Below are 72,089 nucleotides of genomic sequence, written 5' to 3'. Positions count from 1 at the left end.
TTTTTTTTTTGGTGCACTTCTGTCTTTAGTAAACTGACAGGCCTTGTGTGGCCTGGTTCCCTGAGTCAGCACCCCCAGTGTGGGAACAGTCAAATTTCAGTCCTGGACACTAAAAGTGTAAGGGACCATCTGTATCAGGTGAATAGTCACAAGTCCATGGAGTTTCCATGGGATTCATCACAGAGTACTGATGGAACTGCTGGTGGGTGTTATGGCATGACTCCTCTTGACCATCTAAAAGGTCTCGGGAGACCAGGGAGATCCCCACTGACTGGAAGTTGGCTGTGTTTTCCCAATTTACCCAAAAGGGTGTGAGGAAGGACCCAGGGAATGACAGACCTTTGAGTCTAACCTCACTACCTGGGAAAATTATGGAGAAGATCATGCTGGGTACCACTGCAAGACATTCAAAGAACAATACAATCATCAGGCACAGTCAACATGGATTCAAAAAGGGAAAGTTTTGTTTAACTAATTTTTATCCTTCTATGATAAGATCATCTGCCCAGAGGATGAAGAGAAGGCTTAATCCAAAGTGCACGTTAGTTTTTGGGGATTTTAATAAGGCTTTTTACACTGTCCCTCACAACATCCTTCTGGAAAAGTTGTCCCACTGTGCAATGAGCAGGTACAAGCTGTACTGGATGAAGGACAGGGATGAAAGGGTTGTTCTGAATATGGCTGGCTGGCTGCTGATGCTGTTCCTCAGGGCTCAGTTCTAGAACCAGTTCTGTTCCATATATTTCTCAATTATCTGGATGCAGGAATTGACAGATTTGGTGATGATACTAAACTAAGACCGTGGGGCTGAGCAACACCAGGCACAAACCTAAACTGGGAGAGGATTGGCTGGAGAGCAGCTCTGCAGAAAGGGATCTGGGGGTGCTGGTGGACAGCAGGCTCCACCTCAGTCAGCAGGAGGGGAAACCCCATCCTGGGGTGCATCAGACACAGCACAGACAGCCAACAGAGGGGATTGTCCTGCTGTACTCACTGTTGGTGAGGTCTATTCTATTCTATTCTATTCGATTCTATTCCAGAGTTCCTTTTTTCTAAAATTACTTTTGCTAGAAACAGCTGGTGGTTCAAAACCATTAGGGAGGGGCACTTACAGGCATGTATGCAGATAGACTCGTGGAAAGACAAGACAAACTCAGATACTTTGAGGCAATGATGTGAGTTATTCATAAAGATCAAGATAGGCTAGTGTTTGTAGACTACCTCTACTATTACTAGAGTCTAAATCCCTCAGCAGCAGAGGATACAGATTTTCAATTTAGGTTTATATTGAAAATCATCCTCTTAAGGAATCTACCCCCCACACCCACAGACTGGAATAAAAAGAAACAGGAGAAATTAGGCACTAAAGGTTAAAATTACCCTCTATGAATACTCTTCATGCTGCATCAGCTCATGACTCCATGGCAATACAAGAAGTTTTGGCTGAAAATGTCAGTCTAAATAGAGGAATACCGCTGCTGTGCAAACATCTTGCTTTTGTATCTTTAGCTGAAGAGCAGGTGGAAATTCTTCCTGAAGACTTGCTTTGCTGATGGACGGTTATACTCCAGTAAAACCAAAATACAATAGTCCATGAAGTTTTTTCTTAAAGAATTTTTAATGATTGCGTAAGAACCCTCTGATGCAACTGATGCATCCATGCTATCATTCATGTTGTATTCAAAGGACTAAATAAACACATACATAGAAAGATCTGTGCATGTAAGCATTTAGTATTTCATAACTTTTAAAATCTTCCAATATTCAGACCATGCGGTTTTTTCCTCAGGAAGCCAAACTGTAGCTTCTCATACCAATGCTGCACCCAGAAAGAGCGTATGGAATACTATATCGAGATCACTGTATCAAGAAGTGCCATCTCTTTTTCCAACCCTAGATTATTATGCTTTACAATGAGAGAAAAAGTCTTTGATGATCAAGTTCATCCTCCCTCACAGAGGATTTCAAAGGAAACTATGAGAGAGTACTGAAAGGCAGACATGAAAATATGATGATTCCTTTAAAAAATTCTATTATCAACCGTAAACTGTCATGCCTATGTGCTTTCTTGATGTGTCCTATTTTCTTTGCAGAAATTTTGTCCAGGAGTTTTCAAGAATTTTTTTTTTTTCAGGTTCTTGGTATTCCTACAATGTGCGTGAATAGCAGCTTCAATTGGAGTTACTGTTGCATGTTAGGAATGTTGTACAATTGGTTATTTCACTATACTTCTGAGCAAACAAAATATTATGTGTACTTCATAGCAGAGCAAATATTTCTTAGAAGCATGAGAATTATTGTATGTACACACTACAAGTGATTTATTCAAGTACAGTTACTCAGAGGCATCCCCCCAAACTCTGAAATTGCAGCACAAGAAGCTGTAAAAACACCAGTAACAAACATAGAACTGCAAATGAAATCTAGTCTCCAGAAAATTCAGATTGTTGTAAGTTTAGACAAGCAGGTTGTGTTCCACTTTAAAACATAGAAAATGTTAATATAATCCCATGTGACTCAAGAACAAGGAAACATTCCGTTTAATAAAATGAAGGTAGAAAATTTTAAACTGGTTAAAATAATTTTTCCTGAAACATTGTAAAATTAGCCAAGTGGTATTTCTGCAAGGGAGCATTACTGAAAAATGGTGTTATTTAAAACTATCATTAAGAACAAGCGTCTAGCAGAATATAACATATACTTTGCAAATTATATAGATAATATCAACATCTAGGTTTACAACAGTATAAATAACAAAGGCATACCAGCAATTATGGAAAAAATTATTATAAATATATGCCCAGAATTTTGGACTTCAAAGTATTTATTAAGAAGACATTTTCTCCATGGCTGGATTATTTCCTATCCTTGTACTTCAGAGTACTTCCCCAAAGTCCTTTTATTCCTACTGCTCTAGCAAAGACTTAACAAGATTTAAGTTTTTTCTTCATTCAGTGTGGTAATTTCTATGTAACAAAACATTACTTTCTGTATTAAAATCAATTAAATAGTCCTTCAAATAAAAATAGATTCTAAACTAGCTTAATTAAAATGATTTCTCTTTCTTACAGCTAAAATCACTTCCTTTGCATGGCACTAGGACTCAGCCTACTGAGCTGCTAAACAATCTATCTACTGTTTCAGACCCTTTAACACCTCCAAAAACAAAGCAAAACAAAAACGTAACAAATGAAATATGATTTTATTCTAGGTCACATTATCTAAATAATCCACTTGGATGCTAAAACACAGCTGTAAGATATAAAATGTTGCTCTGACAGTCCTCATTTGTGCTGGATATTTAAACCAAGTATGAAAGAATAACAATATTTAAATGATTGTTTTGTGGGTAAGATGTCGTCGTTATTCATAGCAATTACTAATGGGTTAATAAATGTATTTTTTATATTGCATTTACATAGAATAGAATAAAGTAGAATAGAATAGAATAGAAGAGAATTGAATAGGAGTAGAATTTTCAGTTGTAAGGGACATAAAATGATCATCCAGTCCAATTGCCTGACCACTTCAGATGTGACCAACAGGTTAAGTGTATTATGAAGGGCATTACACAAATGCCTGTTAAACACTGACAGGCTTGGGGCATCGACCACCTCTCCAGGAAGCCTGTTCCTCTGTTACGCTAGATGGGAATTTACATCACCTCTATACTATGGATTAGACACAGCCATGTTCCTATAATCCAGACCTCCTAAAATACCTGTTGATACAGTTCAGCAAAACCTGAGCCCTGAAGGATAACTCAGACTAGTAAATTGAATACTAACTAACAAAAAATTCCCAAGGTAACATAACAAAGTAAAGTTTCATTAAAGAGACAGAATAGTCTACATATATTTGTATCTCATAATAATATATCAGGATACACACAGGCTATTAAGTGTGAAAAAAATTACTGCATGCAATCTCTCTACCTCTGAAAGTACTTTCTAAATAAAAGCTCTTTATAATTTGAAATCCTACCAAGGTGTCTGATTAATTCAATTCATTTGGCAGCGATATGTTGAATCAAATAATGGACCCTAGCAAACAGGTCTGTATTAAAAACCCAACAAAACATCCCCCACAAAACCCCCTGAAATTCCACAAAAAGCTGATACACAAACAGGTACTCTACTAGTTATAGATATGAGGCTCTCTTAATCGATATACAAATATATCTCCTGTTTATCCATCAAGACAGCACACATTAGGATTACAGTTCAAAGGGCTTTAGTCAGGAAAACGTCTTTGTCAGGAAAGCACTCAATGAGATGCGGAAGGCCTATGCACAGACAAGTCAAAGGTTGTGGAAATCTCCCTTATGGCTGTGGAAATCTCTCCCTATACCTCCTTCCTAAATTACAGTATTTTTAAACAGAAGCAGCCAACTTTTTCTGTCCTGAAAAGAGAGTTAAAAAAAACCTAATTGATTTTAGGCCCCTTCTTCATCTACTGTAGCAGTTACAGCTGTTGCTTCGAACTTGCTACATCCTAGGCATGTAACACCCTTTAAAACTAGTCATGAAAGATCCAACAAAAATGGGTGAAATAAGAGCCTGTAGCTGGGCAAGACTGCTCCCCTTTTCCAAATGTCTCGAGTGTGTCAGGGTGATACTGTAACAGAGTAAAATTGATACTGCACCCTGTAGTCACGCTGAGAGAAATGAAAACAGTGAGTGATTTGGTTTGCCAGCCAAAAAAAAAAAAAAAAAAAGAAGATTCTAGGATTAGTTTATAAATACATAGCAAAATGTTTCAGCCACTAGTTTCAAAAGTCTGTATCTTGGCCATTTACAGTAAGTGAGCCAGCTTAATTGGAAGCCCTAACAACTGTTCCAAAGTGGTTAACTTTTGCTTTCCAGAATATAATTATAAATTTTTTTCAATACCAAAGCCCAGGGTAGCTGGAGTAATTCTGTCATTATTCTCTGGGGCTGACTGAAGTACAGCATGTGTGTCCATGTATGTGTGTTATGTCTCCAAATTTTGGAACAAAGTCAAATTTGTCCAGTCTGTGTGTGTGAACATCTTCTGATATTTAGTTGATAGGGTGAAGAAGTTGAACTGAAGGGTGAAGAGCTATTAGAAGTCCAAGGTGGGCTCTCCCACCAGTGCAGTGAGGAAAGCTGGAGGGAAGGACTTGCCTCTGTAGTTCCCCCGGGGGCGGTTTCCAGCTGTAGCTTTACTGCTGGTGCCACAGCTGTGCAACAGCTGGTCTGGGCACAATCCCAGACCTTCCCCTGTCTCGCCCAGAGCTGGATCCTTGGGATGAACTTCCCAGCCCAGCCTCACCCTTCTTTAGCACCGTGGGCCTTGCCAGGGCTATGTCTGACTGGGATCATCAGCTCTTGACCTTAGTTCTGAACCGTGTGGTTTTGTCAGCGAGGCCACTGCTCCCAGCTGACTTGCTGTCACACTTGGCTCCTGGCTTGCCTTCCTTCCCAGAGCAGTCAAGCCTCGCTGTGCCCGATGGAATTCTGATAAACTGTTTTGTCAAAAAGAAAAAATTTTGGGGTTTAAGGCTAGAAATTGTTTCTTGAGAGAGGGATCTCAAAGCCTGAGAGACATGCTACAAGTTTAATCCATTAGGACACAGTTAAGAGGTCTGCTGTGATGTCATTATTGGTATTGTGGTAATGATTAAATTTAAAAATAAATCCTGGCCTAGTCAAGGACAAAGAGACAAAATTTTGGAAAGCTCCTCAAAATCTCAACAAAAGTGCCTTCTGAATTTGCTTGCATAAGGATTTCTGCTGCTCGGAGAAGATAAAGATTACTATTCCAAGCTCAGTGAAGATAAAGATTGCCTTTCTCAAGCAGTCATAATGAAAAACCTTTCTGCATCTTGGGATCTCCAGTCCTCAGCCTGGTCTTTTAGGAAAAACCATCATGGAAAGGGAGTTTGTCTTAGCTTATTGATCTGGCAGATGTATTTATAAGTATTGAACTAAATTCTGCTTTTAGGTGCAGACATACAGGTTCAATAATAGACAACATTGATGCTTTTTTACTTCTGACTGCATTTCTGGCAAAGGCAGTATGATCCTGGGAGTTGTATTTGTGTAATTGGCAGTAAAGTTTGAACGACTGTACTTTATTCCAAGTTCCAGATTTCCCTTTCAGCCTTTTTATTGACACACCTGAATACACAAATGTTCAAGCCACTCCCTTCTCCTTCTTTAAATAATGGAATATCTGACTTGAGAGAAGGGAGACTAATGCATTAAGGCACTTTTTCATTTACTAGGTGCTGTGGGTGAGGAAGACTTGATCCTAAAATGGAAAATAACTATATGAGTTGTATAGCTGCTGCAAGCATGTCCTTCAAACCCTTGTATGTTATGGTTATACAGGAAGTACTACAAAATGCCACCTTATTTTAAAAACTGCCTGCCTTTTTTTGTTTTGGTTTGGTTTTTTCCCCCCTGTGAGGATGTATGTGTTTGTGTCCACAGAGAAGTGATTTTTAAATTTTTTTCTTATGAGTGAACTGGGATTTTTTCCATCTTCAGCAACTGAAATTGAAGAATCCTCATCCAGCACAGTGACACCACTTTGTAGGGTTGTAAATCTATTTTTGACTTCTTCAGCATACTTTTCCCTACTGAATATGGGTGATGTTAAGAACTTTTTAAGCATGTCTGCAGTTATATGTAGAAAAAGAGGTCTTGGCTTAACAAAAGGGAATAAAGAGATTTTAGATGATAAATGCACATATGGTGTTCTTACCTGTAGGTATTGTGATTAAAGTTTTCAAAAAGGCTCAAGAGAGATGTGTCAGTCCTTCCCCCCAAAAGGTAGCTTAAATTTAGTAGATTCTGTTCTCTCATACCTTTTAGTGTGCAGTTTTTCCTCAAACTCAAGACTGTCTGAATCTTTACAAGTTGTTCTCTGCAGGGAGTGGTATAGTGAGTCTTCATGTGAATGGCTAAGAAGGAATTTAGGTGTCTCGCCGTAATTACACATCCTGTAATTATGGAGCCTCAGCTCGTACCACTCTAGAGAAACTAGGACTGCTGCCTAACACTGATAACATTGCTGCACAGAAAACACCACAGATTCCTCCCTCCCTGTCACTGCGCCACAGAAATGGTGGGGTACTCTGGCTGAAGTCACAGACAAAGTCTGCACTTGTTTTGGAAACAGAAATTTTTATCCCTTTAATTAAGATAAGCATAAGAAGGGCAAATATTGTTGCAATGAAGACTAATTTATGAAAAGGGTAAAATCTGGCAGTTCTCAGATACAGCTTCATCGAAAAGCTAACTGATCAAAAAATTGACGTGGCCTACCTATTAGAAAGTTAAAATATTCAAATTCCATGGTTAAATATGTCATATCTGCAGTTTGGTTCCCTAATTAATCCAATTATTTGTCTGTCTGCCTCAGAGCTTTTTCAAAGGCAGTGAGTAGAGCAGGCTTCACTGTGAAAACATACAGTCCACAGTCCGTGTGGAATAACTCCTATGTTTGTTCAGCATCAGTTCTTTCATCCACAGGAGACCGGACCCATCAATTCTTCTCTTCATAGCACAACTGATTTAAGCATGGTACAAACAACATAATTAACAGAGGAACTGAAAATTCAAAATGGAAGCTTGCTGGTTTAAATAAGATGGCATAAAGCATTTGCTAGAGTTTTATTTTTCAGCAACCATAACTTAGGAGTTATTATAGGAATTATCTTGCTACTTATCTTCATTCTGTTTCAGTAACAGCACCTGCAAGATCTTATTGATGTAACTAGCAAACCAGATGGCAACTTTGCTAAATTTTGGGAAAAAAAAATGGATTGATTTTTTATACAGTCATTGTGTAGGACAGCTGGAGAATATTAAATTGGATGTACATATTGACTATTTTAAATCAAGCCACCTTGTTATGTTTGTTAATAATCTACTATGCTATTGATTGCTACATACTTCCCTATCCTCCAGAATCTGCTGGCTGTGTTCATATCATTTACGTGTAAAACATCAGGAGATCATTGGCAGAATCTAAAAGTTATGCATGGCTTCTGCCGCCCTCACAGATCATGCTGGGAAAGCCAAGTCTGTTTTGTTTATTCTGTTACACGCTTCAAGCTAATTTGTTTCCTGGCATATATAAACAGTCTGAATTTTCTTTATTTATTGAGCTCATAATCTTCCCCGGCCAGTCAGATTGCTTATTCAAACTCAGCCAGTTAATAACTATACAAAACACAGTTATCTGACTTAAAACAATTTCTGTAATGTGCAAAATAATGCCCAACTTTCTTCATCCCTTTTTACTGCTTCTGTACACTTTCAAATATACTGTGTTGATATTCCCAGTTAACAGTATTTTAATGTATCATCCAGGAAATAAACTGTGAAAGAATGTTTTCACTGCAGCACTCATCTAATTTTAAAGGAGAAAAGTCTACCCAGAACCATTCTACTTTTATAAGTATGTAAGTTTTCTTGGGATGACTTTATGATGCTGTATCCCCTCTTGCCTGCTCTATGCCCAGACATGAATCCTGTGCCTTTCTGTGCCTTTAAGCTGGGTCTGAGAGAAAAGAGAGAAAAAAAAAGAGAGGTTTTGTGTTCAAGGACACAGATACACACGCCCCTGCATTCCTGGCTGCTACAGAGTGGAGGAAGGCACCTTCCTGCTTTTCCCAGCCTCGTTTCCTTTTCTCAGGAGAGAGACGGAGAGTTAAACTCCTTTGTTTTATGCTAGTCTGCTAGCTGAGGCAAGAGAGTTTTTCCCTAGGACTTTGGTTTCTTCTTCTTCTCTTCTGGACTGCTCAGCAACACCAGAACATCATCGGGAGACCCTACACACCGGCCAGGAGGGGCCCACGCCAAGCCCCAGCTCCGGATAGGAGAGAACCACACCCACAAGGACTTGGAATTTTACCAGGTCCTCTACATAGCAAGAGGTTTTCTTATTTAGCATCATTCTTTTTTCTGTGTCTGCATGCATTTTTGCTTGTTAAATAAATAACTTTTTTTCACTTTCCTCCGAGGAGAATTCTTTCCAAACATGGTGGGGGAGGGATAGCTGTAACCTGCCTTCTATCGGAGAATGTTCATTTTGGATGTTCCTCCGAATTTGTCTCAAACTGGGACATAAGTTTAGGTATTTTCCTCATACTGTGCATGTAGACATGGAAAAGCTACCAGTCAGGTCTGATTAAGAACATGTACCACAGGACATGTTTAAAGAGACCTGCATGACCCAGAGATGACATTAAGGAATGAGATCCAATCCTACTGTCCATATGTAAACAGAAAATAAATACAGTGGCACTAGTCTGGCTCTCCACCTTAAGAAACAGGCTTTAGGAATAAACTCATCAACAAATCACACAGAAGGCTGGTTTGCAGAATTTCCCAAGTCTTATCTCTTATGTTGAAATAAATAATGGAAAATATAATGACATTATTATATGTAGATAATCTACAGATTTTAGAACCTTACTGTTCAAAGTGAACATTGAAAACAGATTCAGACACAACGACATTATGAGAAGAGTTAGAATAACATGTAATGAAGTCTCTCACAACACTTGCAGACATCAGCAATTAAATCTGGAGTGTCATTCATTTAAGCAGTATTTCATGGAAGAAACCTTGGTGATCTATTCTGCTTGCAAAGACTCTTTGGAATTCCTTTCAGCAATAGCTTAAACAGCTGAAAAAAGTGAGTGTCTAAAGACTCCAAATGGTTTGCAAATCAGTGTGTATAGCTTTTAGGGTCTTTCTTATATAAAATTTTAAAATAACAGTAAATGCTGTTGAAACAGAAAAATGTTAAATGCTGAAATTCCAAAATGGAATTTCTCAGTTTTGCCTTATGAAACAGTCACCTTATATTATACATTTCTAAATGGATTTTTTCCTAAATAGAGACATTTCTGTGGAGGCATTAATTCTGAAAAAACTGATATTTTAAGAAGAGACATAATTTTCAAGCATCTCTGCCCTGCATTTCCTTGGCCTGTATGAATATGCAAACATCATAGCACAATGTTATACCTATTATCTGTTATTACCTGATTTATGTTTTCTATTGTTTCAGACAGAAGGAAACATAAATATTTTTCCCAGCCCTGAAGAGCTTGCGGTGTAAAGGCGCTGAGCCAAGAGAGGAGCATTCTCACAGTACAAGAGAAGAATGTCAGCTGGTAATTGGCCACATACGCTCAGCATAAAATTTTAGAAATTGAAGGGTTTTTTTCAAAGGATTCAGTATGCAATGTATTCCTACAACTTAACACTAATGGTCAGCTAGCCTCCTGTGCACTTCAGTCCAAATTGCAGTCAATTATTATGCTGAAAGTCCATCCCCCCACTTACTCAGAGCAGAGATCTATAGAGGATCAGGGGGTGAATTGCACTGCTGTCTAATGGGCCTGTTAGCAAGCTATGTCAAGGTTTCCAGCAGAGTCTCCATACGCACTTTATCCCTGCCATTAACAAGAAGGAATGCTAATACTAAAGGGTAAGTCTAAGGATCTGACACAGCCTACAGACTATCACAATGCTCCAAAGCACCCAGCTATCAAATAAAACAAAACTGGGAGGTTTTGGTCAGAGTTGAAGATGCTTAGTAGAGGATCCAGGTCTCAGTCCTTGAGCTGCAGAGGTGCAGGGGTGTGGGCTGCCCCTGAGATCAGCTCTCAGAGGAGGTGGCTGTAGCCACTGTGAAATGGTTGACATCGTCAGCTCCAGGAGGACGATCTGGAGAACCTGGATCCAGTTGTGGCTCACAGGAGAAAAAGAGGGCCAGCTCTTGCTGAGCTCCCAACCGCCAGCACCTGAGCGACAAGTGACTTTCCAACCAGTTTTTGCGCCTCAACCTTGCGCCGTAGCTGCTGCCAAAGACGCTTTTTCTTGCTGAGTACTCCTGAGAGCCTGCTGCTCTCGGGCTCGGGCTCCGCCTGCAGCAGGGACGTGTTTCTCTCTGCCGGGTGAGGAAAGGAAAAGCCTCCCCCGGGGGCGCAGGCAGCAGCCTCCCTCAGTATTCCATGAATTCCCTGGGCGCAGGCCCGGGCGCGCTCCCGGCTCCGCCCCGCCCCGCCCCGGTAGTGCCGCCGCACGGCCGCCAGGTGGCGCCGCGCCGCTGCCGTGAGGCCGCGGGGCGCTCCCGCCGAGCCGGGCCGGGCGGGCGGCGTGGGCGGGCTCAATTAGATAATTAACGAAACAAACCGGTGAAAGGACGGCAGCTAACCAGGGAAATAAACAAATAGATAAACGAGGATCGAACTCTCTTGTATAAACCTCACCCCTCCCCTCTTGCCTCAGTGAAGTTTTTCTTGCTCTCAGACAAGTCCCTGTTGTGTTTCTGGAAGTGCTGATTCAGACGCAGCGACAGGAAAAATGCGGTGTTTAACGGAGAAAGTTGTGCTCCCGGGCTCCATCCACCTTGGTAGGACATCACGCCCAAGGACGCTTCACACGCACAAATGGAGGGGCTGTGGAAGGTGTGGGGCAGCACCTGTGCAGCCCTGACATGAATTCTTTTGGTGATTGTGTTTGATAATGCTTATTTACCATTTCGGTTTATTCAGGGGTAGGATTTGGGAAACATAATTTAATCCATACTTTCAGAATATGGAAAGTATCCAAAGCATTATGGCACAAGCAGCTTAATATGCTGCAATTTCATGATACTATGGTGATTTAACTGCATTTTTTTTATGTCCAGAGAGGATACATAGCTGACTCGTGTGACGTCACAACAAAAAGAGGATTACACATACAGATTACAGCTCTTAGCATACCACAGAAATATCTAACACAAGCAGTTTACATCAGAACTGGAACTGCTATTGCAAAACTAAGTGTTTGGGTAAGTCCGTGACTTTCACAGGGGTTGTGTGTGCAAGAGATGGAACACAACATGGAGAGGAAGCCCACAAAGTGGTTGGCTGTATGGATATGTGTATTGCTGAGCTAGCAAAAGCAGTAACAATAGTGCATGATGTCACTTCTTATCTCTAGGGCCTTTGTGATAATCCACTGCTGCTGTTGCCATGGGAGCGGGGCATATGGTTACAATCCATAAAGGCAACATTCCATAAGGTCAACAGACATTGGCTGACAAGCTGAAAAAGTTAATATGCTGAGAAGTCTGCAAATTAGGAAGTTGGAAAGAAGCATCTAGTGCATCCAAGATGGAAGAAAAACTCTGGTAGAAAGGCTGGTGAGGAGTTTACTTTAAAAAAGTATTTTTGTCTGTTTGGTGTTTTTTGATGCAGAAAAAAGTTTGTATGAAATTCTTCAGCTGAGTGAGTGTCATTAAAGCAGTAGCACAGCTTCAATCCTCTAAAAAATGGCAGAGGGTTAGAAATCATTTGTGTGTTGGTAGGACTTTAGCACTCCCTTCTGACGTCTTGACTTCTGGATGTTCCAAAGCATTTGACAAAGCAGGATGCAAGCACATGGTGAAAACCTCTCTATACAGAAGTGTGAAGGCTGCTGTGTATTAACACTAACAATTAGTGTCAGCTGGGACAGAGTCCATTTTCTTCACAGTAGCTGCTACAATGATGTGGATTTTGGATTCAGCATGAGAATGATGTTCCTAACACACTAGGTTTTGGTTGTTGCTGAATAGTACTTATCCTTAGTCAAGGACATTTCAGTGTCTCATGCTCTGCCAGTGAGCATCTGCTGAAGAAGCTGTTTGGGAGTATAGCCAGGACAATTGACCCAAACTGGCCAAAGGGATATTTCATAACATAGAGTGTCATTCCCAGTATATAAACTGGAGGGAATTGGCTGGGAGGAGGTAGCTACTCTTTGAGGATGGGCTGGACATCAGTCAGCAGGTGGGGAATGATTGTATTGTGTATTTCTTGTTTCTCTTGGGTTCTGTTACTCCTTCTCTCTCTCTGCTTGGCATAACAATTTTTTTTAATATTTTTTTAATTATTGTTATATTTGTTTCAATTATTAATTTTTTTTTTATCTCAACCCATGAATTTTACCTCTTTTTTCCAATTCTCCCCCCTACTAGGATGGGCTGGGGGGAGTGAGTGAGAGTCTGCATGGTATTTAATTGCTGTCTATTATTGAAGCATGACAATTAGGTATTACCTCAGAAAATTTTTAACTCAGCCATTCTGTTTCAATGCTCAAAATATATTTGTTAGCTAGAGAGAGGTTGTTAAACTCAGAGGATGTTAAGGAATATGGGAATCTCATTACTGGTCATTCACCCTGTTGCAATTAGCAGACAGTGTGGGTAGCTGGCAAATTTTGTTTGATTTCTGCTGCTGATTTGTGTGCTGACTTTTTTTGGAAATAACACCAGAAAATTCTAAAGATGCTGCATTACGACAGTAAAGAGGATTCTGAGGACACTGCTGACTTCTTACTTGTGTTTCACTTGATAGAATCAGGGAATGCTTTGGGTCTGAAGTGAGCTTACACATTATCTACTTCCAACACTCCTGCCAAGGGCAGGGACATCTTCCATGGCCAAAGACATCTTCTACTGGACCAAGTGACTCAAATGCCCATCCAGCCTGGCCTTGAACACTTCCCAGAATGAGGCATCCAAAACTTCTCTGGGAAACCTGTTCCAGGGCCTCACAGTACAGAATTTCTTCGTAAGATCTATTCTAAAACTATCCTCTTTTCTTTTAAAACCATTCCCCCTTGTCCTGTCACTACACGCCCATTGTAAAAAGTCCCTTTCCAGCTCCCTTGTAGCCCTTTTAGGTACTGGAAAGCTGCTAAAAGGTCTCCCCAGAGCCTTCTCTTCCCCAGGCTGAACAGACCCCAACTCTCTCAGCCTGTCTTAATAGCAGAGCTCCATCCCTGTGATCATCTTCATGGCCTTTCTATTAATTCCTGCTCAAACAGCTCCATGTCCTTCCTGTGCTGGGACCCCAGAGCTGGAGGCAGCTCTGCAGGTGGGGTCTCACCAGAGCGGGGCAGAGGGGCAGAATCCCCTCCCTCCCCTGCTGCCCACAGGGCTTTGGATGCAGCCCAGGACACACTTGGCTTTCTGGGCTGGGAGTGCCCATGGCCGGCTCATGTCCAGCCTCTCACCCCAGCACCCCCAAGTCCTTCTGGGCAGGGCTGCTCTCAATCCATTCTCTGCCCATCCTGTGTTTGTACTTGGGATTGCCCTGACCCAGGTGCAGGACCTTGCGCTTGGCCCTGTTGAGCTTCGTGGGGTTCACACAGGCCCCTCTCAGGCCTGTCAAGGTCCCTCTGGGTGACATCCCCTCCCTCCAGCATGTCCAGCACCGCACACAGCTTGGTGTTGTCAGCAAATTTGGTGAGGCTGCTCTGTCCCACTGTCCATGTCGCTGACAAAGATGTTTAACAGGGCCAGTTCCAACAATAATGCTGGAGGAATCTTCTTTTCTCTGGTCTCCACGTGGGACAATTGAGCCATTGACCCTTTGAATGGGACTGTCCTGTCTGTCAGATCTGTGTCTCTCCCATTCAGAGAGAAGGATATCATGTGGCACAGAAGTCAAGGACTCTCAGAGCAGTGGGGTCCTGGATCCCAGACTGTGCTTCTGTTCCCGCTGTCAGCACATCTCTGTGTTTGAGTGCACTGTTCAGCTGGGTTGAAATCTTGTGGCCTGTTTGTCTTTCCCTTTAACTGCCTTCTGTCATCTTGTAACTCCTCTGTAATCTTACCTGCAGAGCTCTGCAACCCCTCTCACTCCCTGGACTAGAATAGAAAGAGATCACCTTGAAGTAACTCCTCAGGTGAAAAATCCAGTTCAAAACCACCCCTTTCTTTTTGAAAGCTCTACAGGGTTTCTAGAGTTTACCTCTGAGAAAGAGCCCTAAACTGTCTGTGCACCATCAGTTCCTGTTTTCTTTTTTAGCCTTCTTCCTTCCTTTCTTCCTTTGCAGACTGTCCAAGCCATTCACATTTCTTCCTCATGTTTCCTGCCATCTGTATCTTGCTAACTTCCCCTCTTCTTGCAAGCTGCATTGTATGCCATATCTCTTTTTCCCATGTCTACTAATTTCTTTCTCCATCAATTGTAGGTGACTGAATAATTTATTCACTATGTTATATTTCAGTATAAGTTCTGCAATATGTACCTTACACTGACTTCCATGACTGTATTCAGTGTGGAGCGTTTTCTCCTTACAGCTGATAAACAAAGAGAGAGGCAAAGGGATTTAATCAGAAGGAAGCAGCACTTTCTTGTTCAGGAGCAGTTAACAAGAGTGGCTTCCAGATGGCTCTGAACTGTACTCTCTTTATTTCATAGTTATCAAAACCCTTCCAATACCATCCACATCTTCCAGAATTTGACTGCTCTTGTTACTGGGAGTAGCAGTCAGGTAACAGCTGTGGTCCCCAGCACTAACACCATTCCAAAGGACATCCTTTACAGCCTGCAAATTATAGAAAGGCACAAAAGGATTGGAGTTATGAAGAGTTAAGAAGGATGCAGAGAGCTGTCCTAAGAGCTTAACAATTTGTTCGTAATTTCACCATGGGTGTTTTGTTTCCAGTTGTTCTCTTGACCAAATATTCCGAACTAGGACTGCGTCCAGTCAGGGTAACATAGCAAGTTTTTCTGCAGGAATTATTCAATTTCAGTTATTTTGTGACCATTTTTATGAGGAACAAAACAAAACAGAATGGCTTTCCTGGAAAATAGAAAACCATTATACAATAATATTGTTTAAAAAAAAAAAAAGGAAATGGCACTGTAAGTTATGCTTTTTCTGTATTTTGGTGTTATTTTCTGCTACATGGTATCATGATCTTAGATAGCATGATGCCTTTGAATAAAACTCCACACCACCAGCAGTTCTTACACAATTTTTGATACAGATTTGGTCTCATAAATTCTTGGTTCCCAAAGCATTAAAAAGTCTTTTCTTACATCTGTACTCCTTTCATCATGCAAATACTCTCCTACTGGTATAGTTCCAGTTAATTCCTTCTGAATAATACCGCTGTACTCAGGGAATAGTGGCATGACACTCAAGCTAATAGGCTGTCCATATTTTGAGCCTCAAAAAAATGATGAGAAATGATAGATTTTTTTAAAGCTGTTGCTGCTGGCATGATTTCTGCACAGTGAATGTAATATCTTGTAATACTGTGAGTCTTTTTAAGGGGATAGGACTTGTGAAATCACAGAACTTCATATGTGGTCTCTTAAATAAGTTGTCCTTGCAATATAGGTAAACACTAAGGAGTGAAAAGTGATGAAAATAGAACTGTCTTCAATTTGCTACTAGAAAGGAATATCTTGATTCTGGCACTCGTGAATAGTGACATCCTTGTGACTCAGCACTGTGTTCACTGTTTTCATGGCAGGGAACTACTGCAAAAATTTAAGGAGCATGTGTGAAACAGGTATGTTTATCAGAAAGAGGGTGGCAATTTTTTAAACCTACAACAACTGCAGGCTTTTCCTTGTTTCCAGTCTATTGTACAGCTTAATTATATGGAAGATTCACAGATCATATTTCAAATTAAAAAAGTATTTAGGAAAGATTTGGTTTAATTAGGCAAAGAAACTAGGTGATATCATACTTTACACGGTTATTATCTTTCAAAAACTTTTAGGGCAGTTTTAAATAATTCAGTTTCCTTTCTCAGGATGGCCTTACTAAATAGTTTCAGAAGGATTATTTCCCTTTAGTTTTCATGAGGATTATGTACATCTCAAAATACAAGAACCTGGCCTAAAGAATCTATAAAACACATGGTGGACTCTCATTTAGCTATGTGACAGAAAGAGGTGTGAATAACTGGGCATGTACTATTTAGGCTTTCAGAAGATATGGGGAAATTATTATTATTACTACTATTATTTTAGAATTTTGGCTGCTTTCACAAAGAGTTGCAGGAAGATCAGCTAGTGCCCCAAGGTGGAAGGTTTCTTTGTTAATTTTATTTATGTGTGTCTATCATCCCAGTCTGTCATATAACCTATAAACTCCTACCATCTTTAGGAATGAAACTTGTAGAGTTAACTGTCTCTCAGATTTCTTTCATGTTGTCTATTCAGACCCATCAGCTGATAGATAGGCTGTGAAGTAGGTTTTCAAGTATTTATGGTATGTAACCAAATTGAATGTGTTGAGAATGAAAAAAAAATCGAGTGTCAGTAAAAAACTGAATTTATAACCTTGCTATTTTGAAAAGGTGATGTGAATGTTGAAGCAAAGCTGAGGTGAGGTGTTACAGAGGTGCCATGGCAAGCTTTGTGTGAGCCATCTTGGGTATCCAAAACCAGGTGACTAAACCCAAACTTCGTATTGTTAACTTTCCCTTCAGGAATACTGTTTAAATTAGACTATGGAACACTAAACTGTTCTCTTAGTTAAAGGAGATTTCTAGTGAATAATTTTTTTTCTCCTTAAGCCACTTACTGCAGAATACTTCTGGTTTCTTTTGAAGCAGGTGATACTACTGTCAGAGCAGTGCAGTTTCAGTGAAAGAGAACCATTTCAAATTTTAATGCATTTATATGCATTTGACTTTGCATTTATAACATTTGTCTTTGTTAGAATGCAACATGGGATATGGATAAAAGAGTTTTTTACTCCAAAGGAAAGATAAGCAACAACTGTTCACAGAGGTCAAACATCATGTAAGAACTCTGACAAAACAGTATTTCATGTAGTTCTTCTATGTCTTGCTTCGTCCTTTTCTCTGTGATTATAAATACAGTACTGCACTGGATCTTGGTTTAAAATAATCCTTCAGACAAGAAAAACAATTATTCCACCTGGTATACTGCAAGCACTTTAGAAAAAGTGATGTAAATTGTGATGTATCTTGGAAAAAAACCCGATACAAATTACACATGAAAACGTACCCATGCAATTGCTAGCCTGTATCCCAAACAAGCTTATTCAGCGCCCCAGCTGTCAGCATGACAATGGTTAAAAATCATGTTAAAAAGGAACTTAATTTAAGAACATGATGTACTGTAGCTGAACTGCCCTGTCCCTGGAATTTTCCTCTGCTCTCTTGTCTGGCTTCTCTTATGTTAAAAAAAAACCCAAACAAAAAAAATCCAAACAACAACAACAACAAAAAAAACCCCCAAACTAACAAACAAAAAAAAAGTAGATAAATCTTCACTTGCTGACTCAAATATGAGTTGCAGAAAAAGGAATTATCTTCCAAAGCATTAGGAGGGTCAGATCTGTCCCTTAGTATTATCCCATCCAAAAACAGTATAAAAGAGGACAAAAGCTAAACCTATTCAAAATTCTGTGTTTTGTCACCTGGCCCAGTAAGCCTGCTAGGCACTGGTGCTGACTTGTGGAGCTCTGTGTTCCTGCAGGTTCACCATATGTGAAGGATCCTTTCAGCTTTCTAATCTACCTGGGCAGACAACAGAATTTAGACATGAGGCAGCAAGTGAGAATCCCTGGCTACATTTTTGCTGAGTAGGTCAGATTTTCACTTGATGTTGCTGTTGTAGTTGTAGTCTACCTTTCCAATAGTAAATGCAGAAAAAAGAATTGTGTCTTCTGACAGGGGACGAGGAAGATGACAGAAACAGTACTGAATATGCACTGCTCAGTGCAGGACAGAGCAATACTCACAAACATTCACACACAAGTGAAAAAGCATTTCTTTTCACCTTTGGCTTTCTTCAGTTGTTGCAAGGGATCTTTCCTGGAATTTCCATTACCCACTTATCCTCTGCACTTGGACTGCCTGTCAGCTGTTGCTGCCTCTGTCGTACATTTAGGAGAGAAATTTGACATTTGAACTAGTAGCTATAGTTGCAGGCAGTTTGCTTTGTTCTTGGTCTAAAGGAACCAGAAATTAGGATGGCTTTGCACCATCTGGATAAGCACTGCTTTTTGCCTGTAGAGAACATCCATCTTTACTGTGACCACATTTACTGTCTGCTGAGCACATTGCAAATTTGCATAGATTAGGTGAGTCAATAGATGACTGATAATACTTTCTGGTTTGGGAAAATTTTCTACTTTCCTCAACTGCTTGTGGATTATTGTCTTATGCACTGAACCTATGTTTCCTATCTTACATGCTCTTTATTTTTATACAAATTAGTATCTTGAAACACATCAGCTGATGGGTGTTTCCTTATAACAAATTCTAAGTGTTTCTAACTTTTAAGATCTATTTCAATCCAATTAGGGGGCATGCATCAATGAGAAGAACAAATTAGAGTAGCAGTAAAATGTTGTATAGTACTCCCATGATGGGTTTAAATTTAGTACCAATGAGAAAGGAATTAGGTACCTCACTTGGATATTTCACTGAAAGAAGTATGGATAGTCTATTAACTGTGTGTAACACCATATAGCAAGCAAATAATTTTGTTCCTCAAATCATTATAGGAAGAAAAAGATTTTATGGAGCTAAAAAAAAAAAGAAAAATACGGTAATGTGATTTATATTACACCTTGTACTCTAAAGAGAATAAAGCATTGGTTTAAGTGATAGGGAACTTAAAATGTGAGGCAAACATCTTCGAAGCATGCTTTTCGTACCAAGGTGATATGAACCATGAGTTTCAGTAAGTGTTTCTTCTCTTCTGACAGTATGCCTTGAATCTATAGCCCTAGACCTGTTGCTAAGAATAAATTATTAGAAGAGGGGTACTTCTAAAAATATTTTTATTCCTCAGGTCTGGTACTTGCTTATATATCTCCATTGTTAATTTCTCTAAGCACCCAGTCCTTATCTTAAAACTAGTGATACACACTACCTAAACAAGAATTATAGGCACTTAATATCTCAGAAACTATGCTGTTATAGGAGACAGGGAACTTTGTATTTTGGTGGATTCAGACTTAGAAGTCTGTGCAACATTTACCTGACTCCCAACAACCATTTCCAACAGAACGGAACTTTAGCCAATGAACCATCTGACTTGACAAACCTGATTCTGTATTTGATCTTTTGTGTTGGTCTCATCATTCCTGTTTTAGGTACTATGTCAGGATTTCTGTAACCTTTTTTTCTGAAGTTCCCTCTTCCTCTTCCGGTGAACAATGTATATGATACACTTCAGGGCACTTTGACAAAGCATGTTAAGTGCATCAAGCAATTTCGAATAAGCAATTTCGAATAAAATAGCATACTGTTTAATATTAATGTATTTACTCTGCAGGTTTACAGAACTCCCAGGTCTATTCTGAAGTTTACTTGAATGACCATTTGATAAAAGAACAAAGTTCGTATTTCAACAAACTCCAGAATACCAAGTGGGGAAAAAGAAGCTTTGTTTCACTAGGGTTTATCCATATTGGTCTAAATTTTAGACTCTAGAATTTTAAGTATTATTCATAGAGTCGTCATTGCATTTCATGCTGGTAACAAGATTAACCTGGAAAGACTTTGGAAAATGACTTCATCATTTCCACTTGTACCTGGTTATCCTTAATGTGAATTGCAGCCGTTGTAATGTCTTAGACAGTACAAAAACTGAAATAACATCAACTGGTCATATAGAAAATATGCATCAAAATGTGCCAGGAAGGTAATTCATTAGATTTTACAGGTCAGCAAAACTCACCAAGGGGGGTGTGTGTGTTTATGTGCGCAATCTGCTGAAGCTGAAAAAACAACTGGTTGATGAGTATTTCTTCCTTTGTACCAGCATACCCACTGAGCTGGTAATTATTCCTCCTTTTTATCTAATCATGATAAGGCAGAAAACAATCTCTTTTTCCTGCTTTCTTCCTTCACATATTACACATAAAAGAGCATCTGTATTCTGAATCCATTTTTGATTTTTCCTTGCCCTTCACAATTAATTTAAAATGTTTTAAATTATATATACAGTAGTAAATGCTCTGCAAAAAATAACAGTATCTATATGAGGTAGTTGTACTGGTCTATTCTCACAGACACAAGTCTGAGATAAAATCCCTGGAAGGTAAAGAAATATCATGTGTATTCATTCAATCAAAGTGAGTCAAAATATTCAGGAAAGCATTAAAGAAGAAATAGCTAATCCTGGCCTTTTCTCAAATGAAGGAAGTTGGCTATAAAAATAACACTGAAAAGCAAAACTGACAACTAATTTTAGATTCATAACTGTGAGACATTTAATAAAATACAATTATATAATCACAAAGCTTGAATTTCAAGACAGCCTACATCCCATTGACAGACTAAAATCCCATTTAGAGATAATAAATTCCATTGAATTTCCCTTTTAAAATTGTATTTCTGGAGAGGATCCGCATGGACATTATTTATTTATAAATTAGCTTGAGCATATAAACTTCACATAACTTCATAGTGGAATACATTTACCTGAATGAAATTAATACATTTCAAATTCTTCAAAACATAGACCATTCCTTTGTTCTACATCTGTCCAGTGCTAGGTACTACCAGGACACCCAAGCTCATTACATAAACATAGTAACAAGAGTTTCAGCACCATTAGTTATATATTTTCCTATATTTGAATCAGAAGGCAAGAGATTATCATTCCATCTAAGTGGACAAATATATGCATAACAAAAAACAACACTGGTGTATGCTCGCAACTTAAAACTGAGGTTGTCTTAGATGCCCGTGGTTGCAGACTCTGTTAATTTTTGGTTTCTCCATGTAGTAGAACCCGAATGGGATAAAAGATGTGGGTTATTTAAATTCTGATAACAATCAATGCAGAGAAGTGAAATGAGAAAAAGAGAGCTGTTCAGGAGGAAAAGGAGAGGGGGAGGGGGAGAAAAAGTGGGATGAGAAAAAGCAAAAGAGAGAGAAAGTTAGCATGACGTTCAGTAAATGCAGAAAGCAAAGCCAACCCAACAGTATTTATGATAAAGATTTTTATCTGATGCTATTTTCAGACTCTTTAAGTCAGTAATGTGTTATCCCTCTTATTTGACCCCTTTTTTAGGCAGCTGTCGAAATCTTGCAGATTTCTACTGTCAGGATTTTTAAACATCTCTCAGGTTTCTCCCAGAGGTTTTTATCTTCCTAGTAATCAGTCATTATTCCTCCTACAGAAGATTAGTATTTTTCTTTCACTTTCACTGAAATTCAGTAGTCATCAAATTTGATTTATCTTAATTAATTTTTTTGTATATGTAAGATATTGAAAAAGCATTTTCAAAATCTGCTAACACTAGCACAATAATATCATCTTCCCATCAAATCATGCTTGAATTCTTATTGCTAATATTAAAAATTTCCTTGGTACACTTAGATTAAAATTTAATAAAATAATATCATAATTGCATTAGAATTATGAACATACTGTGATATAGTACTCATAAAATATACACCAAACCTGAACAAGAGAGTCAAAAGCCAAAGTAAAATGACACACGTAGAAATGCTGAGAAACAGCAAAGCAACCAACATCCAGAAAGGAATCCAGGGAAACCACATGGCTTGAAACAAAGGAAGAACAAACTGGGTAATGGAAGACATACTGTGCAGAACAAGCAAATACAAACAGCATACAATAATGTACAGAAATGACTGAAATAGGATATGAAATATAACAAAAGGATTAATGAGGCAGACAGAAAAATGGGCTCCTTAAGTACATAATAATAATGATGAAAGGGAAGAAGGAAATCTAAGTGCAGTGTGTCTAAAGCGAATGTGTTGCACAAAGCCGATCATTCCACTGGTTTTGCTTTGACATGTGTTTAGCACAAGAAGGGTTTTGTCTAGGGATCTAATTCAAGGCATGAAGCTGAGAAAACACACCCTGCTGGATACCCTCCTGCAAAAGGAATCTAAGGGGAATATTGAATTCTCATTCTGGAAGCACCCACTTTCCAGAAGTGCAAAATTGTTATATAGACACCTTATAAGTTTCTTTCTACTGACTATGCACTGTCATGGCACCTGTTTGAGAAGACAGAAGGGTAGGAAGGAGGACGTAGGATAGAAAAAGGAGGCAGACTGCAGCGCTGTTGGAAGAAGCAGAGTGCCACTAGTCTGTTTTCATTTTCATTTTCAAACTGACTCCTAGCAAAATGGTGTCAAGCATATTTCTCACCAGCCCAGACACCAGAAAAAGCAGCAGATTCCAGATGAGTGGAGACTGTACAAGGGTAAGGAGGTAACCAAATAGACCCTGAAGGTTTACAAGCTATTGGTATGAAAATTATGATTAATTACACCAACTGTAATTGCTGTAAGAGATCAACAATATGTAGGGCAAGAATTCTAGTGAGAAAGTAAGAATTTCAATCACCGATAAAAGGGTTAATGAATCCACTGAAAATTTTACACTTGAGTCCCATTTCTGTGGGTCAAATAGAAGAATTTGCCCAGAATTTTTAATGACATTATAACTAATTTTAGCTATTCCATGAATAAATGCTTTAAAATAAGTTACATTAGAACTAGAAGCAGTATAGGTATGCTGAGACTATGTTTATTAACATATTGATGTAGAATGATGAAAATGCCAGCAACTTGTGATTAATCTCTTCTTAAAGAGGTAACCTCCCATGAATAGCTAGCCAGGAGTGAGGAGGTGAGCACTGGCAAAACAGATGTTAAAAACTGGAAGACAATGGGGAAAGAAAGAGGGGGTTTTGGGTTTTTTGCCATTTTGCTTCTCTGAAGGTTACTCAGAAGGAAAACCTAAAGATGTGTGTCAGATCACATGTCTGTTTCAGAAGGCTACAAAGCTGTCTGAAGGGAAAAAAGAAAGGTCAAGGTGAAGGCATTTGTTGTAAAGATTAAAGCAGCTGTTCAGGCACGGTCTGAGAACAAAATCCATGTCTATGGATGGGGACCTGCATTCTGACAGCTGGAGAGTACAGACTTCCCACCAGAGACCACCTGGGAATGGAAGACATGGAGCCACCTTTACAACTCATCAGCTTTCCCCTAGAACCACAGGACTTTTCTTATCCCATAACTGCATCTTGCCATCGCCTCCCATCCAGCCATCTCCTAAGGATTTGAGATATGATCCAAGTTAGTCCGGTCAATAACGGAGAAAACAGTTCAACCTTGTTTTCTTTTAAAAAGTGTACCCATGCAAAGGCCACAGTGGGAATGGTTTATTCCAACTGTAGGACTGACCTGCAGTCATGTAACTGCTCCATTATCACAGACAAGTCCTAGATGTGTCTCTCTCATGGTTGTATCCACCCTAACTTTTACAAGAATGAAGCCCCCCCAAAAGCAGTAGTAATCTGTGTTGCCATTAACAATGCCAATGAAACAGAAAATGCTGGAAGTACTTCAAATGTTTAAATTTCCATCACTTCAATTCTAGTTGCTTGCTATTAATGCAGGTATTTATTTATAAAATTTCTAACAAACTTTGAGTATCTAGCAATTTTCTTCCCCGTTTTTCTGTGGGTTTTTTTGATTGTTTGTTTGTTTTTACTTTGGAGGGGCTTTTTTTCTTTTTTTTTTTTGGTTGAAATTCAACATTTTCTGGTAATATCAAACACTCCAAATGCTTTGTTACTTCAAGTAGGCGCTATGTATCACTCGGCTGTTCAGTTTATAATGCTGGCTCATTACCATACTCATTATTGTGAATTATGGAAGTTTCCTGGCTGGTCTTCATTAACCATCTGGCACTTAAGCACTGATTTGTGTTTATCTATAATGTTAATTTTACAAAAGCACCTGAACATCCACTGGTAACACACATTTAATCTGTTTCTCTGAATTTTTGCAAAACCTCAGTGAGTGCTCCAAACTCGGATTTTGCTTTACCTTTATTATTTTTTTTTTGCATACATGGGTACATAATTGTGTGCATGCAATAACAAAGCTAATTTTCTTCTCCACTTTCTACTGCTTTTTCAATGAAGTGGTTATTTTCTCTGTCTTAGACAGTGGATACTTTAATGAAGCCTTAACTAGGATCAGCTTTTCAGACCTTGTTTTTCACAAAGCAGTAGTTTTGGACTCAATACATTACAGCTTCACTTTATTGCTTTAGATAAGTTTCCAAATTTCTTTTATAATTTGCTTCTGAAACATTCAGAAAATATATTTTGAGAAATACAAAATTTAAATAATTACATTCTAATGCCCACAAAGCACCAGGCTCTAGTCTTAAAGCATGTGAAAGAAAAATAACAAAGGTAAGATGTAGCTACTTTTCCCTTTTCAGTTCTGTAACATTGCTTTTCATTCCAGGTCTTGATCATTCATAATTTTCAGTGGAAACAAAATAATTTGTAATTACTGCTCTATCATTATCAAATATATTAAATCATCAAGGTTTCCCAACATCCATTTTAAAACATTTCAAATATATTTTATAAATATTTCATTATGTTAACAGCCTGGAAACATTGGGAAATATATTAACCTCAAATTACAATGTCTGTATCTTCAGCAAAGTCTCCATCTTTCTAAGCTGCATATTTCTTCAAATTATTTGTGTGAGCCTAGAGACTACTATTTTTTTCATAAGCTTTTCCAGCTGAACTTGTTTTATCTAACTCATGGCCTTGTACTACTGGACCATTAAGAAAAATCCCCCTAGCCCTGACAATGTATATAGCTATCCCAGGCCCACATGATCAAACTCAGAGACTAATCACTCTTTCTTGACTATTTTCAGAGAAGAACACTGTAAGCACTGTGACCGAGAAAAGTCACTGATGCATTAAACACCACTGGAGCACTAGTTGGCGAACAGAGATAGCAGAGCCCTGTGGGAGGAGATTTATACACCTGAAGTGGAACAGGTATGTGTGTGGGGATTTAAGCATTTTGAGCTACAGTTTGGATATTAAACGCTGATCCTAACTTTCTTCCTGATCCTGGATGAAACTAAGGGGAACACCGGCTGCTGCCCTTTACAGACTAGTTCAGGAAAAATGCTCAGAGCCCATTTCAGAGTACTCAAGTTATTTTGAAATGACCTGCATTGTTTCCTTCTGTTTTCATATATGCTGTTCTGTTTTCCCCCTCAAAGAATACAAACAAACATTTTATGCCTTTTTTTAAAAAGAATTTGCTGTGTATAAGTTGCTGTGGTTAGAAGAGTAGGTGGGTGGGGAAGCTGCAGAAGTTGTGTCATTGTGCAGGAGTAAACAAGAGAGGATATGTGCCATCTTGTGAAATATTTAGTTGGAGGACTTAGATGGCAACATTGCTTGAGGTGTTTTCTCCTAACCTGGTTTTTGTCATGCTCCATGTATTGTCATGGTGAGTGAATAGGGTAAACTCTCCATGACACATGCTCTTCTCTTACTGAGGCCGTGCTTAGAAAAGAAGAGAACCTTACCAAGAGCTTTCAGGCAAGCACTTTTGACCTCCTGGGTAACTGGTCCCAACAGAAGGTGATGTCTCCAAAGAACAGGATTTCATCTGCTTTGCTTACCTCAGCAAACCCTGCCAGCCAGCTCTGGGTGGGCCACCAACAAGTGTGTTGTCTGGCTGACCCATGCTGTCCACATGTTCCAAGATGCTTGTGCATAATGTTAGCTGGATTCTGTCCTCCTTCCCTGGGTCAAGCAGCTAACCCAGCTTTTACCTGGCTGTGTTACTAGCAGTAAAGGGGTTTCTTCTCTCCCACAACTTTTGTCTTCCCCACATCTATATGAAGCATGCGTCTTCAGAGCAGAATGCTGTCCAAAATGAATGAAGAGAGTGTGGAGCCACTAGCATAACAGCCTGTTTGCAATGTGCCTAAGAGCAGTAGTGCAATAGTAAATCAAAGACTTGTGTAGGTGAAAATTGGGTAATTGTCGTATTGTCCCAATTTAAAGCAGATAAACTCCACTCCCCTGCATTTCCTCTGAACTATGCTATCAAGTAGATATATGGACTATTCTTCTGTTGGAAACATGCAATTTATCTAGAAAGTTCCTGATTATTTTGGCCTGGGCCTACACGTTAATTGAAATAGATACTGAAACATAAGGCTGACATAGCCAGAATATCAGTACTGTTAGAGAGGCTGACAGTAAGCTAATTGTAACATAATGAAATTGTATACTGCAGACATCCTGGAAAAGCTTACTTTTAAATTGAATTACCATTGAGATGCTGCATTAGTGATCTCAGCAGGTATGTCTTCTTGCCTAGGACTGGGATCTTCATGCGGGTATCATTATGCAAGGGGTAAACAGCAGGACCTGTGAGAATCTGTGAACAAGCCCTTGGTCTTCTGACACCTGTTAAATCTGTCAAGGACTCTGAGTGCTTCAGTAAGTGTCATATTCACCAACCTCACCAAAACTGGCCAGGAGTTTGTTCCTCAAGTGTGAAAGAGAAAAAGCATTTGACAAAATGTGTGCAAACCTGTTCACAGTTTGAGAATAAGGCTGTGTTTTACAGACAGGAGACTGAAAAAATCCAAGCTCCGGTCTTTTTCTGACACAAAGCAAATACACTCAAAACAATTTCATTTTGCAGATTCCTCCTTCCTCTGAGGAGTTTTCTGCAGCACTTTCTGTCTGCACAAAGTTCCCTGGAGGTGCTGCTGGGGTGCTGCTGCTGAAATAGCCTTGCATGGCTCTGCCCTTACACTCTGCTCTTCTTGCCTGCTTCTTACCCCCATTAGAAATTCAGCTGGGTGGAAAGGTTGGTCCTTTAGGGCTTGTTTTTTATGTTCTCCTGTGCTTTCCTTATACATGCAGTAAGCAGCCGCTTTCCTTCTTTCAAATAACATAATTTTAATTAATGCTTTCTTTACCTCCTTCCTCATTTTGAGTTCCCACTAGTTAACTTCTACTGACAGTAGGAATAGCCCAAAGAGCATGCTTTAGAGACATTTACAGCATTATTCACTGTTTGTATGAAAATTATCTTACTTAAAATAAGACTGTATATTAGTCCATTGCAGTAAATGGAATAGATTTCCATTCATAATGACACCTAATGACTTTTGAGCAATTATTTTTATTTGTCAGCTCTCACTCTGCCTTTAGATTCTCAAAAAGTCAACCCTTCAAATAAAGGATTTAAGCCCTTTGGTGTAATAATACATACAATTAAGCTTTGAAGATAATAGGTCTTCACATTGTGATGGCGTCAATTAGCTATGATATTCCTTTGGATGAATTGCCAGAATGATAGAAGCATGATGATAGAAAGCAGAAAATTATTAATGCTTAAGTGAAACTGTGCTTCTCCAGATTGTACTATTATCATCAGTGGTAGTTGTGGAGTAGTAGGAATAAACATTGTAGGAGTAGGTATCTTAAATAACAATAGAAAAACCAGCTTGTGTTTAATAGATGTATACTGGCATGCTTTCAAAACAGTTCACAAGCTAACCTTTAGTGAAGATTTCCACAGCACTGTCTATTACTTGCTGTTTCTCTTAAACCAACACTTACTACTTCTTACAACTTCTGAAATACACAATGAATTTTCATATAATCAGAACTGAGCAATTATTACTCTAACCACCTTTGAAACAGGAATTGCCATTTAAAGTAACTATACTGTTTTCCAAATTAAGCCCCTAATGTACGCGTATCCAGTATTTTCAATTACATTTTATAGTGCCTATTGCAAACCATTCTGTTCTACGAGAACATCACATTCATTTCTGGATTGTACCGTCACTTTTATTGATCTTTATTGCTTTAGTCACTGCTGCCACATCTTCTCTACCTTGTTCAACAGAATATATCAGTGCAGCCCTTTCCTTTGGAAGAAGACATCTTATTTTGTCAGAGGTTAAGGCTTTCTTTGCACAAACAGTTGTTACTGCTGCTGTAAAACTTGCCTGTATGGAGACTGACCAGTAGTTCACTTATTTGATCCGAAGCAATGTGCATACATTTTCCAGGAAACATTGGTATTGCATGGGTAAACTTCAAATTAATTTCACTATTATTCTGTGCAGCTGCACACTGTGATTAGGTTGCAGAAGTCAGTAATCACTGGCTCAACTCTGTTCTGTATTTTGGAAAATCTGGTTTTGGGAGTATTTGTGAGAGCCATTAGAACAGGCATTTGGGGAGAGATATTTTAGAGTTGGTGCCTTAGTCATTGCCTCTGTTGTGGGTTTGTACAATGCCTCTTGTGTTGTGTTCAGCCTGCAAGTTCCTGGAGAATGGCTATTTATTTTGAAACTTTTTTGTATACAATGGTGAAGCAGCAATCTCTGGAGGACAGCAGTATTACCACTGCTGAGTGAGATTTGACTTTGCATAATTACCTATGTGTTCTTGTTTTTGGATGCCACTTGTTCTGCTTAATCTTGCATTGCCTGACAATTTGAGGTGGAAGCACAGTTAAGACTAAGTGTGGTGTTGTATAGTCTCTGTGCTGGCTCTGCAAACTTCCCAGTGAGTCAGAAAAGCTGTCTGTCAGCATCCTAAAATCTTGTCTTGGCATTATCATGGCACCACTAATTTTTTCTCACATTCCAAATGAACATCAAACTGCTCAAAGTCAGGGGATCAGCTTCATCCATCTGTGAACATAACTGAAAATAAATAAGTTAAGAATTGCATTTGCCTGCAGGATTTGGACTGTGCAAGGAACAGTTTGGACCAGGTTGTCTGTAGGAAAGACATTTGAGTAACAGGTAAAATAGTGATGACAGCATACATACATTATCAAAATTTCCACTGCTTTTCTTTTCCTTAATCTATTCACTGGAATATATCTATGTATATCTATGTCATAATCCATTTTTAATCCAGTATTCCTTTCATATTCCTGAGTAGAATATGATTGTAGTGGGCATTATTATTTTCATACAAGATATTTCTTCTTCTTTTTTGGAAGTTTTGCAAATTAGATACATATATTTAATGTATTGCATCATTAAAATTTCCTCATTAAATACAGAGCCAGCTGAACTAAATTGCATCAGAAAACTTTCTGTAATTACACAATATATTCAGATATGTCATACATTATAAAATAAATTACTCCCCCTGAAGCTCCATAGATTGGACTGGCCTTTGGGTTTCATTTACAATGATTCAAAACATTGGCATTAACTAGTGAAGCAAGTCCATGAGTATACAGCTGGAAGTATCTGCTATTTTGACGAGGCAGATTTAAAGGAAAGAGAGCACGGAAAAGGGCACATTCATTTTCTGTCATGTTTTGATAGCCCAGACTACCTAAAGAGATTGCTTTTGTACAAGGATAACTACACTTATACTTAAGAAAGGCTGCGAAATGGATACTTAACAGCTGAGAGAGGACATCTGGGGATATACCATTTAAAATGGTAAATAATTATATTTTCCATCACTGCTATCTCATAGTCGTAATATTTAAATTAATTTTTAATTTTTCCTATAAACTTTTGAAGTTTAGTATTCACCTTCAAAAGTATATTACTTGAATTTTTCTTCTTTGTATCTGGGATAAAAAAAAGATATGGGTGACAGTATCCTGTAGTTTAATACTCATTCCCATCCCCTCTCTTGCCCCGTAGATCTGTCTAAAAGCTAGGTTCTGTGATGTAGAGAATATGATGGCCAGCCACCAACATAATGCTTAAACATGCTCAGCTGTCATTGAGGCAGGATTTAAATGTGTTGAAGTCCTTTGCAAAGAAGGGAGCATGGCAGAAATAGGGTTCATAAGCAGCATTGTTAAGGAGTTCATTCCAACACCTTTTACTTATTCAAGAGATTTTATTTATTAATTCTACTATCTATATCTCCTGCTATAAAAAAAAGGCATTTAAGCTTACATTAAATGGTTGTTCAGGTAAGGATAAACTCTGTGGAGAATAGAAAAGAAGACACCTCTCTTCACCCACTCTGAAGAGAACAAGTGCTAACTGGAAACCTTCACAGTTTTGACTGAAAATGGTGTAAACTAAATTTTAACAAAAGAGAAATTGGCACTGAATTAATTTTTTATGTGGACAGCTGAATCCATGATGGACAGTGATAGTGAATCCAAAATATATGAACCAGTGGTGATGATTATGATGATAATATACATGATTGTGGAGACTACAGATAAGCAAGCTGATCTACGTACTCTGAGAAACTTAACGAAGTGAAGTCCTCAGTCCTCTTACTTAAGTCATTGCTGAATGTGAAGTGTATGAGATTTCAGTGATGGTCCTGAGAGGAAAACAGCAGGGTTGTTCATTGAAAAATTTCTATCTGAACTGAAACTGTAGGGAGAAGAAAGAGTTAGGTGTGGGAAAAGCTCTGGTCACCTGCTAGTCAAGAAAAACAGCTCACTGGATGTGACTGTGGAGGAAAATCTGCTTCATGAGGGAAAGTTAAACACCAATTTATTGCCCAGAAGCTGGAAAGAAAATAGTACAGGAAAACACTTTTGTCCAGGGCCACTGGACTTCAGCAGTGTTTTGAATTCAATGAGTCAATATAGCCTAGAAAAGGAAATATTCTAATTATATTAGGCTGAAAATTACTAACAATGTAAACCCTCTGGTTTTACAATGCATTAGAATTTATTCCAAAATCCATCACCAGCTAATTACTCACCCTTGTCAGGGCGCTGCTACTACAGTCATCTCTCTTCCCTGTCTTCAAGTACTAATACCTATCACAACTTTTCCCCCTGTAAATCATAGTTTGCTCTTTTATGTAAGCAAGCTCCTTTCTCACCCCCAGCCCCTTTTTTCTTTCCCCTTCAGGTTTTATACTGCTTGAAACATTTCATTTAGAGCCATAGCAATTCTTCCCAGGCTGGAGAACAACCTGTTTCTCTTTTAGATATGAAAAATGGATTGCATGTCTGATAGCCTGGGTTTTTTTCAGCAGTATCAGTTAGTATAATATGGGACATAACCTCTCCCAGCAATACTGTTCTCATTCTGCTCCACAGGGACCTTAAAATTCATTCAAGTGCACTTACTGAATTATGAGTGCTGTGCCTGTAATGGCAGATCCATCCACAGATGGACACCTGCACTGTTTGTTTGTGGAGCTATTGCAGGGTCTAATGGTCCTCAATCACTGGGCAGACACTATCTAGACTGACAGGTGAAAAAGCTTTAAAAAATTATAGGACATTTATATTGTCATGGGCAGCAACAGCTTTCAACTTACTGTGTTTGGAGACATGTGCCTAAAAACTGGACAGCATGAGAGTCATAAAGCAATTTGTCTGTGTAAGCCAGAGATAAACCGCTGCAAACAGATTTTCATATTTACCGGTCATCTGTCCATTATAAAACATGGAGGACTCATATGTTGTTAGTCAATAAAATATTATTTGTACATAGCTTATGTTTTTAAGAGTCTTGTATAATGTAAAGTTAGGAACTTAATTATTTTTGAAAATGTAATGTTACAAAGCCTGCCCTTCACGTAAAGTTATTTTAAAACAAAAGCAATCAAAACCAACCACAGTAATAAACATCTTGGTATAGTTCTTCTGTTAGACAAGAACTAAAGTTTCAAAAAGGAAAAATCAATGTAAATGTGGCCTCCCAGTGTAGCTAGATACATTCTATAATTCTTCAGCCGTTGTGTTCAATAGCCAGCAAGGTAGGTATGTAAACTCTAAGAGCAGCCCATAAGTGAGTGCTCCAGTTGCAAACTACAGAATGTCATGACCACAGCTTTTTTCTTTCTACTTCTCAGTGGAAAATCCAATTCTGTTGGTCTATTCCTGGAAGCACTTACTCCACAATGTTTTAATTCTGTAGTAATTATAAGGAAAGTAGAGGTCTTGTGTCATTCCCTTCACTGTTTTATTTCTCACTTGAGGGTAACAGTTTTCTGCTAAAAGCTAATTTTCTTTTTATTTTCTTCTGTTAATCATAATTGGCACAGAAATACGCTTAATGGCACACTGAAAGCCTGGCTAAGATAGCCTGTTCTCTAATGTATTTTAATGTCAGTCTGTCTGACTACTTTTCCGTGAATGTTCACAGAACTCAAATATTTGCACATGCAAATCTAATAAATCTACTAGCTGCCTGAGCAAACAGGAGTACACTATTGAAACTTCCCAGGAGCTTTTTTTAGAAGTTCTGCTGTAAGAGCCTGATTTAAGGTCTGAGTTTATCTGACAAAAGACTGAAAGTCCATGAAAATAAAAAAATCCCATTTTTTAAAATGCTTATTCATAGGCTATATTGGTAGGCATTGGTAGGTATTTACCATTCTACTATTTTTTATGCATTTAAAATACATATTTAATTTATTATGGAATGCTACATTAGTATCTCACTGCTCCCCAGTCTCATTCCAGGAACCCTGCCTGTAGCACTCTGTTTTTCCACCCCCTCGCCTGATCTCTCCATCCCTCTTCTCCAACTTTCCTGGCCTACAATCCCATTCTCTTTCCCCAGGATGCACCTCATCCATGCAAAGCTTTTGGTTCTCCTGATATTTACAGAAGGGAAGAGAGGAAATAGTGGAGAAGTTCAGGGCTACAGCTGCCATTTTCATGACAATCTTTACACCTTTTCCTTCCCCTTCCTCTTCCCCTTTGTGTTCTCCATCCCCTCTTCCCTTGTGTCATGGGGTGGAAACTACACTAATCAGTTCTCTTTTTTTCTGGGTATATGTGTTCTCTGTTGGTGGAGAACCTCAATATTTTTAAAATCTTTGGACATGAAGAGGAAAAGAAGACTGTAATATTGCTTGAGTGGTTGATCAATATCCATCATCATTCCAGCTTGCAGCCAAATCTAGTATTAGTCCTGTTACACAAATAGTGAAGCTTCTGAAGCACCTTGTGGGTAAGTGCTGTATTCTCAAACAATGAGACTTGCAAGACGTGAGCAATTATGTGGTCTGAATGGCTAAACAGTACAGATTCTGGGTGATAAAAGTGACATGATATTTTATATACTGCAGACTGACAGCATTGCTGCAGCAAGGAACAACACATTTTTAACATCCTACAATTCCCCAAGGTTAATTCCCAGCCAGTGATAGTTTGCATGTGACATAAAAAATTTTCTGTCCAGCAGGTAGAAAACTTTGCAGTTGCAAGTAATTAAGTCTTGGCAGCTGAATAACTAACTTGTTTGTATCAGTGTCCATGGAATGAGTTGGGAACACAGATGAGTTCTGTGTGTGGTGCAGGCACATACATGACTGTGTCTACAAGTTTTATTAGAGTCAGTAGAAAGTCCTCATGTGTTTGAATTCTTAAAATCTCCAAGCAACTTTTTCTTGTAGACTAGGGAAAGTGCAGTAGTCAACAATGCATGAATACTAGATGTAATCAGCCACAAAAATGTCTGTTTTCCTTATTTTCTCAAGAGGTTATTTAATAATTTAAATGTTTTCTCTTGGTATAAAAATATTTTCTCATGCATCATAAGAAGAAAAGTTACAGTGTCCTCTTTATTCTTTTCTACTATTCTAATTGTAAACTATTATATTAGAAATATGTCCAAGTAGTGATGAAGACTACTTTGTGTTAGACAGTAATGACATTAAGTCATTTATTTATGCATTGTTTTCAGTAGCCCTAATAATATTTACATAATGAGTCTCAGAGATATGTTATAGACCCACTGTGGTATTTTGAATCATAATGTTAAGTCTCTAAAGAAAATTAATTACTTTATTGCAAAGGTAATTAAGCTTGCTTGTAACAATTTTTAAATCTGATTGGAAAGAAGACTAGACTAACAAGTGTAACTGAAGTATTAAAAAATCTTACAATGGCTTCATTTTTCCTTCTTAGCTTCTGATATTCTGATAGGAAAGATAGAAAAGAAAGTTACTTTAGCGAAATATCACACATTATTTTAATAAATATACAAAACAGCCAGCTGGGCATGTATATTTATATTTATGCTTTTGATAAAAAATATTTCTTGCAAGCCCATGAAAACTGAGGGGAATATGACTGCATGAATCTTCAATGAAAATCTGCCAGGACATTTTTCATTTCTCATTTTTTAATAGGTCAATTAATGACAGAAATAGTTTAAACAGAAGATTTTACAAAAATGCTAACAGATGTTTTTATTATTAACAAGTGTATGCATATAGATGCATAGCTATAGATGTTTATACATGTGCATGAATGTGTATGTGTGCATACAGAGAGTAATAGAGATTCACAAATAGGTATATGGTTCTGCAATACCCATTCACACTCAAGTGTTTTGGCTGCTCTGTCAACAATAAAGTGGCATAACACCACTGATATTTCTGATATTTGCCTAGTCAAATTTTTTACTTCTGGTTTGCAGAAAAGGCATTGAAAGAAAGCTGCAGAAATAATCTCATAAGCTTTTTAGAACCTGAATAATTTTATAGCAATACTTTAGAACATGACCCTGAAATCTTTGATACCTTGTAGTCCGGTGAAGGATTGAATGATGAATATATTGCACCTTGGAAACAGAAGAGCTGTGAACTTTTCAAATGCTTTGGCAGCAAAGTGATTTGTCAGAAAGAATAAAAGACTTAAATTTATCATCCAACGTGAAGCAATTGCTCTCTGGGTGAACTTTTGTAAAAATCACGCTAACTCTGTGGAAAATTAATCCATGGAATTTCAAGAACATAGTTCTGGAGGTGAATATGACCTCAAGTATCTAAAGCTATGATATACCCTAAACTTACAATATAGATACTCTTACTGGCAATTTTAAAGCTCAGAATTTGTGATCTTATGGCACATAAGGCTTACCAGAGAATATATATCTCATGTAAGAGAAAATCTTCAGGAAACAAAAAGCTTTTCTTTATAGGTGGAGAGATGTCATGTGTTAGTTTTTGTGTTATTGTAGAACAATTATTAAAAGTAATTTCAAGACTGGTGTTTAATTATGTGAAATTTGGACAAATTTGCTTCCTGCATCTCAAGAGCTTGATTCTGCACGAGAAAAACACCTCATGCCCTGAGAAACACATCTTATGCCCTGGAAGAAGGTCCTGCCTTCTTGATCTGGAAAACACTGAATGCAAGGACTTCTTCTTGGGAGTTATCACTGCACGGTTGTCTTGTTCTTGTTCTATCCTTAGACAGCTGAGCCTAGGATGTAGTCTTGAGACAGAGGACTGGGTTAAGTGGATATGATACCCAGTCTGATTCATTATGACTACTCCCACTTCCTGTTCACACAGTCTGTTTGAAATGATCCCAGCCCAGAGAACACAGAGCACTTCAGGGAGACAACTGCACTTATTTTCTCCATTTCAACTCAGTCTGGGGAAAGTTGGACTTGCTGAATACAATTTTAATTTAAGTCAGTGCTAGAGAAGGTGATATTAGACCTCCATCTCTCTTTGTGCTTTCACAACATTATAGTCTTCCCCAAAATTGTATGTATGGTCCCATCTCAGAGAGGCTGTGTCTTTCTGACAAGTTTAGTGAGAATCATAGAGAAAGCTCTGTACTGGTGATTTCCCTTTAGTCTTGTTCTGAAGAGTCCAAATGGATGTATGTTACTAACAGCTAAAACATTTCCAAAATGTGTCTTTTTAAATTGGTTTACAATTGCTTTCAGAAGCCTCCATCCTGAATTCCTAGCTGTAAGAAGAGTACAATCCTGTGACATTTTTCCTTAAGTGTACTGAACTAAATTGGAAGGGAATTCTCACTAAAGTCACTAGAGCTGCTTATGCATTAAGGTACTGCTCTCATTGTGAAGAGAATTATTGATCTCAGTATACTGTGGATAAAAACAGGAAAACAATTATTTTTTGACATTTTAGAAATGTTAAAATTACATAAAGATTTTACTCTCTGATCTGCTCTCACAAATTTTCTGTAATGTTGCTAATGTCACAGAAAATGTAAACACAAATTAAACCCATGCTTTTGGGTTTCAATAGGATGAGAAAAGAACTGGAGGGATTTTTGTTCATATTCTTGGACAGATGATAAATAAGCCATTCTTAACTGTCAGGTAGAATTGTGACTAGAAATGTTGGTCAATGTCGAAGTCTGCCAACAGGAGATGTATGTACAAAAGAACACAACAGTTGTTGCAAAATAAGTAACTGAAGATATCACATGCTAGGTAGGCATTTGTGTTCAAACGCCTGCTTGGTAGGTATTGATTTGTTTGTTCAGGGCTATAATTCTTGTCCAATTTTGACATGTGTATCCAGATGTCTACCTGCTGAAAATTGGTTCTTTAGGATTATTTCAGAAACAAAAATCTTTTTCCATGTAAACATGCATTAAGAGGTTGCTGAACTCTCCACTTGCTACTCATCCATTTTGTGGAAATTCCTCATGATTACAGGATACAGTATAGTGACTCTTTAAAATTAACCTTGTGGTACTGCCAAAAATAAAAAGAAGAAAAAGTGCTGCTGGAGACAGAGGGAATATCTGTAGGATTAAGGTTCTGTCTGCTCAGCACGCTCCTCTGGTAAGCCTGAAGTTCATTCAGTCCTATGGAGATACACAATGCCTGTTGTCCTTTTGTGATGGACATAATACATGTCAGCACTTTCAAGAATATGGTCAAATCCTTTTTCTTTTTTACACATCTTTCCTGTGTCCTGTTGGAGCTCAAACAACATCAAAGGAAACACATCTGAGAGACATGCTTCCAGAAACAAATTTTTTCTAATTCTTAGACCAAGAAAAAGGTTTCCCTGTTCTCTTCTTCATTTCATAGTCAGACTAAGACTGTTCCTTACAAGCATGGTCCCTTCCAGATTTCATATCCAGGCTACTGCTACACTGTACTGTTGCACAAAAAACAGATGAAATAATCTGTTAGAAAATAATTATCAACTCAGTGGTTATGACCAGTTCCATTTTTTAGAACAAGGAAAGTACTGAATATGTATTTGGGAAATGTCAACAACATGCACTACACGAAGCATTTCCATTAACACAGAATCTCCTCCAGTCCTTAAGGGAACAGTTGACAATTCCACAGCAGAGAGGAAGACTGAAGAAAATAGTGTAGCTTTTCCTGTGCAAGTCTGAGGGCTTCCACGCTTCCACGTTCCTGCTCTTTAGTGGTTGGTCGTGTACCAATTACAAGTCCTTTACTAACCAGCCAAGAGAAAAGAGGCATGCAGAAATTCTTAATGGTTGGAGTTGAGAGGTTTTTTTGCCTCTCACCGTGTATCTCTGTCTTGCTGTCACTGTAATGAAAAGTTAAGCTGTGATCCTCAAAGGTTAGAGATAGGTTTGTGGAGAATGTATTTGCTAAACAGAATGGGACATCTCCTTTGCATTTCTAATTTGAATTCATTTCCAAGCAATACACCACCTTCTGGTGTAGTTTTCTAGTGGACAGGTACAAGAAATATGACAAGAGTAGGCTCAACTCTTATCATTATTCATTCATAAAACAACTGGAGCATACAAAGCTGTAACTCCCAAGGTTGGGGTATTTGTGATTCCAGAAGAGCAAATTTCTTTCAACACTTTTACATAGAAGAAATGACAGTGAACTCAAATTGTTCAGGACAAAAGCCCCACTAAAATTAAAATGAAAGCCTAGCAGTTAGATCATATCTACATTTCAAACCAAAAAGGAATTCACTAAAGACTATCAAAGCATCATACCATGTAAGTGGAGATATTTTATGCATGCAGACGGTCTATGTCTATTTGGCTTATTATTACAGTGAAACAGGTAGGAACATAATGATATTTTACATAAATATGTTTCTTTTTGATGATTTACAGCTGCTTTGCTTGTTTACTTTCACTGTACATTTGATCAACTGGTCATTTCAGTCAAGGATTAAATTCTTCCCTACTGAAAGAAGTATTTAGTACTCAGGAAATCTTTTCTAAAGAGAAGAGTACTAAAAATGAAAATTATGTTATATTCTGTCTCAAAGGCAGATTATTACAGTTCACTAGCAGGTATGTTGTATAAAGCCTGGATTCCAAAGGAGAGTGAAATACTAATTTATGAAGTTCCTTTACAAAGAAGGAGACAATAATGAAAGAAATGGTGAGTCATGAATTTCACTATCACCAACCCTACAGCTCTATTTCCTTTTACAGATTATTTCAACTGAACACACATGCTTCTTTTCCTTCCAGCTCCATAGGAGATTTAAGGAGCTGTAGCACATGATAGAGAGAGAGCCTTAAAGCAGTCAAGAGAAGAATCTCCCACATGTGAACAAACTCTTGTAAAATTTCATGTAAAATGCAGGGTGATTTTACTGAGGAGACCTGAAGCTTTTCAACTAACATACCCTGTGAGGCACATGCTCTGCAGGACCTGATGTGAGAGAGCAACTGTGAGAGAGCACAAGATTTCATCCCATCATCATTGTGCCTCTGGAGATGCATTTCATTTGTCATTTCATTTGTCCTTCAACCTCTGAAAAGAAGGGTGCGAACCATAATCACTTTCTCAAGGTGGTGTTTGAATCACAGTATTTTAAAAATAAAACTTATCAGAATTTCCCATTTTGGAATAGATATTTATCACATTAATAACAATTTTTAAGTATTATTATTATTATTTATAACTATGCCGTTTCTGAATCCTCATCTGAACTCCTGTTTGTGTCAGTCTTGGTGTGTTTATACCACATCAGAAGTTGTATCTTTGTTGTTATCCCAGTGAATATCCAGATTTGACTGTGATTGTCTGTCTTTTTGTTTCCTGTACTGCTGTTGTTATGCAGTATATTCCTTTCTGGTTTTTTAATAGAACTGCAAGAGAGCCATGAGGGTCCATGTGCTTAATGCCCTCCTGTAATGTTTCATAACACTATGGAGCTAAGTGAGAAAACTACTCTCTGAGCCAGAGAAATTGATTGAAAATAACTCACTGCCCTTATTATTTTTATCCATTAATTTTCTAAAATAATTGTTCTCATCAATTATCTCTAATTTATTTGCAGTTATTTCAGTATATTATGTTACTTTATACAAATAAGTAATTCCTTTAGCCACATTTTTTAGTTCCTCCACTGCAGGCAATGCTTAAAATGTCATTAAAAGCCATGAAAATCCTAACCTGTGAAGACTTTGAAATTCAGATTTTTTTTTTCCAAAAGATACATTCAATTCTGAGATACATTCAGGCATGAACGGAACAAAACAATTCAATTTCTTTTTATATGGTTGCATTCATAAGAAGTTTCATAAAATTCTATTTTTTTTTTACTGAAAGACAAGAGTGATAGCAAGATAAAACCTTGCAGAACTAACAACAGTGTCTTTGGTGCATGCAGAAAGTGACAACAGAGTGGTGTGATAGATCAGAAGGAAGTGAATGTTAAAATAAAAATGACAGAGGCAAACACTTTGTCATTGTGTCAATAGAACAATATTGGTGTCAGGAGAAAATAATAAAACTGGACAGGGTGATTGTAATCCATAATGTAAAGGTAAGAGAGAGATGAAATGAGACAAAGTTGCCAATACTTGAGAAATCCCAAAAAGAGAGTAGTTATGCATAGTCATGAGAGAGCTGGGAGGAGACCCAGATAAAGTAGGTAGAAGCAAATTGACAGGGCCAGGATGGACGAAATCTAAGGGGAAATTTTGTAAATGAGAAGGAGCAAGTTGCCTTTGTTGTAGAAATAGTGCTACACCTCTATTCTCTGAAGAAGAAGAATCTGCTTTCACTATTATAAACTCTTAAAATTTAAGGATTAATATCTTTTATGGATTAAGACAGAAACTATTGACATACCAACATAACCCTGTGATAAAAAAAGGTAGTCATTCTCAAAGCAGCTGTCTTCAAGCATTTAGAACAGAGGAAAAGAAAAGTGAGGACAGAAGAGGGACACAATCAGCTATGATTTGCATACGGAAATCTGAGAGTTTCTTGTAAATTAGAAAAGTAGAAATAGTATTGCTTTTAAATCTAGATTCAAAATATATCTAATTTATATCAAATTTTTCTATATTTGTTCTTTGCTGACTGGTGCAGCCTGTGCAGTACAGGTTGAAGGTCTGGCTGAAGGCTGTCAGCCTGTGAATGCTGATGCTCCTTTTGCTCCTTCTCCTTAACTCCACAGAGGCACCAGGTCAGCTCACTTGTCCTTCCATTAACTTCTGTCCTCCTGTTTTCTGAGATGGCAGTAACAGGCAAACATGTAGCTTTCTCTACAGATGCGTGCACAGTTTTTAGTCCATGTCTCTGCTGACCAAAGGGTCAGAGTTAGCTGAGACTGAGCTGGTTGTTGTAATACTTCACTCCTGATGGACAGAACAATTCTGATCAGTACTGGTCGCTCAGCAGGTGCCCGAGTGATGAGGAAACTTCCTGCATTGCACTGCTTCTGTAACAGAACAAAAAAAAATAAAAGTAGGAATAGGTAGTAGCATAGCAAGAAGAGTTTCCTAGGCCTGTGAGGGTCAGAAATGTAAAAATGATCCTTAAAATTTTGGACAAATGAGTGTTAGAAGATAAGGAGAAACACCATCAGTGGTCAAGACAGGAGCTACAGCTGTTACGAGCAGGACTTCCAGAGCTGGGGGAGCTAACCTGACCTCTGCTCTGGAGATGGAGGGATGAAGAATCCACAGGGAGGTCTGACACCCTGACAAATGGAGGTTTGAGAGAAACAGGAGGAAGAGGTGGAGATGTAAGATTTATACATCACTTTTTGTAGCACACATTTCAAAGAGAGGTGGTTACCATTTGCTTGCATTTCATTTTTGTATCTATAATATTGGTACTGGTACTTCACAACTCTTACATCTTTGCTTTTCTTGCATGCATATTTTCTTTTCAAAACTATCTGCTTGGGTTTGGCCGAACACAGTGAAGTAGAGTTTTTGAATGTATATGCACATTTTAATGTTAACTTTCCTGAAAATATTGTGGCTTGCTTGGCAAAATACCTGAAATCCATACAGAATTCCAGCCTATCCATTTCAAAAGACTGAATGTGTCAAATTGGAGTTACATGAACTCCCTAAATAGACAAAACCAAGCATTTTGTATCAAAATAATCTCAAGTATAATGGAATGGATGATTACAGTCTATATCACATTACTTCTTTAGTGCTTTTAACAGACCCATAAAAAATTTGTGTGCAATATTTTGCAGTTATAACAGCATTCCAAAACTAGGTTGCAATCTCTTTAATTACATGAATACTTTCATTGATTTATATGAGCTGCTTCATATAAATAACCATTGAAAAAAGTATGTCTATTCCCTATGTCTACATTCGAGCTTGCAGTTTTATAAGGTTATGGTAGTGCAAAGTGCTCAATATTAAATCCTTACTGACAAATGAGCAGGTTTATTTTACTGACCAAATTGCAATGTGTGCAGATTAATAAAAATAAGATTTACTGGGTTCCATGTCGTGTATAGAGGAGCACAGAGAATTTATGCAATTCTGTTGGGGGAATGCTGTGTTCTGAACAAGTTTATGAGTCGTCATCAAGTGGAGAAACACATGAGTTATGAGCTTCTCTTTAAAGCACTGTTATTTGCAGTAGTAAAAATGGCCAGCTTCCCTGGCTGTGTGAGATTCATACCCCACAATCTGGGGAGTTGAGGAGAGAAAGTACTGCAAAGGTACCACCGAATGGAGACCTGTACCCAGTGGAGGAATCAGCCAACAGGAACCTCATGAAAGCCAACGATTCAGTGCTAAGTTCTGCACATGGGAAGGCCGTACGTGCAGAAATACAGGCCACCAACATACAGGATTATAGAGAGGAGCATGGTCGGATGGAGGGAAATAAGTATCCCGTTCTGCTCAGAAATACATTGATCACCTGCAGTGAAACTGGGCTTGTTCAGCCTCAAGAAGAGAATTTTTTTGGGAAGACCCAAATAAGAGCCAATACTTATGAGGAGATTATTGAGAAGATGGAACTGTGGTCTTCCCAACAATGCAAGGCAGGAGGATAAGACAAAATGAACTCAAACAGCAACAGCAGAGATTCAGACTTTTTCCTCATTAGGGCAACCAAAAATGGCACAGGTTGTCCAGGGAGGGTTGGACTGGAGGTCCTCTGAACTCCCTTCCAGCCAGAATTGTTTAATTACTCTGTGACCCTTCATGGCTCCCAAGTGGCCATTGCTCCACTAGGGACGGTAGTAGGACAGGATGTGCACCCTTGTCCCACAAAATGCCTGCGAGAGAAATTAGCAACTATTCCTTGCTCACTTTTTGCTAAAAAAAAAAGGATGTGGAACATCCAAAAACCTCACTCTACTATTTATCATGTGTGATATATCTGGTGTGAGAGATATCAGTGCATCAGTAGCCACAACCTTGTCATGCTTGGGCTATGTCTTGTAACACAAAATGAGTGAAAACTGTAGCGGGTGAGGTGGAAAGCCTTGTCCATGTCCTTAGAGTGCAACAAGAAGAGGGGCGAACACTGTTTTGCAAAAACTGCCTACTGATACAAGAATAAAGGAGCATGAACCTTGTTCCTCAGCCTGAGGAATGTGTAAGAAAGGAATAGCTGGTTGCTAACAAGGTCCAAGACGTGAGCAAGGTAAGCCTATGGCAAACCTCAGCTGCACTGTTAAAGAGCTCTCAGTCAGTTCAGTGCCAGCAGCTGCTGCACTGGGGCTGCCTAAAGGAACACATATCCTCTGCTTGCTTCATTCTGTGCCAGCAAAGTTACCACTCTGACAAACTGATTACATTGAAAATAGCACGGTTGTTAACAAAAAGCCTTGCTCTCTGCAGTCTCCAAATCTGGATAAAATATGATTAGGTACAAACAAAAATATACTCTCTGGAATATCTAGGGTACCAAAGAACATTCTTGTAGCAAGCCACCAGGCACAGCAAGAAACCTATTAATAAATTCTGATCAATTTTGTCCTTCTGAGTTAAATGTGATTCTTGCTCCAGTGGAGCTTTTCCTGGAGAGAAAGAAGTTAATGCAACATGCTATACCAGAAAAAAAGTTATACTGAAATGAACAAAAAATGATTTCACAGTAATCCACTTGCTTAATGATTTTTATTTAAAAATTAGAATAATCAATTTAAGGAAAATCTCATACCATTTTCTTTTATTATAGTTAATGCCTAAGTTAGATTTGTTATTTACTCCTTCTAAATAATATGTCTAAAGAACACTACGTGAATACAATTATATAAAAAGCACTGATTAATTTTGCATCTCTTCCTGCTTTCATAATCTCTGTCAAGTGAACAGAATAATTTGTGCCATTTATGTTTCTTATTACAGTATTCGTCATTAGAATGAGGTGTCAGGAAGTATTTAGACTGTCTCATATTTTATAAGTTAAAGTAGTGTGCCATATTGTTGTGACCTTTTCAATTTTCTGCATTTTCCTCTGTTCCTTTATGTTGCTTTCTTTCTCTGCGTATCTTCTACAGAGAAGGGCAGTGGAGCTGGTGAAGGGTCTGGGGAGCAGCGGAGGGAGCTGGGGTTGTTTAGCCTGGAGAAACGCAGGCTCAGGGGTGACCTTATCACTCTCTACAACTGCCTGAAAGGCCTGAAAGGCAGTTGTAGCCAGGTGGAGGTCAGGCTCTTCTTCCAGGCAACCAGGCAAGAAAACAGGACACAGTCTCAACCTGCTCCAGGGAAGGTTGGGGTTGGACAATACGAGGAATTTCTTCACAGAAGGGGAGACTAGACATTGGAAGCAATTGCCCAGGGAGGTGATGGAGTCACCATTCATGAAGGTGTTTTTAGGAAAGACTGGATATGGTACTCAGTGCCATGGTCTGGCTGACAAGGTGGAGTTTGGTCACGGGTTGGACTTGACCTCGAGGCCTTTTCCAAGCTGATTCTGTGATGCTCCATTCTAAGGTGGTAAATGTGAACTTGCAAAGTATGAACAAGCAAACGGCACAAGACGGTATGGCTCATGAAAGTAATCCCGGTGTGTGTATCCATGCATTTTGACTTACCTCAAAATGGCTTTGCAGGCATATCAGCAGCACTGGTACAATAATGCTGTGCTGCGTAATGCCATGAGAATATGAAGTAATTAAGGAACAGGACTCATTGCCATAAGATGTGAAAGATACACAGAAATATAGGACATTTCTACTCACGTCTAGTTGTGAAATTGTTGCTAATAAACTTTGGCAAGATAAAAAAATTTATTTCTTTGAGATTTAAACTAGTATTTGACTATGACACACTAGGATGAAACCTTCAAAGAGGTAATTTATCTCACACTGGCTCAGTATAAAGCTCTTTTGCATTGAAATACCTGGTGCATGCCAATCTTGGAGACAGTAAAAGGCGTTTGAACTGCAGTTTTTAACTCACTCCTATGACTAACCAGAAAACAGCCTGTCATTGTGGTTGAGTCAAAGTACCTGCAATCATGGTCCATCCCTGATGCTGTTAAGAAAAAAGAACTGAAGAAGCAGTGTAATGGATTCTATAATTGCTAACATAATTTCTTTAACTTATATATAATTTAAAATGCAGCCTGAATCAGACAATATGACTGGTGACTGCTTGTCTCACTCAATCTTTGCTTCACTCTTGGATGATGATAGAAAAAGAGTTGCAGAGATCACAAATATAGTTAATACAATTTAGAGCTTCCTGGTTGAACGAAAACATTAGCTGACTGACAGCAACATGCTTTAGAAAATCCTGGACAATTTCATCCAGTCTTTAGTCCCAAAATGGTCTTTTCTTAACAATATGGATAGCATGACAAGAGGCACAGAGTTAATATTCAAATGAAATACAAATAACTCTGACACTCTGGCTTAGACTAGCAAGGAATTTGTCAGAACAAAGTACCAATTCTAGTGGTCAAGATTGCACATTGCTTGTGTTTTGTGTGAGCCGCACAACACGAAGGGACTAAACTAAATATCATTTGCTACTGATTCAGCCTGAGGAATCTTGCAACTGATATATCATAAACTCATTCCATCATATTGTCCTTGCTGGTAGGTTACACAAATAAATGATTGGAAGCGGCTTCTAAATCACAAGTTGTATGAATTTGGCTCACAAGTTTCACATAGGAGGAGCAAGAATTACAGAAAGCTCAGTGTGATCAAATAACTGATGACTGGTTGTGAAAGACATGTGAAACAAAGTAAAAAGTAATGGAAACTGGGAAGCTACAAAACACAGGGTATTGTGCTGAGAAAGTCTCAGAGCGTTCCTCTGTCATGAGCAGAATATGAGAAATGATGGGAGCATGGATAAAGATGGATGCTTGGACAGGACAGGTGGACAAGACAAGGGAGCTTAATATCAAACACTCCTTTTCATAGGAGGAAATGAAGGCATGGAAGAGTGCTGAGTACCTTGTTATCATGTCTCCCCTTGCAGAGAAATAGTTTCTATTTCTCTTCAAATCAAAGTCTTTGCATATCTCCATAAAGCCTCCTCTTTCTGATGAATCCTTCTAATTTTCCAAATATACTCTTTGATATTAAATGCACAGAAAGTAGTCTAAACAACTACCATTATGGTCATTTAAATTAAATGTATGTATTTTTTTAAGGAAAAAATTAAAATTAAATGAAAAAATATGGCAATCTAAAGTTAAGGCTTTAAACTACTATAACCTTGACAATTTATTTCAGTAAATCATGTTATGTGCTATACCCACGACTTTCATCAGATGTGAAAATTAAGGGTTGAATAACTACTTAAAGAATCAGAAAGTTGGGAAGTGTTTAAATTTTTAAGTCAGCTCAAGCTTTATAAATGTATCAGTGTAATATTCTACATGTACTATTACATGTATTATTGCATGTCAAGTAGTACATGTAAAATTTTCAGTATTTTTAGTGTGGAAAATGTAGATATATTTAACACAAAAACCCAAATTTTTTTTAATACCTACATGTAGAAAATACTTTTTTGGTACTTTTTCTGTAGTGAACTGCTTCAGAGCAAATAGTTTTCGTTGGGTTTTTTTCACTGAAAATTGTGTGAAACTGAAGAAGCCAGAATTCTGGTTTTCTGCTTCCAGATGATGCATGAAAAGTAAGTGCTACAGGGTGTGTGGTTGCCACAGGGGCACACTGCTGACTGTTCAATTTTCCCACCAGGACCTCCAGCTCCTTTTCTTCAGGTCTGCTCCAAAGCAGTCAGTCAGTCCCCTGCACTGGGCTATTACATCCTAAGTGTAAAACTTAGCATGTTTTGGTGTTGGTCTACATGAGATTCCTTCTGGGCCTCCCACCCTACAGTTTGTCCTGCCAAATACTACAGGAGATGGTATAGAAAGACAAGACAAATGACACCTCTACATGGTGGTGGCCATTTCATCTCAGGAGCAAACCAGGTGGTAAAGTACAGATTCCCCTTCATAAACACTGGCTGTGCCCAATAAACTTCCTGTCCCTCCCATGCATCAAAATGGTTTTTAGGAAGAACTGCTGCATAAAACCCTACACATATTAGGGTGGATTTGACTTTCCTGTACTCTTCTAGATTCTCTTGCTTGTCTTTTTTAATATGGGTTTACCATTCACTTCTACGAGTGCTTGCTGCTTTATCAATCTTTTCTTTTTAAAATACAGATATTTCCATTGGCTCTTAAATGAGTTTAAAATACTTCTTGTTATGTTTCAATACAATGCCTATATCAATCCAGGTATAGTTTGATCCAAACTTAAAATGAAAAGTCTGCATGTAATTTAAAAAGAAGAAAATTATAAAGAACCTAAAAATGTAATAAACATAGATGAGTTGTTGAACACTTTCTAGGATAAAGAAAAGAAAAAGTGAATAAGTGAACAAATACCTGTGAAACTACAGAACTATTTATTTAAATAATTATAAAGTGTAAATTTCTGCAAAGAAAACAACTAAACAAGTGTAAATATTTCAGATTTTAATGTTTACATAAGTTGACAAGAATTAAAAATTAATCAGGAAATTTACTGAAAGTGCAAATGGAGAACTTGATTAAATAGAAGTTTCTTGTTTCCTATTTTAAATTTGCTTGCAATAATTTTTTAAAATTTACCAGCAGTGCGCCAAGAAATCATCTGCCCCACTCTCTTAGCAGAATCTGCAACTTCTCATTGTAGTGCCATCCAGAGTAATGTTGATGTACCTGTTAGTTAATACACTTAATTTAGACTTAATACTTACAACCCGTTTGTCTCCTTTACTGCTACATTTATCATCACTGAATTACCTCTGTCTCTTCCAGTCCACTCACTGAGTCCTTGTGAAATTCCTCATGTTTTTTTTCATTTTAGGACTTTCTGTCTTTAGAAATAAATTAACATGGTCTTGTATCTGCTCTATCTATGAAATATGTTGTTAGTTGCTGTTGTTTTTACTATGGCCTAATCAATGCTAACATGGTATCTATGTTTAGAGTACTAGCTTTTAAATAACCATTTTGTGAGTAGGCAACAGTCTAGGGAAACTGAAAACTAAACACTAAGTTCTGATAGGCAGATACTCAAAATGACACTATTTATAACACGTATGTCAAACTGGTAACTGGTTGGGCAACAAAGTCACGGCATGCACAGGCACTGAATATGAGACATCCTCTGAAGTGTATGCAATTTAATTGGTGGTTTTGTTCTCCTTTAAAGGAGAGGCGTGTATCAGGGAAGAATATCAGCACTGAGATCTACCATGATTAGAAACTCATTAACTAGTATTTTAAACATCTACTTTATTGACTTTTAAAGATTTGTTTAGCATGCGTTTGTCTTTTAGTATGCTTAATTTGTTTGATTGTCTTTAAATGTTGTTCCGGAAGGGAAACTGGTTATGCAAATCGGGTATTTCTTTGATGTTATCTTTTTGTTTATATTGAATGTACCTAAAATCCCCTTTCCCTGAACACAGCACAGGCAAACAGTCACAAAAGAAAAAGCCCACTACAGCAATCTATCTTTCCTGCTTGCTTTGTTGACTATCACACTCTCACACACTCAGACAATCCATATCCGTAAGAAGGGGGCAGGGTTAAGTTTCTAGGTGGGAGCTTATCTTTATATTGGTAATATAGTGACAGCTAGAAAAACACAATGACATCATGAGAGGCTGACTTTTATGTAACCTGAACCTACAACAGCTGGAGCTCTGCCTGGGACACTACTGCCCAAATTCCTTTGGCTGTGGTTTTCCCCAGGCATTCCCAATCACATGCTGTACATCTCATCAGGTTTCCCATGTGACCATATGGTTATCACTACATAAAAAGGCTTTTTTTTTTTGCTCTTCCTGTTAAAATTCAATCTCCAGCTCTGTGACTGATGGTGGTAATTATCCTCTCCCCATATACAAGTAGCATGCAACACATTTTATGATTTTATGCTGAGGCAGCTGATCCCTTGAAAGAAAAATCCATGAATCTGTCCAGCTCAGTTCCTGAGAATATCGCCAAGGGAGAATATCTCTTGATGCTCGCATATTCCTCCAGCTTCACTGGTAGAAATATTATTCGAGCTAAAACACAAGTCTTGTCGCTTTTTCACTCAATTCAAGAGGAAGCAACAATGAGAAGGGGCTGAATTAGGAGCTGCTTCAGCTGGATTTACCCACCTCTTTGCAAAACAATAGCTGAGGAAAGAAGAGCACTGTACTCCTAAACAGCACAATTAGACAAAGGAGAGTAGAAACTCTGCAAGGGTACTTGAAAGTCCTTGATTCTCATTAGTGAGGTTTTAAAATAGTCCAGCATTCCTCGTGCCATGTGTCTGCCGAGAATGATTTCCCCATTTCTCATTATGTGTGAATGCCAGTGCACTGTGCAGCTCCAGTGCACAGTTGATTAATAAGGTCAGAATTAGAAACTGAGAGCTTTCCTTTTCCTAGCATCTACTGCAGTTTTCTCTCAACAGGGTTTTCTTTGTAGATTTTCTGTGATGTGAAAAATAGAGCTTACTAGAACAGAAGTTATATATTTTGTCATGTAGAACTCTGAACAGTGTATGGTGTCTTAAAATTTTAAAAAATATATTATACATTGTGTTTTGAATAGTTTGTATTAAAATCTCTTACACACTATAAAATATTTTGGTAAAACACATTAATTGCTAGGATAGTCCTTTCTATCAGTAAATGAGCTCTATATACTCAGACATGATTTTGTTTTCATAAGGATAAGTCATTGCTTTATCTGAATTTTGAATAAAGCAACTCAGTGTCTTTCAAGTGTCACAATGCCATCAATCCACTGCGACAAAATTCCTCTTCCATATAGTGACTAAAGACCATGAATTTCAAAACAATTCTAAATTATTTTAGCTGTCTGTAAATTACACAACTTTCTTCCTACCACTGCAGCCAAGGTTTTGCATGTGCAGCTAGCTAACCCTCTATCCAATTATATTTTATAAGCATATTATCAAGTATGCATTGCTTCTTTCAAAATAAACCTCTTGTGTCCAGGATTACAAAAGTTTGTTTTGTTTTCTCTCTCTTTTCTTTTTTTTTTTTTTTTCTTTTTGATTCCTCCATGTTTTTTCCTGAGATTATGCAGTTCTTAATCCTGTGATATTAACTATAGTAACTGGCCTGGTGCTTCCAGTTGTTTCTTCTGCAATCAGTTCAGATTTTTTATTTGAAAAATGTCATGGAAAAAAACTCTGAAAACCATTACAGTCCCACTAGCCTGGCACACAAAAAGAACAAAAACTAAATGGAGAGGGTTTTATCCGTGTTCATCCTCAAATTAACCTGGTGAAGAAAGCAGACTTTGAAGGAATCACAAACTCACAGAAATGTTTGTTGGAAGGAACTTCTGCTACTTGAGGGAGGACTATTGAAATGTAAGAACTGGGCCAGCTGTGACTTTGTCCAGCTGAGTTTTAATTTGAGGATGGACTTTCCACAGTCTCTGGATACCAATAACCCTTCCAGTACTGCACTGCTCTCCTAAAAATGTTACTCTTGATGTCCAATCTGAACTTTCAGCTTGCAAGTCATGGCTGCTGCCCCTTGTTTTTCCCTTCTGTTTCTACAGAGAGGAATTAGGTTCTGTCATTTTGACATACTTGTTCAGGTAGTTATAGGAAGGTATTAAATTACCTGTCAACCTTCTCTTTGCCAGACTAGCTAATCCCATTTCTCTATACTGCTCCTCCTATGCCATGTGCCATTAGCTGTCTTGGTAACCCCCATGTATTCCTTGCAGTTTCTCAATATCCAGCTGGAACAGCAGGACCAAAACTACACACTATACTCTAGACACAGCCTCACCTTAGCCACATGGAAGATAAATTCATCTTCTGAATCAGGCTCTTCCAGGGTGTGGCTCTTTTTCTGCATTTATGATTGAGGTGCACTGTTGGCTCATGCTCTGCTGTAACATCCAGGTCCTTCCCACCATGGACAGTGCTCAGTCAGTTGGTCCCCTGTCTTGGTTGATGGGAGGGATTATTCTGTCCCAGGTGCAAGCTTTGGCCTTCTTGTGGTAGAACCAATCCCTTGTCGGTCCTATCCTTAAGTTTCCCGGGGTCCTTCTGGACTGAATCTCTAATGTTCAATGTGCCACCACTCCCTCTGATTTAGTATTGTTCACAGATTTGTCTTGTCACCCAGGTCAGTGATGAAGCTATTGAAGAAATACTGTGTCAGTACTGACTCCTGGCTAAGTAGCTTGTCCAGCCACCTGTCAAGCTATTGATTGCTTGCCTTTGGTTCTGGTTGATCAGCTGCTTTTCAGTCCATCTAACAGTCTGTTTGTCCTGCCTATCTCAAATTTCAAATCAGAGTTATGTGGAAAGCAGAATCAAAATCTTATTAATTTCAAGCTTTTTCACAGCCAGCACTTTATCCTCATCCCCTTAGCCAATCGTTTCATTGTAGAGAGCAGTCAGGCTTGATTTTCCCTCGGTGAATCTATATTGACTTTTCCTGATTACTTTCTCACCATTGTCAAGCTAAATTCTTAGAATATATCTTTTTACTCTTTAGAGAAAGAGTGGCTCAAGAAGATATTTGCAGATGAACAGGTCAGCTTTCAAATTCTGTCAGATGAAAGTAGAACTGACCTTGCAATGGAAAACTGGTATCACATCAGCTTTTCCCATGGATAAGAAAGTAGTTTGGAAGCCGGCTATGGACACTGGCTACTGAACTTTTCTTCTGATCTTTGGACTGTATGACAGCATCCTACATTAATATTGTAGGAAAGCAGTCAAATCGCTATCCATTTAAAATAATAAACTTATTGGAATCAGCTGCAGAAACTTTACCAAAGCTGTAACTTGAACAAATACGGTAGTACAACTTGGAATCTAGGCCCCTGGTCAACTTCCTGAACCATTTTCTTTGCTACTTCATTTATTATGGCTTTAAAATACATAATTCATTTTAATGCACCTTTCTGTATGCTGTAGCCACAGCTATATATTCCCTGGTTGTCTCTAAAATTAACTAGTTAAACCAGGTGGTCTACAGTTCTTATTAAAGTGAAACATATGGGAACAGGAAATCATCCTGCAGTATCACCATCTTGCATCTTCAGGTAGATACACAACATTACAGCTAAAGGGCATGATAGAGAACATATTCTGCTTTACAATTTAACATTCCTGATGACATACCAGCCATCATTTTACGTAACATCAATAAGACTATCTCTAAATTTTCAGAATAGTGGGAAAAGCAACATCTATGCTGTAATCCAGGTTTTCAACACACTTAGATCTGTTTGCAGGGCTTGACATAGAGTGGTATAACAGAAAAGTGTGAGGCAGAATGCTCTTTCTTAAATTAGACACAAGGTCAAACAACACTGAAGGTAAAAATCCTTTCCACTGTACCTAAACTAAGAGACACATACTATGCATAGGGACACACATTCTTCTGCTTCGCATTAACATCCTCTGATGATGATCATGGATGCTGAGGAAATAATTTTTTCATTTCAATTTATTCATATAGTTCAGCCCAAAGACTAGTTCTACCATTACAAAACTTACACTGAATTTAAGAAGCAGATACACTTTTTTCCCACTTTCCTCACCTACGTGATGGAAATGTAAAAATGTCGGACTTGCTTGTTTCCAAACAATTCATGAGAATATTAATTCCTTCAGCTCACTAACTGTGTGCAACATTTTGTTCTCATTACATCAGTTCTATATTAAAAAAATTGAAATAGTGTTTTTTCTTTTTTTAAGCCCCATCTCATTTTCAATATTAATATAATTTCTACATATACAAACAGAAACAAAGAAAAGGTAAATACTCTTCATCAGGAAAATAGAGAATGATTTTCTAGAAATAAAACAAGAACAATTAAATGCAGATAAAATTTGTGTTGAATTCTATAATTGCTTAACTATATACTAGAGATCTTTCCAGTAAGAAAAACATATCATACTTATTGTAAAATCTATATTACCCATAAAAAAACTGTAAAAGGGGTTTACCAGCTAATGAGAAATAACCTTCCTTTGTGAAACTAACTAAAAACTATTAATGAAAATCAAGATAATAAAGTTCATTGCAGCAAGATTGCCTGATTATTGATTTAAATTATGATTAGAATGATTTAACACCCTCTGCCCTGCTTCTTTCCTTGCCAGATTCTGCTTTTGCCATTACCAGTGTGGGGAATAAAGAAAATGTTTTGTCTCCTGGGCTAGAAACAGATCAAAGATATCTCCTAATTTCAGAAGTGAACTCTTAAACAGAATAAGGTCAAGGTCAGAAGTGTGGGGTAACTCAGATATGTTACCAGCTCCTGTTCTCATTCTGTCCATGTCACTTTGGCCAACAGCTGAAAAGACACATAATGATGAAATATTGTCATTTCTTGGTCTTCTTTTTCATTGCCTTTGTTGTTCATTTCAGTCAAACTTTTCACTATCTCTTAAGATAAATTAACGTTTTGGCTGACAGCTCAATCCACCTCTTTAAAAGAAGGGTAGGTTGTCTGTTGGTATTGCAGATATTCACAAAATATTTCATCCTACTCTCTGAAAAAATCAGATTATTTTCCTTTACTGCTGGAAGCAGTCCACTGAACTTTGCCACTTGCAAGATGATGAGATCCCATCAAAGCAGTTTATGATTGTATTTGTCAGAATTAAATTCACCTTGGATGTGCTTTTCATTCCGGGTAGTGAGCTGGGTCTTAGCCTTCCTCCAGGGTAAACATGTTGTCCTCACTTCCTGACAGAAGAATGTGAATAGAGTAAACCAAAGTGCAGATTTTTAATAGGTGCTGTATTTGTGCAGACTCTCAGCATGGTGGCCACCAGCTTCTGTAACAATCAGCAATGCCAGGCATATGGATCAAAGGTAACAGCTGGATGCATTTCAGGTACCAGTAATTACTCACATCTGTGGCTAAAGAGAAGTAGATGTTTTCCCAGGGAATGATAGTGAAGGGAAGTGTTGCAAATAGCACAGCCTCTAGTTAAGTGGAGACATTTGGAGATGTGGCACTTCCCAGAACAGCTCAGGAAAACAGAGAGCTGGGCTCTTCTTGTGTCCAGTCCTGCACACTCCTTCTGCAGTTCATCACAGGGGATGCCCCTGCATGAGCATTTTGCTTTGATTCAGATGTGCACTTTAGAATTGGATGTCCTGCTCATCCCCACATGCAGAGTTCCTGGACAATACATGTTTCTTCAAGGTGAGAAAGAGCAGCCCAGGGTAGCAGCTTTGGGGATGCAGTAGCTATGGTGCACTTGGTTGAGTGTTAATCCGGGGGAACCCTGCCCTGAAACGCCTTTAGCATGGGAGGGTGGGTAAGAGCCCCTGCAATTTCCCCTTCCGTTTCACAATAAAGTGAAAATACTGGTGATTATTTGATCTCAGGTGACTTTTCTGAGATGGTTTGTTCTTCCCTTGCATTGATTAAGTAACTACACGTGCAGTATACATTTAATTTCTCCGAGCCAAATGGTACTGTACACCATTATTGACTGTGTGCTTTTTGACCACTTTGCCCTTAGCAAGCTATTTCTTTTCTGAGCTAGAGACCCATTAAAAATCTTCACTGTAGCTAAGGTGTGGTGTTAACCCACAACATTTATTTCATGCCCACTGGTTTACAGTGGTTGCTGTATAACTGCAGAAGTAAAGCACTTGCTGTTTTAACCTGAATCTGTTGAACTGTGTCATGAGCAGTGAAAGCAATTAATCCTATCCTTCCTCTCATTTTAAAGTCCACCCTACATTTTCCATAGCCTGTCTATTTGACACTTAATTACATCTACCTAACAGGTGGATTTAAAAATATTTAAATTATATTTATTTATAAATATACTTACAGAATTCCTCTATAGGACAAATACAGGAACATAATTTTAAACTTTCTTGAACATGCTCAAGATCGTGATTCAAATTCTATGTCACTGGCCCTCTTGTATATTTTGTATTTACTTTCTTTCTCTTGAATCAGAGGTTACAAACTACAAAGGAAGACAAGTACTGATTTAAATTTTAAACTCCAGTTACATTAACAATACACTACCCACACAAATTGTCATCTGATCCCACACAGAGCCATGTACATTTCACTAGTCTGGCAACAAAATACATCAAAGGAGCACTTGTTTCTATTTGCCTTTTTCTTTTAGAGCCCAGAGGACTTGTTGGTATTTTCATTATGTGCTTAATTCTCCACTGTGTCATCTCCCTTGGGTGTTTGACTCTCAAGAAGTTTTAGCTGCAGAGAACTCTTAGCTGTGGATAATCACTGTCAGTATGTTAAACATTTGATTGTGTTGCCATTACGTATGCAATACTGAGTACTTGTGCTGTACTGAGTACAACACAAGTAACTGTTATAAAGCACATTATTCTAGATAAGTCCAACTGTGATGGCAATGCAGTCAGACCTTAAATCACACTGACACAAGTCCAGTTTTTCATAACATTACTTTAATTTAATTTTTAATTGAGAAGTGGGTAGTTAGGTGGACAAACTGAAGAATAAGTGCTTTAGTTTTGTGAAATGTACTTGCAATTGAGAAATACAGCAATGGTGATTATAATCTCAACTACAAAATAATGATCCATGTGATTTTACTGTTTGCAAAGAAATAGCAAATTGTTGTGTCTGATTTGTCAGAGCCTGCTGCTGATAACATCAAGATTGTGGGTTCAATCCCTGTAAGGGCCATTTACTTAAAAATAGGACTCAGTGATCCTTGTGGATCCCTTCAAACCCAGAATATTCCGTGATTCTGTATGTGATTTCACAGGATTACTACATTATTTCTGTCCTAAGTTTCGATAATGTAATGCATTAAAAATAAAAACTGAAAAGTAGATGATTGCTTTATATTGAAATGTAACACCTTTTACATAGAAAAAAATACAACAAATACATTCTTCCTGTAAAGAGAGAGGATAAGACAATATGTACATAAATATTACAGGTTATACCTCATGTTTTTGTTCGGTTTTGTTTGCTTTCATTTTTTCAGTTTTCTGGAGCAATTTACTGGACTAAAGGCAACAGATTTTAAATAGAGATAATGAGGTTCAACGGCTTTGTCTCAAATTTTGAATGGAAATTTATTTTTAAATTACATTTTATCCTTAAGTTGTTAATTTTCTTTTATAGTAACCATTTTACTCCCAAATTTCTTAGTTTTAAAGTATGAAATTAAAAACATCTGAGTACTTCAGCACAATATCCATATAAATCATGCTTAAAAAGGAATAAGAGGAATTCTATAATTAAAATTATTCATGTACAGTAATTCAAAAACAAGACTGTCTCCTAAGGAAACAAGTTTTTGTGTGTCTAGCTAAAAATGTAGGTATAAAATGTGCACCTTCTCCCATATGATTTAGAAAAAATTCAAGGCCCAGGTGTGTTTTCCTGGTAGAATCAAAGTTCGGGTTCTCAGTCAAGATGCTGATATAAATAATATTGTTTAGTTCCTTGACTAATTTACCATCCTTAAAACTGATTTGAGGTGTAAATGTGAACACATCTGTGTACATGGATTGTACCTATGGCTATGGCATCTAATTAGCAAAAGCAATAGAAACTGATGATTTTAGAAGTCAATTTTTATGAAAAAAAATTAGTAGATCTTATTCTTTATGATACCTATCAGTATCTGTATGTATATCTATATATCTATGTCTGTATCAATGTCTGTATCTGAACCTGGCAATGCAAACTCTATATTTGATGGGTACCTTTAATCAGATACTTTTGTTAATGAACTTTATTCACTCTTCAAAGTATAGCAGATATAAGAAACAAGATTAAGCCCTCATTCAAGTTTCTGCATAGCTGGATTTTAGTGCCCCCCACAAAAAATCATCATAGTAGTATTAAACTGAGTCAGAGAAATTATTTTGTACTTCTTCTGCATCAGTCATTAACTATTTTTAGTTTAGCCTTATTTTCACCCTTTTTATTTTCTATAATCAGTGATTATGAGGCCCTTAAGAATTTTTAAAAGTGTGGTTAGTTCTCGAGCTGAGTAACACAAATTTGCATACATGTATTTAGTCTTGCAGTAGTCATATGAAACTGCTAAAACAGCCAGCACACAAGAGGAAGAGCCACCAGATGTGCTTTTAAAAATAACAGTCTCAAGAGCACACGGTCAATAGGAACACTGCAGGGACAGCAGCACAGAACCTACTTGGCAGGCTGACTAGAAAAGTCACTCCTGTTCCGTGCTGTATGCTCTCTTCTTTATCAGGTCGTTTTGTTCTCAAAGAAGGTACTTCTAACAATGAGCAGTTCTGTGAAAACACCTCCTGACAGCCCCTGTGAAGCCGTGCCCAGGCTATCAGCCCTGCAGCCAGTAGCATGACAACAATCCATCTCACAGCTCTCGGTAAACCTGCCCGGTGTGGAAATGAGAACATGACCATCAGCCTGATTGACATCCTGAATACTGAAAGAGGCCCAGAGGGTGAGGAAACACAATGGTAATGGGAGACCGCAATTACCCCCATGTAGTCTGAACAGATGTCCTATCAGCAAGCTGAGACTAAACCCTCAGATACCACAAGTGCCTGCTTTGAGGAGTAGTTACAGACTGTCAATGGAGAAGCAACACCTCAGCGGGTCCTGAGAGCAAGTATTTGTTCATGACATTGCTGTGCAAAGTCCCTGGGTACTGGCACCTGGTATTTTTTGCAGGATCTACAAAGGGAAAATGTCTTATCTCGTCTCAAATTTGCATGGAAATGAGATTTTTAAAGAATAAAATTATTTGGCACATGGATGTGGTCAAGATATTGAGGAAGAGTCGACCCAAGTTTGTAAAGAGGAGCCACACCTCACACAACACCGGGGGTCTCTCAAGGAATCGATGTTCATAGGGACCATGAAGTTCTGGCACCACAAGCACTTAAAGGAAGCAATCTATCGTAAAGCAAGAAAGTGGGACTGCACACAGTTAAAGGGTAGGAAACTAAAGGCCAGAATGTATGCTCCGTTTTCATGGAGAAGGAATGAGTGCTTGGAACTCCTCCTTCATACAATATGAACATACTTCAACACAGCATTGTGCAGAACAAAAATCTTCATGAGTTCAGAAGTGATTAGAAAAATTTCTAACACTTAGACGTACTTGTGGTTCGATCTAAATATTTATTGTTTTCAGAAATATAAATAAATACATAAAACCAAACTGTATCAAACCTCCCATCTTCACATGGATAGGACTTTTGAGCTTCTACAGACAGAAATTTGGGATATATAGTTCAGCAGAGTGCAGTATATGGAGGTCACTTACCTACTGTTTACACGACATTTGGAGAATCTTAAATTCTCATTTAGAAAGAGAAGAACCAAAAAGGAAGCTTATAATCATCTTTTTCTTAATATGCTTATGAATTCTTTATGGGCTTCAGTCAGTGCTTGTCTTTACTCAGCAGTCAAACTCAAGATAAAATTAGGAAGAAGTCTTGTCTTCCTTGAGCCATCAAAACTGCTGATTAGGTTTTGTCTGTCTGTGAACTCAGAAGTAGTGTTAAACTATGCAAAAGATCGTATTTTTTTCCTAAGAATTCATACACAGCTATGTTTTAAGACTGCTGATATTCCATGCGCTTCAAAGAAAGCAGTAGCTTTGAAGTAGAAAAGTAAGAACTTGAGAAAAAAATGGAAATTAAATGTTCAGATGTTTGCCAGGCTGTAGCCAAGAAGACTCATTTGTGGTCAGAAAAATGTACTCCTTTTTTCTCACTTTGCACACTTTGCAGGAGTCAGGGCTCAGGCTTGGTGAAAAAAGGAGGCATTCACTGTTGTAAACAGTGGGATGGATTCCACTGACCGTCCAGCTCATGGTGTTCTCAGAGAAGATGGTTTATACAGCACAGTCTGTTTTGACAGTTTAAAGTCTCTTCCTGTACATGCAGGCAGTCCTGTGGTCAGACTCCAGGCATTCCCACAGCTGCCTCCCTAAGTAACAAGAATGTACGGAAATATCTTTCTTCTCATGCAAGTGTGTATTCAGCACCTACAGACTACAGCTATCAACAGTCAGAATACACAAATTTGGAGCTCTTTTGACTCTATTAGCCTGTGAGGAATGCTACTTCTGTCCTCACAAAGCTTTGCACAGGGCAGCATTATCCAACCAATGGAAAAATGTGTTGACCTTCCAGGGAAGAGCAAACTGCCTGAAATTAAAGGGATCAGGGAATAGATTGTACTTTGGGATCAAAATATTCTCTTCTTGATTGTTGCAAACCATCAAGATGAATGTGTTCAACAATTAGAAAGATTAAAAAAAAAATCTTTCTCACTGTTTTTCTAGTAAGAGAGAGGAAATTGAGTGTGCAGAAATGAGAATCATGGCATGCGATATACTGAGAACAAGAGTTTAATTTTCTCTCACTTTTTCTAGATGCCTAAATCACTTGCATCAATATTTGAAATGAAAGAAATACTCTGAGTCCTAAATAGGTTATTGCCTATATTTCAGGTCTCAGAAATAAGAATCTGAGGGGAAAATTTTGAACATGCTTAATGTGATGAATGTTGAAAAATGTCTGAAGACCCTGAATTGTTTACTCAGAGTCAATATCACTAAGGCATAGCAGCACATAGAAGATTTATGGGACTGTAATAGAAAATTAAACCTAAATTGATTCAACAAATTACTGCATATAAGAACAAGCTGAATAATTTAAAAAATCAATGTGAATAATTTGAGTAACTGGAGAGTACAGAAGAAAATTGTTGCATAGGTTAATGTTTATTGCACATCTATTTAGTGACTATCTTGAAGCAACAGTTATTGAATTAAAATATGAATATGAGGTATTTTTAAGTGCATGACAGGAGAAAGTGTAAGAAACAAAGGCAGATAATTTTCAAATATCTGAGAACTCTGCTACACAGTGCTAATATGTGGACTACATTTTTTAAGAGGATCATACACAAATTAAGTGCCTTACTACCTTTCATGCTGCTTCTGTGCAATAAGAGAAACATTGTAAATGCAAACTTAAAACTGTCCTGGGATGTAAGGTCATTTGAATTGAAAAAATACTGGACTCCATGCAAGCATTAGCACAATTTTAGTAACAAAGAGGTAAAAAAAATTATTCTGACAATCCTTGCATTTTTTCATTTATGTCTTATAAAGCAATTGAGTTTTTAAAGTACTTCAGGATCCAACTGTAGAATGGGGGAAAAAAAACAGAATGAGACTCATTGTATAAATAGAGGAAAACTATAAAAATAATAATTGAAAAAATGTGCCTTTATTTCCAGAAAAGACAGCTATAATGCTTAGGAAAAAAAATTTAAGATTGTTTGGTATTTTATCAAAAATATGAAAAATATGTTTTGCCATCATAAAACACTACATGGCTTCTGGCCACAAGTTGCCAGGAGATTGCTTCTGTTTTCTAATCTTTATTCTTTAGGATTATCTAAGGGCCACTTAGGAAGGAGTGCTATACCTTATGCACACACTGACTGATTCAAATTATTTTATTATTTTTGTACTCTTGATCAGCTAATTCAGGGTGTTTTGTATCCCCTGAACTTTAAGGCTTATATTGTCTCTTCTGTGCACTTTCCAGAGAGAGGGGAAAGATCAAGCCAAATCATCATACTCACTTTTTTATTTTTCTGTGGGGGCAACCTCATGGAATTTGTGTGCACTGTGCTTTTAATGCTATGGAAAACCAAAGGAAAATAATTAGAAGGTTTTATAGCACTATAATTTATTGATGAACATTCATTATGAATTCCTGACGACGGAGGGGGGGGGGAAACAACGGTGTCTCACTGTTGTGTTTGAACTCTTTAATTTGCTGATTTAGTGAAAAAAATCTGTCCTTATTTCACAAATGCATTTTATTCCATTCTTCAGAACAGCATCATATTCAGGAAAAACCATAATGCAACACAGAAAGGTAGAAGAAATTGTATTAAAGAGATGGTGCAGGAGGAAAGAGAGGTCCATGTTGTCTTTGGAGAGAGGCACTGAGGCTGCCTGCAGGCAGCAGAGCTGGGCTGGGCACCCCTCGTGTGCTTGACAGGATCTTTGGTGGGCAGCATGGAGTCTGAGCTTGCTGAGGATGGGGAAGGGTTTCCCAACTTGCAGGTGGGTGCAGAAGTGAAGGGAGCTGCTGGGGGCTGCTGGGCACAAGGCAGTATGTTTCGAAGTTCATTGTCACAGTATCAGAAACAAGTAAAAAAATTCAAAGAATCGAAAGGTGGACAGTTGAATCCACTGGTTTTTCTTTTTTTTTTTTTTTTTTACATTTGTTCTAAAAGGAAGTCTGTAAAGACTACTTTGAAGGGAGGACATTTAGGAGTAAAGTTTATTCTCAGTGAAAAATTTTTCAACACATATCCACTTATTTTTTTATAAGTAGCCAAAAAGGAGTAAGACACCTACAGCCCAAACAGGCCAGTCATTTCAGGAATGAAGCATTACATCTGTTTCTCTGAACTTCTGTCCATTGCATAGAAACCTTATTTTTCCATAGAAACGTGGCTCAGTTTGGGATCCATTATTCAAGATGCTCCCTGAACATGGTGGCACACCACAGAGTAGGCAAAAATATCCATCTTTAATAAAATTTATCTCCCTGAAAATCCTTTCATATTGACCATTTCTCCCTGCAGCTCAGCCAATTTGCACTCCTTTTCCCTTTCAGGTCTACCATGCAGCAACAAGGAAAGAAATGCACTGAGGAGGTGGATACAGTAGGTTTTTTGAAAATTGAAGCTTTCGATGGCATTGCACGAGAGTTACATAATCAGGTCCTCCCAAAGGCAAGCACACAGGAATAAGTTGCATTCCACAGGCATTCTTACTTCAAAACCAACCAGGGAAGGACATTAATTCATTATTGCATTACTAAAGCTAGGCAAAAGGTCATGAAAGAAAGCAATAAAAGGAAGGAAAATCACAAACAAGACTGAAATGTACCATATGCCTTTCTTAATTAATCACCACAAGGTGCTACCTGAGCAGCTTTATAAAGTACCGTGTAGTGCTTCTGTTTCACAGGAGGTACAAGGTACATTTCAGCTGCGAGTTAATTTAATTGCTTTTTTTCTGTCTCATTAATATTCTTTTATTGCAGGTTTCTTTGTGGACATAAATGACCTTGAAGGGAGTATGTAATTTCAAATGTACATAAATTTGCTGATAATGCTAAATTGGACTGGACCGGTAAATAGAAGAGAGAGACAACCATTTGAAAATTATTGGATTGGATAAGGCTTGGAGGCTGATAAAGTAGCTCATTCAGTTTAGCAGGGAAAAGTGTAAGATAATGAAACGGGCCACTAGAAACAATCATAGTTTCTTTGGGCTAAAGTCATACAATCTTCAGAATTTGGAACAAACAGACAATTTAAGTGAAATTGATGGCAATTAAGACTGTACTTTTGCAATTTTACATGCTTACTTTCAATCTCTTCAGTTCTTCTGAAAACATATAGGGAACGGAAGTCAAAATCACCTCTCACAAATGAGACTGAAAATGATGTATGAACAGAAAACATCAGGTTTAAGATCCGTTACCCATTGTGTTTTCTTTTACCCATTAAACAAATTTCCAGATTCATTTGAAACTGTGCAATCTCTTCCAGCAACACCAAGAGATTGGCTTGCTCTCAAACCAGCATGAAGGCCTTGATCCCTCAAAGATGATTAAATAGCTTGATCTAACAAAAGAAAGGACTATTTCTAGTTTCCTCATCAGAATTTCTGTGCCACTCATGATTCTATAAGCTGTATGTTTGGCAGCAAAATCCACTGTGCCTGGCAATGGTTGCTGTTTATATTGTAGCTCTTAGGAATCCTAGACATGAAGCAGGTCTCGCTTTGCTGTTCATAACATATGCACCCGCACCAACTACTAAAGACCTAGAGTAAAGAATGTTTGATTTATATGTGCGACTTTCAGTGACAAAGAAGGTCTAAGGACAGCGCGTTTGTTTAACAAACATAAGGAAACACAGCTGCCATTTAGCCGGTTTCTGTCTCCCACAGCAAAGCCAAGAGACTTGAAAGAATTCCTCTGCTTCCTCTGTCTCCTCCTGCCCTTGAGTCCCATGTTCATTTTCCCAGACACAGGCTGTCCCTCCCTTGTTCAGGCTCTGGCCTCAGAAAGCCCAGAATGCCTCAACTCACCAGCCCAGCAGCAAAGTTTTCGCTTGTTTTCCTGCAGTTTAGGTAACTGAGTTGGCGTCGCAGGAGGCTGAGAGCTGGCAGCAGGTGGGGTGTGGAGGAGAAACCCTGCAGCCTGGAAACACATCCCACTGCCCCAGGCCGCAGAGGATAGCTGTGCTCCTAAACCCTTCTTCAGCTTCCCTGGGCAGGATTCTCTGTGCACCAAACAAGATGGGTGTCGCACAGCATAAGAGAATACACCACAATGCTGCACTTCCCGATGACAAATAGACCCTTTCTAGTGCAAAGGAGTCAAGTATTAGTACTCCTGCTGGGCTGTTTGCAAGTCGTATTTAAAATGTCGAGTAAAACAAAACATTTGACCCATTTCTTTTCATCCGTGAAAGAAATGTGCAGTCTATCCTTCGGATCTCCTCGCTGCTCATATAGAGAAAATATTTTAATACTTTCTAACTTGTATAGTTTCAATAAAAGAAATGTTCTCTGTCAATCAGTGCTATTTAAATTAATTGGAAGAGTGGCAGGGATTTAAACAAATAGAATATAAGCTTAGTTTCATTAAAATAATGCATTCAAGTTGTTCTGCTTTTAGTTTATTACCAGGCCAACACTTAAAAATATTAGTTGTAATTAATTACTTTTAAATTCAGCTCTGCTATATTTTAATTATTTGAAGAAACTACAGTGAGGCCTTTTATCTTTTTCTGGTGTTAATGGAAGACATTCTGGGATATTTTGGTTTATTTAAATACAGTGAAATGTGTTAAAAATAGTCAAGATAGGAAATGAATGATCTTTGGAGAAATATAGAAGCAAAACCAAATGAATCTTTTCTAAAAGAAAGAAAAAAATCTCAAGAGTTTTCTTTGCTATCTTTGTGTTTTCTGTATGTATCTTTGCAGTTATGTAGTCAGACTGACTGCTCCATCTTTCTAACCATTCCATGGGGATTTCCATGTTTTTTGGCCAGCATCAGGATAGTTTACTTCTATCTGTTGCTCCCTCCCTCCCTCCCTGGTGTAAAACATAATGAATAGTATTGACAACATAAGACTTACATTATATAAAGATCAAGAAATTCCCATTTCCTGACTGATACTATGCCTGAAGCACACTCAAAATCTCAAGGAGATTCAATTTGTGTATTTGTCTACTTCAAAAGATAGTGGTAAAGTCAGGAAAGAAAGCACCCATCCCATTTTATCTGCCAGCTTTCTGATGCTGGACAGCAAACTGGAAGTGCGCAGCTTTTGGTGAATAATGTGTGTAGGGCCAGTGCATTCTTTGACCTCATCCTGAAAAATAACTGACCCAGCACACCATCTCTAAGGGAATTGGCTGTAACTCCACAGGAAAGGAGCACACAAGCTTTTAAGTCTTCTACATGGTGCAGAAAATTCAGGAAAATGGCTTTTCATCCTCAGAGAAGAGAGTAATATTTATAGACCAACCAGACTGCCTGAAACTGCGGGAGTAGCTGCAGCAGGGAGGTGCCTGATGCCCTGGGGTCGCCTGTCCTGGGGGAACATCCCCCCACCCATACAGAACAACTCGGGACTTTCCATGGGGCCAGTGCAGGTGATGGATGAACTTGCAATAGTGACAGACAGAAATAAACAATAAGAGAGATGTGGCAAGCCTTTGCAGAAGGATTTTTCATCTGGATACATTTTTCAGAATACATTTCAGCTTGATTAGCTTCACCATGCACACTGATTTTATTAGATGTACATAGGAGTCCAGAACACAGATTTGCTGTGGCAGGGGTTCAGAGTCATGTAAATCTAGCTGAAGTGTTCTTTTATAACTTAAGATTTTGCCTGACTGCACAATTTAACTAAGACCTCCAGACTTGCTACATGGTGACCTATCACAGGTTTTGGGTATTTGCTTGTGGGATGGATGAATTGTCTACAAAAAAAAGATGAACAGGCAAACATGTATAGAATGGATCTGCAAGAAACTCCAGAACAGAATGCTTTGTGATGTGACCATTGGACCTTAATGCATTGGCAGCTTTATTCATATTGAAGGAAATGGGGAGAAACATGTTGAGAAAATATCTTTACAGGTTCATCAGAAATGTTAAAAGAAGGGAACAAGGATACATTTTGAAATTCAAAACACTTTTAAATAAAAAAAAAAAAATATGCTTTTGTGAGAGATAGTGTGAGGTTTAGTATAGAAGGGGAAGAATCCAAATTGAATGCTTGGTGCCACTTTCTCATAAAATAATAATAAAATAACAGGACATTTTAAGAATTTGCAGATATCCTTCTTGAATTTGAAAAACAATAATACATGTGGCTGGTAAAATAGAAAGTTTAATTCAAGGGGATGTTCATTTCATGATAACTGATTTTACTAATTTTCATTTTTATACTTTTTTTTACCATACAATTTAAATTTTCTTTACCATAAAATTTTCAATAGATATGACATTTTTATTGTATTTTATTTCATTTGAACATTCATTTATGAAATAAAATAAACTGAACATGTCCAATATTGAAACAAAACTACTTAAATAAATATTTGACATGTTTATTTTATTTTACTCTATAAATTAATCGTCAAGCAACATATATTCTAATTTAAACCAGAAAATAAAGGAAAAGGGCATAAAAATTTATATAAAAGTCAAATTAAAAATTTTAAACTTCAATAGCGAACAGCCGGCAGCTGCTGCACACTAATACTGGTGGTCTTCTTGCACTTGCAAGAAGAGGTTTATGGAAGAGGTCAAGTTGTATCACATCCCTCAGGAACATGCAGCAGCACTGACCCTATAAGGTCAGTGTAAGGATGGGATGATCCAAGACTATCCGAGTAATTCCCAGCACAGGAACTATTCTGGGCCATGCTTTTTGACTGACATGTGCCTGATGTGGACAGGCTGCTGCCAAGGCTGCAGGGAGGGAGGCAGTGGGGCAAAGACAGCAGGGAAAGGGTGGCTGGAGCCATGGGAGCCTCCCTGTGCTCATTTGCTTACCATGATACGACCCAAAAATCTAAATGGTGCTGCTAGATGATGGCTGCAAAGCGGAACGTGGTTTGAGAAAAAATAGAGGTGTGCTGACTTGCATCATTCCTGATGATTTTGCACCATTCAGACCACCTCATAGGGCTGTCTGGAAGGTGAGACAGAGGTTGGGGATGTGGGAAGCAGCTTTGGAGTGGAGAGGGAGGCTGAGAAAGATGCTGGTTTTGTATGCAGTAGCCTTGAGCCTGAGTTAAAAAAATATTGTGAAGTTAAAAGGGGTTATAGAGAGAGAAAACTGCTGCACTGAATACATTTCTACACACCATGTTAAACAGAAAACATTTCTAATTTGTTTTTTACCTGTCAGATCTGAGTCACTTTCAGAGGTGTATGCAAGAGAGGAACCTTGTGCTACGGATGGAATATCCGGTGTCACTCTCCAGGAGTGCTACCATGCCATCTGTTGGGAGGGGCCAGACCAGAGGAGGACTGGATCATTGAGTGTGTGGCACATGAAATGCTTGCCAGGGTCATTCTTATTTGATAGACAAGTTAATTGTGCCAGATGAGGTGTGGTGTCAGGTATGGTCTAGCTCAGCTTAGGAGCTATCTTTCAGCAGCTGGTGCTTTTGGCTGCTCTAGTTGCTGTGGGAGGCATGAGAAGAAAATCTCTCAGAATCTCACTTCTGAAGACCTGCTTTTCTTTGATTTGAGGGAGATCCTGGACTGGAATTCACCACTGAGTCTTTTGGTATTGACAACAATGGCAGCAGCCTCCATCCATTGCTTTCGTGATCTCACTGGAAGATGGTACCTTGGAGTAGGAGAAAAGACTCCTAAATGACAATCTCTTGATTTCCAGGCCTTGCTCATCATTTGGGAGACCATGAAGTACTTCCCTCTGAAGATCCAGTTTAGCACAGCTTAGTGCAGATACTTATGCTGATTTGTAATGGATACACAGTCCTGATCCTGGACCTAGACATAAGCCACCTGGAGTTCCCTTTTTCTTTTTTGGGTCAATACATGCTCTGAAAATCCACCACTTCCACTTAACTGGAAACTTCTTGGTAAACAGGAGGAATTAGAGCTGAATAGCCTTAATCCTGGCCTAGCTTCTCAGGGATAAAAAGGACTACCTTCACATGTAATTCTGTGGCCTACAGCTTTTGACATACATGTTTTTAGAAAGTGACTGCTTTTCAGTGGACTATAAACGCAAAGGTGCTAAAGCACAGCCTGCATGGTGTGAAATCACAGAAGGAATGTGAAGACAGTCAAAAATGCCAAAATGGTATGGTCTCAGATGCAATTCTGAAAGGAAATGTTCCCTGGAAGTTACTCAGTTATGCCAGTGAATTATTTAGAAAGTGAAATATGCCAATAGAAATATGCCAAATCTGTGCCAGAAAAAATAATAGAAGTTTATTACCACAGACTACAGAATCCAGCTTTTGGGAAATGTTCCTAAAATTACTGGACATGTCCAAGGGAAAAAGGCAAGATAAATCCAATTTGATACTGAATGGTATCAAGGGATATGAAAGAACTCTGAGCCTCAGAACATTATGTTATTTTGACATACTTTAGATTGCTAATACACTTAAGAAAATACAGAGTGGATTAGCTAGGGCTATTTTAAAACACGGTTTTAGAATGAGAGCTGTACATAAAAGGGGAAAGAAATCAAGTGCAAATCTTGAATAAAACAAAGGCTAAATCTGACCACAGGGTTCTGGGTGGAGAAGCACCTGAGCTCCAGAGAATAGCGGGAAATCAGTGCCTGCCTGTCCAAGGAACCTTCCTTCATGACGACCCTCTTTTCCTCATCTGAAGAGGAAGGCACATACTTGAGAGACTTGGATCATAAGCCTAATCAATTTCTATGATTTCTAGGATATATTGTTGTTTTTGTATGGTTACCATTTAAGGAAGATTTAATTGTATTTTGCTGTCTTCAACACATTGCATAGTATTGTAACATTTATGAGAACTATAGGTATAGCAATTATTGCTTTTGCTGCAGCCCACAGAAATTAGGTTAAGCTGCTGATAGAGAAAAGAAAGTGTTAAGCATCAGCATTTATGCAGTCCTAACTGGATTTATCCTAATTGTATGTACCTCGTGTTGTTCAATAAGCACTGCTCCATCATTCTTCCACTCACTTTAGAAAATACTTCTCTTTCCTATTAGGAAAGAATAGGCCTAACCAGAACTGAAACTCTTATTATATACATGATAGATGTCTGACTTGGCCTACATAACTCATGTCTTGTTTAGTGCTAAAGTAGGGCACAGCTAAAGAGAGAAGAGAATTAGGCAACAAATGGAATAAATGACTTAACAAAAGTTCCTCTGAAAAATTTCCATGCACTTCTTTGGATTTGGAACCAGACTCTGGGAAAAAAAAACCAAAAAAACCAAATGTGGCCATGGAGATAGATTTGACAGAACTGACTTCTAAGGTGGCAAAAAAAAAAAAAAAAAAAGAACATTTATATTGTCCTTTTTTTTAATGCTAATTTCTGTAGGAGACCTGCATGAGTGAGTTGCTGGTCACATTCTCCTAGGACTGATGTTGAAAAGGACCCTGGAAATGGTCTGAGTGGCTCAAGCTGGCCAAACTACTACAGCCAGCACTGCCAATGATGGTGTATACAAGAAGCTTACTCTGGTAAAATCAAAGAAATTCAAACCTTTAGTATCCAGTTTGATGTTATTGATTTTTTTCTAAATCATGAGTGTTTAGATATAATAAGTTATGTCATGCATTTCAAAAAATGAGAGAGCTTATTCTATGAATGCATGATGATATGGACACATAAAAAAACAACAGAAAAAATTAGCCCTTCAAAATTTTAAATTAATAGTTAAAATTAATTCTATCTATCCATTTTTTATTACCCATAACAAATTCTGTGTGAATGAAATGTATTCATCACAAACAACAGTACAACTACTGCTAGCAAGAATGTAGTTCAAACAAAACCTCAGCTAAATCCTTCCTTGTTTCCACTTCACTATTCAGTCAACAGGATTAAAACAGAAGGCAAGTAGCAGATTTCTGTGTTGTGGATCAGCTACTCAAATACCTGTTTATTTACTTCAGACTTTTGAGATCTGATGGAGGGTTATACCTCTTCGACATCTGTCTGTGGAAGTCCAGCTTACATAGACAGTACTGAATGGGCCCTTCTTTATTATCTACTCTCTTGATAAATGGAACTTGATGACTGAACAAAAAAGAAAAACAGATGATCAAGATAAAGTAAAATCGTTAAGCACAAGCTAGAAAACATACACAAGTAACACAGGTCAATGCAGTATGCTAAGGTATTATTTATCATGTTATAAAGTTAGTGCTTCTGGATCACATCATAAGGTCTGAATTGCAAGACAGTGCCTTTTCTGCTGACCTTTGAAGCACAGCTTAGTTTTCAAAATTCAGAATGCAAGAGTTTAATATCAATACTGAATAACTCTGTTAGAGTGAAGGCACAGGTATAGTAGATTGTTGTTTCTGAACAGTCATCTATTTCTACAGCCTCTTCAAACCTTAAAAGACAGTGCATTCGTACTTACTGTATCAATTTCCTCAAATGACACTTTTGCTGATTCAGGACACTAACCTTATAGAAAGACAGTTATGCTAATGCATACATCTCTATAGCTTCCTTAAACATTGAAATAAAATAAATAGATAAATACATTTGCTTTTCACAGAGAGATTTTTATCAGGGCAAACTTACCAAATGTTTAGGTTCATCAGATAGTGTGATTTATCTGTCTTGCTCCCAGAATGACTGCTGCAAAGCAAATAAAAAAATTAAGGAAAATTATCAATAACCTATCAGTTTCATCTTTCTCCTTCTGTCAGCTGATTTTTAATGCTGATGTAAAGTGGAAAGAATATAAAAGAATCATATTCTTTGTCTGAGAGAGGTAATTTTCCATTGCTGCTTGGATCATACACATCTACTTCAGTCTAAGCAATGCTTGTCTACAGTCTATGAGGTTTTATCAGCAGACACAGTGAAGCCAGTCCAGGTATTCTAATAAGGTATAATCAGAGCAGGTAGAAAAAGACTATAACAAAGGATATATGGCTTTGGGTGCAGGCATCCTTGTAGCTCATACGAGAACACGTGATGCAGTATCCTGTGGATTGTCTTTTCTCTGTATTTCAGACTTGGCATATTGTATAGCACAGCACCACAAAATCTGCCAGAGCACTTGGGCAAAACTCCAAGAAATCTGTCTGGTTTTACTCTTTTTAGTGCCATTTTTCTTTCTTAACATGACTTGCTGCTACTAACGTGAATGCTATATTCATTATATTGGTGGAACTATCTAATATATATTGAGAGGGTGGGAGCTACTTTTCTTTTGCAGAATGACAGCATCAGGAAGAAAATCAGCATTTTCAGAGGCTATCACCCAGCTCTGCAGGTTGTGGTGTGCACCTTTGTAAGACAGAAGGCAAGCTAAAAATGCCTTATGTCTAGGACAGTCATTATTACAGAAAATATCCCTCATGATATTGTGGCAGGATCGCATTTCATAACATTTGTGAGATCCAGAGGACATTCTAGCTCCAAGGCTGATAGTGAGATGTTCAGTTTGCCTGCTGACTTTGAGCAACCTGAGATATGCCAATATGTTGCTAAGTGGCCACAGTAAGATTTAAAAGTGTGGTTTGACAGAACATGAAATCATGCAGTGTGAAAAGAAATAATTGCTTTAGAAAATTTCAGTATCTCTGTGTGTCTTAGTACAAAGAAAATACTTTTTTCTTCTTTTTTTGAGTAGAATTGTCTAGAAATTATTACTTAAAAAGTGGGCTGTCACAGGAATTGCTCTGACTAGGCTAATGCAAAAACTGGAAGTAAGGACTGTATTTATAAAAGACTAACACAAAGAAGTGAAAGCCCAATCAAAGTCATGCCCAGCACGGAGGTTAGCTGCCAGTAATCCTACCACTTCAATACTGCAAGGCAGGTTCTGAGAGCATGTGAGGAAGACATGAGTAAAGCTGAAGGACGATCATTTCAGCAGTCATGACTGGGCAGCTGAGAGCCCGAACAGGACCCCAGGACAGCGGCTGCTGCTCCTATGCTTCTGATGCAAAGGCAGCGCCCAGACAAAGCTGCAGTGGAACCAGCATGAGCACCCATCAGTTGTTCAGGCTTAAAGGCTAGCCTTTATTTCTTGCACAGTTTGGTCAGGTTATCAAGATATAGAAGGCTGGCTTCTGCCAGAATGCTGTCTGACATTCAATGGTCCATGCAGAGCATAATTGTGACTGACAGTAAGTTTATTCATAGAAGTTCTTATTATTTTCTGCTGGAGTGAGATTATAGGTATACTTCTAGGAAGACTGAAAGCCTGACAAAGAGATTTACATTACATGGACAGAAGTAATTTTTTTCTGTATTGTCAAGTGGCTGCTGTGCTGCAAGCCTGCTGATATTTTGATCAATAGTGCACTCTTGACACGTAAGTCTTTTGCAATGAAAGATGCAAGATCTCTCTGAGTGCTGAAGATCAGTCTTTCCTACTCAGTTTTACAGTATAACATAACATAACTACTTAGCAAACATCTCTCCAAAATATATCTCATTTTTTGACTGCTATCAAGCACCAAGTTATCATGAAAATAAGTGTCCGGGTTCCAACAAAAAAGTACAAGCAGCTATCATTTTGAGAAGAAGGTGGAGAAAGGATTTTGGAGAAAATAAGCTGTCTATATTCATGAAGCAGCCACTTCTGCATCACATCCACTCAAATTCCTTTTCTTACTGTATCCAGACACATTTCCAAGCATTTAGCTCTTGCTCTCAACATCATTTGCATTAACAGCTTTAACATTTTCTCCCGCAGGCACCATTTTAAGGACCTCTCTCTCAATTCAGATCAG

This window comes from Corvus kubaryi, unplaced genomic scaffold (genome assembly GCF_017639235.1).
Source record: "Corvus kubaryi isolate FWS band 111438036 unplaced genomic scaffold, C.kubaryi_AGA036_p1.0 37302, whole genome shotgun sequence".
Taxonomy (NCBI): Eukaryota; Metazoa; Chordata; class Aves; order Passeriformes; family Corvidae; genus Corvus; species Corvus kubaryi.
The sequence above is the reverse complement of the archived record's forward strand: the minus strand, read 5'-3'. Positions refer to the sequence as shown.